Source organism: Pseudorasbora parva, chromosome 15 (genome assembly GCF_024679245.1).
Source record: "Pseudorasbora parva isolate DD20220531a chromosome 15, ASM2467924v1, whole genome shotgun sequence".
NCBI lineage: Eukaryota > Metazoa > Chordata > Actinopteri > Cypriniformes > Gobionidae > Pseudorasbora > Pseudorasbora parva.
In genome coordinates this window covers 7,256,907-7,328,433 of record NC_090186.1, presented here as the reverse complement: position 1 = coordinate 7,328,433, position 71,527 = coordinate 7,256,907, and the positions used below count along the sequence as shown (strand labels likewise).

Genomic DNA, 71,527 nt, shown 5'->3' with positions numbered 1-71,527 from the left:
TGTGCATGTAAACATGGTCATTGTCTCACTCTGACTCGCTCTCTTTCTCCTACTGGTTCTTTGCTGTGGTCTGTGTAAATGAAAGCTCATAATCACTAACCTATAACAAGCAAAACCAAAACAATTTGATACACTCTCACAGATCTGAATCTAATGCTGGGAAAAAAGGACCCCGGAACAAACCATAAACCCTTAAATTAGCATTAGCAACCACAACATGGAGCCTTGGTGCCCTAAATTTAATAGGGCTGTTTATTGTAAGACCATAAAGCTTTTAAGTGCCTAGAATTGTCATCTGTAATGTTGTGTGTTGTTTGCTGTGACTAGAGTAAAAGCATTTCCATTAAAATCCTTTGATTCTTTCGTATGAAAGACCAAAGTACAGCCAATAACACGAATAAACAGAAATTCTACAAAAGACTAACTAACCGCCACTGTTTTGTGCTTTTTTTATTATAGCCGATTAGTCATGTGGTTTCTGTATGATTTTAGAAAAACCTTTTTTTCTGATGAGTAGTGTTTAATATACTCATTTAAATGTACTTAAGTTAAATCAAATGTACAACTGTAATTTAATCTGTGTGATGTAGCATGGCTGTGTGATTTAGAGTAGAGACTTTAAATGCCCCTATTATGCTATTTTAAAAAGGCTCCTAATTTAGTTTTGGAGTCTCCTACAACAGGTTTACATGCATCGAAGGTCAAAAACTGTTTTATCATAATATTCGTTGCACATCGCCACATTTTTCAATGATTCTCAAACGACTCGTCGCAGGAATCGATCTCTCTATCCCTCTGTTCCGCGAGCTACTGTGCTCTGATTGGCCAGATGGCCCAGTCTGTTGTGATTGGTGTACCGCTTACAGCACTTGTCAGAAGCTAAACGGCCATCTGAACTTCAGCTCTGGAGTCTCGTAAAACTCTGTGATTGTTGTATGCACTGTAAAAACAGTAACAATGTCGTTGATTTTACCATATCAATCCGAGCGCGAGTCTAAATCGATGATGAAACATTGTAATTACTAGTTATTCAACCCTAACCTCCATCGCAAGGACGACTTGAGCAGGACGTTTCTCAGTGATGTACTCCTCATTTTGACATTTTGCAATTCACCAGCATTATGTCCATCAACAAGCCGATGGACTTACCACAAAACTAACACCAATTTTTAACACCTGGTAGAAAATATATACATCAATAATAATTCATACAGGATGTGATTCTGAGGAGCTGGTCCAAATAAACTGGTACTGACCCATATTTAAAGAGCAAGTAAATCCCGCATTAAACTCCAAGATTTGAAAAAAAATGTCAGTAAAATGAGGGTGGTTCAAGTTGTTTGCAGGTGGACAATGTACAACAAAGGAGACATTATGCAAATGTATTTTCTAGTGACGTAGAACCGAGTCGTTTCAAAGTCATTTCTTTTAGGAGACGATACGTTTATCTATTGTGAAATTCTTTTTTTTTTTTTACTTTACAACTTTGCAGAATGTTTACATTCACAGACAGCTGTATTATTACACACTGCATGAAACTGTAAAAAAAAGGCAGGTCTCCAATTGAAAATGTTCTAGTGACTGATCACATCTAAATGTTTCAGTTGGCCGAATTTAATTTCTGTGAATTAAATTGCATCAATTCACAGAATTTCAATTTGGCCAACTGAAAAATTTAGATTTGATCAGTCACTAGAAAATTTTCAATTGAAGACTTTTTTTATTCTTATGTTTTATAGTGAAGAGAATATCCGAAAAAGCATAATAGGGGCACTTTAAATCACTTTACACTTAGCACAATTTGCTAAGACTAGAAGCAAGACTAGACATTAGAGCAGTTTCTCAACATCACAGTTAATGCACCCATGCTCCAATCTAAACCTAGACCTACTATATATATGCACTGCTCTTAACTTGACCAACTTTTTCCAGTATGATTTTATGGCTAGAAAACTGGGCTAAAAATGCAAAATAACTCACTAACTTACTAGTAATCATATACTACTGTTTAAAATTGTGTAAAATTGTCAGTGTAGGCTAAAGTGTATAATGTTTAGTATTCAAGCCATGAAATAGAACTCCTTTATGAACATAGACCTTTTCTGTCTACATATCAGTACACAAGTTGTAATTATTGTTGCATGAGTTTGTGTTTAATTTTGGACAGTGCTATTGCAGCTGGCCCATAGAGTGGTCAGTGACTGTGGATTTATGAATGTGATGCCTCAATGACCACATTCATCACATCTTAATTTGTTCCTATATTCAGAAAACAAAAATTAAAAGTCTTTTTATCAACATCCTCTGTGAATAAACTGTATTTTTCAGAAATGTAATTGGTATTGGAGTGAGATTTGGAGTGCACTATAATAGAGCTTTGTCCTCTGCTTTCCGTGCAAGGATCAAATCAGCCTGTTCACTAAAAAGTCTCTTGAGCTCTATGAAATAGAGAGACTCACACCTGGACAAACCCGCACCCTCCCCACTGCAGCATGGCTCGCTAACACACCACTGTTTTTCCCATCATCATAATTCTCCATATGTTTCTTATAAGGGCAGCGGCGAGGGGCCAGTGCTCACTGCTATCATGTGCAACAAGTTTTGTTTGGTCAATGGCTCTATGTTGGGTTACCTACCTCGACGTGCACTGCTGACTGCTAATATTTCCCCAAAAAATAATCATTTAGAGCTATCCACAATTGTCTATGTTTCTCTTTGACTGTATATTTCATTTTAGTTTGCATATTTGGCAAGGTCCAAAAATCTGAGACCACATTAAAATATTTGTATTTTTAAAATTACATTTTTTGTATTAAAAGTTTAACATAAGTTCGTGTTAAGTTTAAGGGCTATATTTTAACAATCTAAGTGCATAGTCTAAAGCGCACAGCTTTAGCACAGTCATGTGTGTTTTGGGCGTAACATGAAATAAACCAATCAGAGTCTCATCTCCCATTCCCTTTAAAGCCGGTAGCACTTGCACCATGGAGGATTTCCGAAATTTGCGAGTCAAAAAACTGAATGCCTCTCCAGGGAGGAATCCTTAACTTTTTATATTTAAAAATGTTGTGTGCTGCGGTGCTGTGCGTTTCAGTGTAATAAGCAGAGTGTTGTGGACCTGCCTATAGGCGCATATTACTAACATGCCCTTTAAAAAAATACTGCACTTTTGACCAACAAAATTACAAACCTGGTTTAAAGTCACTTGTACAGTCTATTTCAGTTGCCTCAAAATAGCAACATGCCCCATAGCCGCACAAATGGCCGCAAATACATTTGCCATTTAAATAATAACGCAAAACGTTAAAGGTGCACTATGCAACTTTCCGTCCACTTGAGGGCGCCTATTCAAAACAAAGGTGTAGTTTGATGAGGCCAAGTTTGAGCGCAGTATCTTGGGACATGTGGTCTTCACCTCAAAGCCGGTGGAAAATAGGACTCAGGCAGAAATCATGTTGATGGATGTGATTATTAACGTTACTGTAGTGTGAAGCAGAGCAGGAGCGAGTGTTGAGGAGCTGAGCACGGCCGCTGGAGCGATTGTTACACAAACACACGGCTCGCGAGTACCGGGACTTTTATTATGACGGGACGGGACACATTCGCCGGGTGCGCGCGCACTTCCACGTTTCCGGTCACGATTATAAGGTAAAGCAGCTCTGTTTATCATATTAGATACATTTAAATGTGTTTAAAATTATGTTATGACGTTACTCTGTGCATTCGCTCGGCGCTGCTGTGACATGTTCACACTGCTAAGAGTAAAGCGCTTCTGCCAAATAAAACCGAGGTTAACGCAGATATGACGCGATTGATAGGCGACTCCCTCAAACGCTATGCTGACACGTCCGGGTCCTTGGTTAAAATAGAATTTTCTCACAATTTACAAATAGTTGGAAACATTTGGGATATTGTAAGAACTCAACTGAACAAAATATATAACACTGGCCTAGTGGTTTTTTGATATTTTACTGCAAAAATACTACATAGTGCACATTTAAAATTATAACTGTGTCAGGCTGAGTTTTAGGAGTTTAAAAAAATGTATCCAGCCTGTATTACGCTGATACTATATTTTGCAATTATAGTACATTAGAAAAAAAATATGAATACTGTTGTTTAATTCAATTTGCTCTTCTGTTAAAATCTAAGTATATGTTAATTGAATACAATCATTACAATTAATCTCATTAATATAAGCAACCATATGACCCCCCCCCCCCTTTAAATGAAAAATTAAACGTAATTTTTTACAATGTTTATTTAAAAAAATAAAAATAAACAGTTTTTTTGTTTTATTTCTTTGACATTTGCAATGCTGAAAAAGTAAATTTTGTATAATCTTTTCGTTTCTTTCAGATTTTCAGCGGGCCCCCTCTTGTGGCCCCCCGGGGACCTAAAAACTTGTGGTCTAAAGCACTTCACATGTAGTTTTCCCATTGAAGCATGCCCTGCTCATGAGGTACACATGGACATACTTTTTGATTTGTCTGTTACGAAACATTACTATTTCACCATGTTGACCTTTTTAACGATGTGAAAACAACAGGCTTGTGAGAAAAATGGCCCCTTGTCCCGTTTCACTATGTGGCATAAAATTTAACCCACTTTTAATCCAAAACTTTTAATTTTACCTTTTCTTTTTTTCCAATCTGAAGCCAAGCGTCTTTCACTATATTCCCTTCTTTTGAGTGAGGAACTGAGAACTTTGAGGTGTGACAAATGGAAAGAAGAAACATTCCTATAAAAGTCACAGTCCTGTGACAGATCTCTTTTTCTGTTACAGCCCCTTTTCAAGTTAATAGAAACCATCCAGCCTCAAAGCACTTTAGCACATGAGCAACTGGATGGGCATTTCCAGAAAAAAAAAGGTGGCTAAATGAACACTAAAGCCTTGTGAAAACTAGCAGATGTGAAATGACTACGAAACATGACTGAGGACGTTTGACCACGAAGACCAGAGTGTGACCAAATATCTGAAAGATATTGACCTTTGTTGAGAAGAAATAAGATAATACGCCCATGTCTCGGTGGAAGGGGTTGGACCATGACATCGCTGGACCGGACAGTTGTAATGTCACGGCTAGTTGGGCTGTTGTTCACTGGGACAACTTGTCTTGCATTATTAATGTAAGCTAAGATGTCTTGGCTGATGTTTGATATAACCTCATGACCTCATGGTTGTCAATTCTCCAGTTAATCATATACTGCAGTTCAGTGGTCACTAAGCACAACTGCACCAGATGGGTTTAACAGGCCTGGAGCTGGACGGACTTTGTTCAATGTGTTTGTGGGAATATGTATTTGTAATCCATCTACACATTACCTCAGTCAGGAATAGTATGCCAAGACATAGGTAACACTCAAGAGTGTCTCATAAATGTCTATCACTATACTATGAGACAGAGCCCAGTACATTATACATGGGTCTGTGCAGGATTAAACAGTAGAACAATTAAACCATATTTAATAGCCTTGTGGGCAGCGGCTTGCAGTTATTTGAATGATCCGACTCCAGCCCCTTTCTCTCTCACGCAGCTCCTGTCTGAAATCATGAGCATTTTGGTGGACAACTTTATTTATTTATATATACAGTCTTGTTCAAAATAATAGCAGTACAATGTGACTAACCAGAATAATCAAGGTTTTTAGTATATTTTTTATTGCTACGTGGCAAACAAGTTACCAGTAGGTTCAGTAGATTCTCAGAAAACAAATGAGACCCAGCATTCATGATATGCACGCTCTTAAGGCTCTGCAATTGGGCAATTAGTTGAAAGGGGTGTGTTCAAAAAAATAGCAGTGTGGCATTCAATCACTGAGGTCATCAATTTTGTGAAGAAACAGGTGTGAATCAGGTGGCCCCTATTTACGGATGAAGCCAACACTTGTTGAACATGCATTTGAAAGCTGAGGAAAATGGGTCGTTCAAGACATTGTTCAGAAGAACAGCGTACTTTGATTAAAAAGTTGATTAGAGAGGGGAAAACCTATAAAGAGGTGCAAAAAATGATAGGCTGTTCAGCTAAAATGATCTCCAATGCCTTAAAATGGAGAGCAAAACCAGAGAGACGTGGAAGAAAACGGAAGACAACCATCAAAATGGATAGAAGAATAACCAGAATGGCAAAGGCTCAGCCAATGATCACCTCCAGGATGATCAAAGACAGTCTGGAGTTACCTGTAAGTACTGTGACAGTTAGAAGACGTCTGTGTGAAGCTAATCTATTTTCAAGAATCCCCCGCAAAGTCCCTCTGTTAAAAAAAAGGCATGTGCAGAAGAGGTTACAATTTGCCAAAGAACACATCAACTGGCCTAAAGAGAAATGGAGGAACATTTTGTGGACTGATGAGAGTAAAATTGTTCTTTTTGGGTCCAAGGGCCACAGGCAGTTTGTGAGACGACCGCCAAACTCTGAATTCAAGCCACAGTACACAGTGAAGACAGTGAAGCATGGAGGTGCAAGCATCATGATATGGGCATGTTTCTCCTACTATGGTGTTGGGCCTATTTATCGCATACCAGGGATCATGGATCAGTTTGCATATATTAAAATACTTGAAGAGGTCATGTTGCCCTATGCTGAAGAGGACATGCCCTTGAAATGGTTGTTTCAACAAGACAATGACCCAAAACACACTAGTAAACGGGCAAAGTCTTGGTTCCAAACCAACAAAATTAATGTTATGGAGTGGCCAGCCCAATCTCCAGACCTTAATCCAATTGAGAACTTGTGGGGTGATATCAAAAATGCTGTTTCTGAAGCAAAACCAAGAAATGTGAATGAATTGTGGAATGTTGTTAAAGAATCATGGAGTGGAATAACAGCTGAGAGGTGCCACAAGTTGGTTGACTCCATGCCACACAGATGTCAAGCAGTTTTAAAAAACTGTGGTCATACAACTAAATATTAGTTTAGTGATTCACAGGAAAAATGTTTGTACAAAATAGTTTTGAGTTTGTACAGTCAAAGGTAGACACTGCTATTTTTTTGAACACACCCCTTTCAACTAATTGCCCAATTGCAGAGCCTTAAGAGCGTGCATATCATGAATGCTGGGTCTCATTTGTTTTCTGAGAATCTACTGAACCTACTGGTAACTTGTTTGCCACGTAGCAATAAAAAATATACTAAAAACCTTGATTATTCTGGTTAGTCACATTGTACTGCTATTATTTTGAACAAGACTATATATATATATATATATATATATATATATATATATATATATATATATATATATATATATATATATATATATATATATATTATATATGTACTTTTTTTCCTCCTCTGCTTTGTCCCCTTTTTGGCCCTGTAACATTCTGACATTCCCCCTTCCCTCTCCTCCTTTCATGGTTTTTATATCTCTTGTGATTTATATTATGAGGTGCAGTCACCTGTAACCTGGTCTGTGTGTGTAGTGATATATGAATGTGTTAACGCTGGACGGGGAGGTTCAGCCCAGTTTTCAGACTCCCATCATGGCCAGCCAGAACACAACTCACTCAACACAGCTCAGAAAATACCCCCGGGACACATCAAATGCCCCTTTAAGAGTGTGAGATCATGTAGAAATACAGAGAGTTTGGTAGAGTGCGAAGTTGAAAACGAAGTTCCGAAAATGCTTTAATATAATATTATAATTACATGAAATGAGAGGGACTATCCATCATAAGTATCAATGATATCATTCAATGTTATTCTCATGTTGGCCTGGAGAGGCCAATCGCATTAGGAACAAGTATGTTGTCAAACCAAATCTGAGAGAAAATGTGTGAAAAATGTGTAAAACGTTCTATGGTTGAGAGGCCACTCTAAAGGCAGGAAATGTGTTACAAGTGGCCGTTAGCTTGTGTTTTAAGAGGTGACTGTAGATCTTTAAAATCTTTGATGCTCTGAATGCTGCACTTGGCCTCGGATCTGAATGAGTTTATCACATCCAACCTCCCAGCTTCAAAAGGCATCCACTATTAACACACCACTAACCAGCCATACACCACAGCTAACCTGTTACATAGGCTTCAATCATGAGCTCATGCTGACCGCTGAGCATCGCACAGAATCAAACACTAAATGTTAATGTCTATTTTTGCATTATTTATATTTTAAAGGGGTGGTTGCATGCTATTTCCCTTTTTTAACTTTAGTTAGTGTGTAATGTTGCTGCTTGAGCATAAACAGTAACTGCAAAGTCACAGCTCTGAAAGTTCAATGCAAGCGGCGATATTGTCAAGTTATGGCAGTTTATTGCCTACAAAAACAGCCGGTTTGGACTACAATGAGCTTCTTCCTGGTTGGTGACATCATAAACCCTTGCTAGTCAACGCAGATGTGACTTCTGCCCATAATGGGAAGGGGCGTGGCGTTTCCGGACAACCTGTGCTTGGCACTTCAGCCAATAAAAATACAGGAAACTACATTTGGCCATCTAACCAATCTAAGACCATTGCGTTTTTCAGAGGGATCGGCTTCATAGAAGCAGGAAGCAAACGAGTCCTTCAAAGCACAGTGGAGTCACAGTGTGTAATAAAGGTCAAATATAAGAAAAATACAGAGTTTAAAAAAAAACAAAAGAAGTATTAAGACATGTTATACTGCGCCCTATAAACACAATCAAGCCTAGAAGAAAAAAACGGAACCACCCCTTTAAAATGAAATTAGTTCATAATATTTCTCTATGGCTTTTGTATATAAGGCAGGTTAAAATAATCAAAGAGAAAAAACTGATTGGATGTCATTTGTTGTTCTAGTTATTTTAGCTAAGTCATGTTTGATTACAGGCTGGTGCAGTGCTTTCATTGCTTTTGCAAGAAGAGTGGATAAAAGGAGACGGGTGGGTGCCCGATTAAAACGGTATACGCAGGGCAGTGGGAGAACATCCCTAAACACACTTCTCTACTTTACACCCCTCCTTCAACACAGTGTCGGGAAAGCAGAGTGAGTTCCAGGCCCTTGCAGAGCTTACCTCCAGAGAACAAGCGGGAGGTCTCTGCGGTTACGTTCTCCTGCCTCTCAAACCACAGCACAACTGGATAAACATTCCAGTGGATGTGTAATAGACCATCCAGCTCTGATCAGCCCAGACATCACTGACCCACACCAAGCTTTTCCATCAGATCCCATAAAAGCACTTCGCCCTAGTTTCTCTCTGCAGACCAGTTAGACATTTGGATGTAGGAATACTTTGTGATGCAGTTTTCATCATGGAGATCCCAAATGTTCATCCTGGAAGGGTATGTCTATGGCTCCTCGGGGAATAGGAACACAAATAGAGAAGATAAAAGTGTAAGTTGCAGGCTGGTGTGAGTTGCGTTGCTGGGTGTGTGTGATCACCTGAACAGCCCTAACCTAACTTCAAGGGAAGAATCATCTATCTATCTTACTTTACACTGGATTGTGACATGTAACATTAAGAAATGTTCAACATTGTCAATCCGTTCCAGAATAAACTGTGGTTTGGAGCATCTAACGGCCACACTTCCCCACATCTCTTTGGCGTGTTTCAGAAAACATTTTCCAAATGTCTTGCAGGCTAATGTATTTCGCCAAATGCCTGATCCAAAGCCCACAGAAAACCTGCCAAGTTAAACAACATAACATAAAATCAATCTCTGCTGGTGTCACTGCAAAATCCTAGTTAATAGGCATGAATTTTTATTTTTTTATTTTTTTACAGCAATAGGCAAACACTAGATATAATGAATCTGTAAGACTAATGGGCCTGTATGAGCCTAAAGACAAACTGCTTAACAGAAGTCAGATGTGAGAGAATGAAATGAACTCTGCCTCACTGAATTACACTTACTCGAGTTTAGTTTCCTTTTATTTATTTTTAAAAAAAATTAAAACATTTTTTTATAATAAATAAAAATTATAATTTTTATTATTATAAAACCTTTTGGCAGTCTGATTCTTTCAGTCTACTTTTTATGTACTGTACGTCTCATAAATATACTTTATGTACTTCTCAAATTACACTTGACTTATACTGACAGAAAAATATGGTAGCACTTTATTTTACAGTATTGTTCCCCATACACATACTACTTATAATTACATTAACTGGGTAATAACTACTAACCTTGAACCTCCTACCCCTAAACCTAACCTTAACACATGCAGTTACCTTATATTACCCAGTACTTTCTTAGTCAATTCAAGTCACAGTTATGTTATGTTTTAGTTCATGGACTTTGTGTGTTTCAGTTTCCCACCACTCGTCTGTCTCCTTGTTACCCTCATTTGTTAAGTTCTGTTCATCTGTAATTATCTTGTTTGCTTTTTAGTTCTCCCGTTTCACTCATTCTTCGTCCGGTCACCATTATGATTAGCCTGGATGCCAGCCGAGCTCAGCCCCGCCCACAACATTTGAGCTCAGGCAGTTCAGTCTGGACTTGATCCATTGAGGAGTAATTATCCCAGAACAGAAACTGTTGGACCAATGAAATTGACAGGGTGGGCTTTAGACGATGACGGACAGATGATAAACAGTAACGTAAATCATCCACGTCACCAAAGGCGCTTGGGTTGAATTTGTTCTTATCCTAAATGGAGAACTTGTTCGTATATGCATTCACCTTCACCATTTCTCTCAGAAATGATGATCGTGTTGGTAAGTACTCTGTGTATCCTTAAATGATTTTTTTAAAAACACCGGCAAACATCATTTACACATCTTTTTGCAATCGCATGCACCAACTACTAGGCCAAAACAAGCCCAATAGCTTTTCGGGAGGGTTCTCCGGAAAAAAATGCATTTGGGGGGTTAAATGTGTTATTACCTGCTAAAATTCGCATTCCAGGGTCTATATATCACATAATAGTCGCTTCAACCAGCGGACATGGAAAAAAACCTGCGGGAAAACCGCAGACTTGGCATCACAGCGCAGTTGAGCTCTGTTGAAATTTGACAACTAACATTATGCATCCCTTCGTTGCTCTGATTGGTTGTAGGTCTATCCTATCGATGTCTTTCCTGGTTCGGTTGAAACACGCCCCATAATCACAGCCCAATGGAGCAGTTTCAGATTCATATTCTGACTAGAATTGATTATGACCATGTCAGGCTACATGATAGTTATGTTGTGCTTTTGCCTGTGTTTAGTTTATGCGAGATTAAACTAACTTTACCTGTACCTGTCTTCGTCTTCCTGCCTGCACGCACCCATGACATCACCTTTATTTATATAGCACTTTTTACAATGCCGATTGTTTCAAAGCAGCTTCACAGTGTTAAGCAGAAAAATAATGCAACAGAATTTGATTCGGCTGTACAGCCGCTCTAGCCTAGAAATCTAGACGCACCCTAGCGGCAGCAAATTTAATTTGCCCGCAAGTGTGGTCTAGCAACTCTCAATTCCTATCTGAGCTGTATTCCTCAGAATCTGGACGGCCCAATCACATCGTGTAGGTAGGCTATAGAGTTGGCGGGCGGGGCCATAATGACGACGGCCGAGTTGCGTTTGCGTGCTTCTAGTAACACATGTCTTCTAGTAAACACAGAAACTGGCGAACGGCGGCGGTCTTTCGAATCAGCTCTGCCCGCGCCTCCGGAAGACTTGGAGTTAAGCTTTCCTCTGAGAAAAGAACAAAGAGCGGCACTGAAGTCATTCTTAAAAAGGGAAGATGTGTTCGGAGTTTAGCCGACCGGATACGGCGAATGTTTAATCAGTCAGCGAGCTCCCCTTCACCGTCGTTGCTCCGGTTGGTGTAGCGCTATCCTATCGCGTGCAGAGGGAGTTTGAAAGACAACCGTTTATCCCGCCCCTCGGACTGAGCCCTGTCTATGGTGAGTTTCCAGACCAAACATCTTGATGTGGGTCTGGCTTGTCAGGCTACAGCCGCTCTGGAGAAAACAGTGATGTCATTCAGCTCATTTCAATTATCATATAATGTGGACAGATCAGTAATATAGTTGAACATTTTGTGTCCCCCAACTGAGCAAGCCAAAAGGTGACGGTGGAAGGAACCAAAACTCCTTCAGGGTCCAAAACTCCTACAAAAAACCTTGAGAGAAACCAGGCTCAGTCGGGGTGCCAGTTCTCCACTGGCCGACAAACAAACACTTTGTCAGCATTACAGGCCAGAAGTCAGATTAGATCGAAAGATATTCGAAAGATTGGAGTCGTCATGCTGGAGACTGCGTCTTAGGTAAGTACAAGTGCATGCACATACTGTAAAATAAAGTGCAGTCTTTTAAGAAATACGTAAAGATAAACATAAAAATATAAATAAGTATTTAAGCATTCTAAGCTTGTAGTTTGAGTAGCCTATTAAATATTTTTTTTGCACAATTTTACATACTGTCTTATAAACTTACACTGTCTGAAAATATAGTTTTACAAAGAAAACTGAATATACTTTAAATCTACTTAAAGTACAGTTTAATGTATATTAAGTATAAAAATGAATACCTAAATAGGATGATAGTAGTAAACTTAAAGTGCAAAAATAATATATAAATAGTAAACTATAAGTATGATTTTAAGTTCATAACAGAGCTGACAAGTACTTTCAGTATAAAAATGCTAAATGCTATACTTCAATGTGTACTTTACACTGATATTGGTATATTAGTGAACTTTAAAATTTAGCTTACTATGCCTGGCCTACATACTAAACTGCAGTAGAATGCTAGTGTGCTATTTCAAACATACATCGCATGGTGTTTGAAATCATTGCTTAAATCTAGAAGTGATTTGTGTGTGTGTGTGTGTGTGTGTGTGTGTGTGTGTGTGTGTGTGTGTGTGTGTGTGTGTGTGTGTGTGTGTGTGTGTGTGTGTGTGTGTGTGTGTGTGTGTGTGTGGTTAGATTGATGCTGAAGGTCTATATTAGCAGAAGATGAACTTTTAGCTTTTTTTCTGCAGTAAACGCATGTTCTGTGCCCTCTTACTCACCCTGAAGCATTACTGCATCAGTCTTCCTGTCCTGCTTTTCTTTTTCTCAGAGTCTCTCTCCAGGCAAAAGCCCAAGAGATATTGCCAAGGCTGACCGAACAATTCTGTTCATTAGCAATTTCCTGAGGTTAATTAGCAGCTGTGAACAATGATTCCACACTATTCATGGCATCACTATCCGGCTTAATGAACCCAAGCAAGCAACTCTCCAATTTCTGAAACACAACGCTACAATCAACGGCAATCGATTAGCGTGCAGTGTTTGAAAACAACACCACGTTGAAAATGACTAGAAGATATTATTTAAGAGTTATGCTGCTCATCTTCTTTGACGTCTCCTGCTCTCTCTGTCATTGTCAGTTAGTTTGAAGTTGATCCTCTAATTCAATTACACACTCTCATACTCATTCATCTGTAAATGGCTGATGGGCCTTAAACTTGGAGACTCAAGAAAAAGCCTCAAACTTTCACTCCCTTTCCACCCTTCTGTTTCTTGTTCTTTTACTTTACAGAGCACTCAACCTATTATTTATCATATTTCTATGACTATTTCAGTCTCATTCTGTAAACCTGACTCTCAAGGGTAATGAGTTTCTCAGCTTTAAATCAGGATCTCCACCTAGTGACTCAAACTGATTTACTGTAACCCATGTTCCCAGTGCTTTATTTAAACCACCCCAAATGAACTTGATGAAGCAAAAAAGTTCTTCTCCTCAGTCTTCTTATTGAACAAACAAGACATTTACTGAAAACACTATTTAAATGTGAACCTTGATAAAGGTATCAGAGTTATTTCATGACCAGTTGTAGAAATCCAAAGGGTACACATAGTTTTTCCTGCAGATTTATGCTGCATTTGTTGTTTTTGTATATAAAATCTCCCAATGTTTTTTCGAAACCAGTAAGACTTTGAATGATGAATAGAGCGTTTTAGCATATATACTGTTCTTTATGCATGCAGGCTTCTAACCTCGGTCAGCTGGAGGTCTCATATCTCAGTCTGCTTTAATACAAAATAGATGATAGTCCAGGTCAGACAGCAAATGTGCTCAAAATAACTTCAGGTATTTCTAGGACTCAGAGCAAAACACACCATATTTATTTCAGGAAAATGATAAGTAGATGATGAGTATTCATGCTGTGCCTGCCCATATTACATAGTCCCTGCTTAATAATTTGCTGCTATGACTTGGCCTTGCAGAATTATATTTCTTGCGCTTCTCTCATCCTGTCTTACCCTAGCAGCAGGAGGTTATCCAAAGCCGTAGCAACTATAATGCTGATTTTATTTGCAGTAAGCAAATGAATGTGAAGCAGTAGCTATGTATGTCTCATTGAATCTATTCTGCTGTAACCACATATATATTGCCTGCCTATTTATTTTACTCCTATGTTTTACTCCATGGCACCACTCAAAAATATCTTTATTTGTGTTCCGAAGATGAACTGAGGTCTTACGGGTGTCGAACGACATGAGGGTAAGTAATTATGACAGAATTTTCATTTTTGCGTCTCAATCGACTTATGTCCTAATCAGTGCTGACTTCTGAACCAGGGAGATGATTGACACACACCCTCAGTGTGTTTCTGGCATCAGGGGGAAGAAAAGAACTGGCATCAGTACGTTTTGAACTGTCTTCAACAGATGACACTATTCGCGTTTGCCGTGTTAAAACCAGCTTTCTCTCTTCTGTCGGACATTATAATGTCTCGCCTTCGGTTCAGCGTGTGGTACAAGCATCATTCCATAATCAACTAAGATGTTCACGTTGTAAGTACGGCAGTGGTAGCTGACTTTAAACCTTGGTGTGTTGAAAAACGTGCCGCAGGCAGGTGTTTAACGGGAGATGATCCCTGCGTCCCAATTCGCATACAATCCATCCTATACGAAAATAGAATTAGTAGGCCTATGTCCCAAATCATAGTATGTTGAAAAGAGTATTTCAAAGATTCCCGGATGGTTTACTATTTCCGGTCCGAATTCGAAGTATGGATCGATGGGCACTCTAACGGCTGATATTGCCCACAACCCATTGCGAGTTGGACGAGGATTCGATTAGGAACTACAAACGTGGATAAAAAGCGTTAAAAACTACAAACATGACGGATGTGCGATTCAGACAGTTAAGTAGAAAAGTTTAGATAAAAGGGGTTTGAGCATAGACCATAAAAAAATATGGACGACTCGACATCATCCGTTTCCGCTTGGCAGATTTGAAGCTTTTAGGCGGCCTGCACAGCGCGGACATCTTGGGACCGAGTCTGTGCAGTAGCGATTTCGGGACCGGAGTTGCGCAGTAGAGCGCAGGAAGTAGAGCAGGAAGTACAGCTGCGATATCAAAAGCCCGCCCACACTCTCGCAGATGCAGAACAATTAATTATGTTGGTGTGAAATAAACAGTTATGGAAATGTAGAAATTAAAGCTAAAGCTCCAATCTGCTCCCAAAAATTTCGAAAAAAGTCTGTTAGTGCCTCAGTGACAACTTCACTCAGAGAAGCCGTCAGTCTCAGCTGTCAATCATGATGTCACACCCCCCGTTTTTATAGCATCAAATAACTAACTAAAACTAAACTTATTTTAAAAACTAACACTTGAAATGAAATCATCGTGATGATAACTGCCTTCAGTGACATAAACTAACTTTGGGGAAAAAATATTTGAAGTGTAATATTATTATTTAGTTTGCCTCCCGTCCATTAGAAAACACAGAGGGGCGTCTATACTGGGACAGGTCACCGGGGGGCGATCGAGGCGCGAAAGCTTCAGTAAATGAGAGGGAGACTGCAGGCTTGGGTTTGAGTGACCAACTATCAATATTTAACCTGACAAAAATATATTTATTCAGTGTTGTCCACATTATATTTCACCTGCAGCAGCATTGTGAACTTTTTAATTTTTTTTAACACGTTTGGCCATTAACTTTTAAATGCATCATTATATTTAAACTGTAAAGACATGAGGAGAGTCTCTGGCCCACAAAGACCCACACATGGCAGATCAACGAGCGGCTACATTTCTCTCCGATACGGTAGGAGATTAAACTGAATGTGGAGGATTTGAACTGTGACGAATCTGACGATGATTGACAGGGCAGATAAACGGTGACGGGATGCACGTAACTAAGCGTTAGAGTCCGTTAAAGATGGCGAAGTAGTATGTCCCGAAGCTTGCATACTTTTCTGCTACACACTCAAAAGTATATAACTTTTCTTCACAAAAAGAGTACATACTTTTAGGACGTTTGGCGAATGTGGGACACAGCGGATACTTTAATATGGCTGCGTCGCGCCTCTCACTCCGTCTGCAACGCAAGCGAACCTAGCAGTGAAAGTACGTTAGCGGAGCAAACAACGGTAAATGTAATAAGTAATTGTAAAAAAAAAAAAAAAAAAAAAAAAAAAAAGCCTACTGTAGGCTACTTGTCTGTAGCCTACAGTAATTATTTCATACACAATATACAAACCGTTATTCAGGAAAATCACCTCAGGAAGTTCTCTCTCAGGACAGAAGACCATCTTCAATCCCGTTTGCAAACCAGCAGCTGTTGCAGACCAACACTGTCAGTGAAATTGAACCCAATAGACAAAACTGCCCAACATTTTGAAAATAACAAAATGACCCAGCAGTCTGGGAGAGAAAAATATCCCAGCAAAGATTCTATTTATATAAGGCTACAGTTGAAAATACTTAAATGTGTACTTAGTAATGTTTTATGCTGTCCTGTCCATCTTGAAACTCAGAAGTACATACTACTAGGTGGAAATGGGGATAATCGATTTATTTTCACAGACGCATTTGCTTGTATTTTTTTTACCAAGGGTGCCAATATATTACTGTATATCCTCTCCTCAGTTTAGTATGATGTGAGTGACCTCTAGTGGTGTCACATGGGAAAGGGTACAGACAGAATAATCAGTCATTTGTGCTCACATTATATCTTTCATGTAACTTTGAATTTATATTCCATTATTACCATTAAGGAAAACTAAAACTGGGCACTCAGACTGACAAATTATTTTACTTTATGAAAATAGCAAAATTTTCTCTTAAACGGTAGCCTAAGCTTAAACCATAAATTACAGACCTCTTCCTGGTGATTCAAACTCATGCCTTTTTGGTTTGTTAAAACAAATTTAATAAATGATTTGACATAACAGAAAAAGTACTTTCCTTGATAAAGACCTCTTAAACATGAGGCAATTAACAGAATAGACTGAGCACCAAAAACCATGAAATTGAGGTTTTGAACAGCTTAGAATGCCACGAATTCAAAACACTGCAATTTGATAAACAGGTCATTCTTTAGTATTGAAGAAAAAAAAATAGCACCAACATTAGGAAATAATTAAACTGACATTTACACTGATCGTAAAGTGGAAATGCATTCAATAGTCTGTAAAAAAAAATATATTAGTGTCTACAGATTACGTAGAAGAAACAAATTAATGACAGTTCAACACTTCACGAACAGCACTTCTATTTAGAGTGATAACAGAAATACGGATATCAATACAAAAAAACCAATTCATTTTTCTAAAAGTGCTGGCGTGCAGGTGTGATCTAGATTCTAGAAGACAAGATTTTCTCTGATCATAATTGCTATAGAGATAAAAATTCAAATCACAAATGTGAAGACTTTGCATACAAATACAATAGAAAGAATAGCACCTTAAAAGGATGTCCATATATCACAGACAAACAGAGCACCTTAACAAGCCATTTTTGCTTTAAACACTATCGTTCAAAAGTTTAGTGTATGTAATTTTTCAATAATGATTTTGAAATAAGTCTCTTATGCTCAGCAAGGCTGCATCAAGTAATTTGTTCCAGTAATATGAGTGCACTGTCTTTCTTTTTAAAATGGTGATAATCTAGTACAATTAAGGTGTAGTAACTGGCTAATCATATTGAGCTACTAGCTGTCAAGTACAATCCACTCAGGTAATATTAGCATGGAGGTTTTTCCTCTTGTAAATCTTGTTAAACTTGACAAATTAATCCATTCTTCATAAGCGTTGAGGAATTTGTGAAGGTAATTGTTTTTCCACTTATGTTTCTAGTTCATCCCCACACAAAGAACATATGTTAAAGCAGAAACAATTTTTTTTAATGTTTTGATTATTCTGCTTTTGTTTGGTCATGTATCCAGTGTGAAGTGAGGTCAGGTACCAAATTTTAAAGTCGACTACTTGAGAGACGTCCAGGAGAAGGGCTTCGACTAGGCATCTGAAAGAGAAGGATACCGCTTCAAATCACTCACAGAGCAGCTGGAAAAATGGCTCTTATTAAAAAGCAAGAATAATTTTGAGAGAAACACACGAGAAGAATTGTACTAACCCTCAGACTCAGTGAGGAAGCGTGTGCAAGAGAGATGTGAAGAAAACTTAATTGTAAAACTAATACGAATTGTGGACTATATACCACATTGTGGACCATATTGTTTTCCTTGTTTACTTTTGGGAATATCTAAGGAGTAGTTCACAATTCTGTCAACATTTTCTCACATTCCAAGCTTGTATGATTTACTTTCTTCTGAGAGACCAAAGAAGTAATGTCCGAGCCGTTCTCTCTAATGAAATTGCATGAGTATCAAGGGTTTTCAAGCTGCAAAGAGCAAAAACGCACCATAAAAGCGCAACAAAACTGGTTTATATACACTCACCGGCCACTTTATTAGGTACAGAAAAGTTCTGCTAGTTAAAGCAAATATCTAATCAGCCAATCACATGGCAACAGACATTGACTGGTTTTTAAAAATAAGGCCTGGGACACGATTTTCAAATCGTAATCAATTTTAAAACTGTGGGAGACCATAGACATCAGAGCAGATTCAACCGATTTTTTGCATTATAATCCTCCAAATACACACACTAGAAGATTTGTCCAGACTGCGAGACCATACACCTGTTGATTAAAGTAATATTTTCACAGTAAATGGCCAGACTGGAGTGAGCCAATAGAATAGAAGATAGAATGGCAACAGCAAGTCAAATAATCACTCTTTACAACCGAGGTCTGCTGAAGAGCATCCCTGAACACAACATCAAACAATATAAATGAAACATGTATAAAACATGAAAGCATGAATCCATTCTGCATTGTATCGACAGTTCAAGCTGCTGGTGATGGCACACTTTGGGCCCTTAAGTACCAATTGAGCATCATTTAAATGCCATTTGTCCATCCCTTTTTGACCACAGTGCACACCTTCTGAAGGTTACTTCCAGGAGGATAACGCACCATGTCACAAAGCTCAAAATCATCTCAAACGTTTCTTGCACATGACAGAGTCCACTAAACTCACCAGATCTCAATCCAATAGAGCAGCTTTGGGATGTGGTGGAACAGGAGATTTATATCATGAATGACCATCCAACAAATCTGCAGCAACTGCTTGATGCTATCATATCAATATGAATCAAAATCTCTGATGAATGTTTCCAGCATTATTAAGGAAGTTCTGAAGGCAAAACCAGGTCCAGCTCGGTACTAGCAAGGTGTACCTGATAAAGTGGCCAGTGAGTGCAATTTATGCGTTATGTACCTGCTCAAGCAAAATGATATTGTGTGAGGAACAGACTGACTGTCATTATTAACTCAAAATCTTTTTTTGAACGCCATGGCCACCATTCACTTTCATAGAAAACAGCAGCATAGACATTCTGCTATTAATAACTCCATCTATGTTCCACAGAAGAAAGAAAATCATACAGGTTTCAGGTGTGGGTGAAAAAAATATGATAGAATTTTTTTTTTTTTAGGTGAACTATCCCTTGATTTGGAAGACACAAATGTTCAGTAAAAACTCACAAATGTGCGGCTGGGGCTTCCTGAACGAGAGCGGACAGGACTTGAACTACGACTCCTGCTTCTCCACTAGAAAAAAAAAAAAAACATGTACGTCCACACAAACTTAAACATTTTAATATTTAATTCTTCACAAATAACTAAAGAATGAACAAAAATATGTTTTTCCCCATACTTTTCTCCTTTTCTATGCAGTATGAGTTTGTCATGACTAGTATAAATGCTGTTTTGATTGATTTTCCCCAAATGGCCTCCACATACCAGAGCTCCTCTCCTAGTGACCGCCTCTCCCTTTAGTATGACAGTGTCTCCCTCCAACAGTGCAGGCCACACGTGATACGCCACCAGTGGAGCGGTGAACTCTGAGTCAAAACTGCGCCTATACCTGAGAGGAAGAAAAAGTGTGACGGGGTAAGCCACTGGTTTACGTGTGTGTCGCTGTTTTGTATTTTTGTTTAACCTTTTCCTTGCTGTTCATTTTTGTACTGCATTGTGGCTGAATTATTGATTTTATTTCACATATTTGCGAAAAACCTGCTCAGTGTTATCACTTAGTCCCGCTAGTTCACATATATGTGTGTGGGTGTGTCTATTTTGCACTCTTGATCATTTAGAGTGTCACCCCTTCATTGCTGTGCACTTTTTTTCTGCACAGTGGCTGATTTGTAGATTGTACTATCAAAAGAGTCTCTTTTTTGGTATATTCCCATTCTTTTCCTATGTTTGTCTTTTTTGACCCTGAAGATGCCATGTTAGCCTGGATGCCAGCCAAACTCAGCCCTGCCCATAACATTTGAGGACGGGCAGTTCGGTCTGGCCTCGATCCATAGAGGAGTAATTATCTCCGAACACAACAGAAACTGTTCGGACCAATGAGATCATCAGGGCGGGCTTTAGATGATGACGGACAGATGATCAACAGTAACGTAATCATGCACGTCATCAAAGGCGCTTGGATTATATTTGTTCAAATCTTGAACGGAGAGCTTGTTTGTATATGCATTCACCTTCACAATTTCTCTCTGAAATGATGATCATGTTGGGTAAGTACTCTGTGTATCCTTAAATTCTTTTCTTTTTTTACAACACCGTTAAAGATTGTTTATTCCAGCGTGCGTGCAGACAGGGTTGCCATGTTTTTACAACAAAACCCGCCAACTACTAGCCCAAAACAATAGCTTCTCAGGCGTTTCGGGGGGTAAAATGTGTGTTATTCTGGCAAGGTTGCTTGCTAAAATTGGCATTCATGCATCTATATATCACATAATAGTCGCTTCAATCCGCGGACATGGAAAACAACCCGCGGAGTAAAACACGGACATGGCAACACAGTGCAGTTGAGCTCTGTTGACGCTTGACAACTAATGCGTCGCTTCGTTGCTCAGATTGGTTGTAGGGTGTACAATTGTAATCCAATTGAGGTCTTTCCTGGTTCGGTTGAAACACGCCCCATAATCACAGCCCAATGGAGCAGTATCACACTCATATTGGCCCTCATTTATCAATCTTGCGTAGAAACTGGTGTATATGTTGGCGTAAGATTATGCTTACACTCCTCTCATCGCCTGATTTATGAAGCTGTGCGTACCTCTGTAATCCAGGTGTACACAATACTTGCCCTTGATAAATGCCGCGGCTGAAAATGATTGTCATTAGAATAACACGCCCCTATATATTCAAGTCTCCGCCTCCCCCACGCCCTCATTTTACGCCATGGACAAACAGAAGACGGCAAAGAAGCGAAACTTCTCCGACGTGGAGATCGGGCGCGCTCAATCATCTCACTAGTCCACTAGTCAGGGAACTGATTAGGACATAAGTCAATGGGCTGACTCCCTGATCAGTGCTCTGACTACTGAACTAGTGAGATGATTGAGACGCGCCCATCGAGACCATCACCAGGGAAGTGGAAAAAAAAAAACGAAATTGTTTTATTTGGGAGTTTAAAGAGTGGAATTAAAGGCACCTACAAAAACAAAATATGGACACAAATTACGAGTACTCTTAATAGTGTGGCGGTTTAGAAGCACACTCCAGCAGTTTAAATAGCTGTTTGGATGATAAATTACGATCACAATGCATTATTTTACATTACATGTTTTGAAACAATTAGCATTTAATTTCATATCACGGCACATGTATTGTGTACAATAGACATGATGATGTGATGTGGAGTAGCCTACCATTCATTCACATTAATAATTACATGACAAATTTGTAAGATTCTTATTATTATGATTTTTATTCTTAATGACTTTTGTTATTTAGAAGAAGAAGGTCATTTTTATTATTTTGTCAGTCTGAATTATTTTAGTCCCAGTGCGTGCGCAGCTGCCGGGCCAGGCGGGCCTGAAACGTCAGATAAAGCCCACAGGCTCGTGAGTCGCGACTGGAGGAATACATATGCCTACAAATCAAACGCTTAGGTAAAGTCACACAAATTAAACATTGATGTTCATGTTGCACAAAAATAAACACTGAATGTTGTTGTTGTGGTTTTTAACAGTGGGTCATATAGCATATCTTTGTCAGTGCGTTTTGTGGTGTTAGCAATTGTTTTTCTGCGCATTTTCACACTAACTTTCACACTAACGTGCGTACACCATCTCCTGAGCTGTCGTAGGAATTGAGTGTGCCGTACGCCAACGTCCATATTGATAAATCTCAAAGTCACCGTGGGTTTGGGGGTACGCAAGGTGTACGCTGGAAATTTGGTGTACGCACTTTTGATGAATGAGAGCCATTCTGACTAGAATTGAGTATGACCACGTCAGGGTAGCCAAGTGTGAATGTTTTTTTTTTTTTTTTTTGAAACTTTAACATATCCCAATCATGTCCGTGATTTTTTTTGTTTATAAAAGTCACTAAGCGTCATACCATCCCAAATTTCAAAAAATAAATGAATCTGTCATTTCTGACAAAAGAAGACACTGTGTGTTTTAGAACTTTTAAAAATGTCTCAAGACCCTTGAGATGTGTTGCTGATGTCTGATTTATAAGCTCCACTCACTTAACATCACTGTAGAGTTCACCATCTGAGCTGAAGGCCAGGTCCAGTGGTGGGTCAAGAGTTTGCATGGCAAATGCTATTCGACATGCTTCCCTAATGAAGCTGCTGATCAGAACAAAGTCCACCTCCGGAGGGAAAGAGATGCGTGGGTTTACGTTCATCGCGTTGATCACGTCCTAAATAGATGGAAATTTAATGATTAAAGACTCAGAATTAAAGAATTAAAGAAATTACTCAAAATACTCAGTAAGGGTTTCAGGGGAGGGAAACAATTTGTGACTTACTAAAACGATAATTTAGATATTTAAGGGTTGCCAAACATTACTTAATCAAACGTACATTAACGCTGCTCTGCACATCATACAGGTCCAAGTTTCTCACAATGTAATCCACCACTGCATCCTCCAGACTCTCAGGACCAACATGAGTGGAGGAAAGTGTCTTCCTCACACGTGCTTTAAACTGCCGATAGGCCAGTTTAGCAGCCTGAAATGACTCCTGTTGGACAATACAAATTCTTAATTACGATACATCATTTTTCCTACTGCTTTAATATAATATAAAATAACATCTAATATAATATTTGTCTTTAATTTTGTATAAGATAGTTGGTATGTTGAAGGTGAGGTCTAATGCTCTTTCATGCATTCTGGCTTATTTACACTGTTAAAGAGTTGGATAATCATGCTAAACATGGCCAACATTTCAAAAAAACAAGTTGGACGAATGAAAGATTATTTCTGTGCCAAATACACTCTTTCGGGATTCAAATACGCTTCGTAAAGTTTTTTCCCCGAGTATGGCCCTGAAGTGTTTTTCTGGTTGTGAGGTAAAGATAACCTTGTTCAGCTTTCCAAATAACCCAGTGTTAAGGAAACAGTGGATGCAATTTATTTTTCCGGAGCAGCAACAGAGTTCTGCAAGTGTGTTTGTTTGTTCCCAGTCATGAGTCGAAACTGCATCAAATGTTTGTTTTGTTGGCAATCGGCATGTAAGTGCATGTAATGAATGTATATTGAATCAAAAGTTATCCAGGGATAATGCCGTGTTTGTGTGTGTGTGTGTGTGTGTGTGTGTGTGTGTGTGTGTGTGTGTGTGTGTGTGTGTGTGTGTGTGTGTGTGTGTGTGTGTGTCCGCCTTCCACTGCACGCCTGCACAAGTTTGGCTGTTTTTGGAAGGAAGCGTTACAGCATAGCTGTCTCTGAAAGACTCTTCAGAGAAGTACTGTAAAGGATGCAATACAACTCTATAGGGACTCAAGATTAACATGAGATTGACAGAAACTCTGTGTTATGTACCATTTAATTACAATACAGCATCATATTAGAATAGAATATTTTCTTCCATTTTTGAATACTGTTATGTTCTTTAATATGTTCTACGATTTTATAAAGAACCATAATGTTATTACTAGCCTACATTAGCTGTTATCTCAGGATGGTAATTGATGAAGCTTTTCTTACCACAGCAGCGATGAAAATGATCCTCTGGACTGTTTCCAGGTCATCAATGTATCTGCGCAGGAGACTTTGGGAGTCCAGCCTCTCTGTGGCATACAGGTCTGAGAATCGGGAGACCATCCGTGCATGCCGAGAGGAACTAGTGAGCTGTGCACGTGTAGGAGACTCGCCCCTCACAGGGCTGACCGAGCGACTCCGCCTTGGAAGAGGACTCGGTGAACGGCTCCTGACCAATCTGGAAGTGAGTTAAAAGAGGAAGTAAAGTTTACTTAAGTCTCATTTGCACTAAGCGAAAAGCTACTTTTGTGTCAACTGTACCTTTCCTGTAGAACAGCTTTTTCAGCGGTGAGGAACGAGACCTCATCTCGTAGGATTCTGACCTGCCTCTCATAGTCATCAAGTACATCCAGCTTTCTCTTATACAGATCAACCTGATCTTGAGCAACGCGCAACCTGACACAATTCCATTGTTTAACATTATATAAATATTGAATTCTCAAACATATCGCTTTTCAGTACACAAATGGCCACTCAGCAGTCGTACAGTTCATACAACTGTCTAAATGTTCAATACACAAAGATATAAAAAGAAATTTTGGCAAAGTTCACAGTCTCTGACTCACTCTGACTTTAGATGTAGTATTTCATCCTCTGTGGCTAACAGGGTGGTTGCAGATTTATTTTTTGTGGAATCCAATTCAATCTGGGTGTCAGCAAGCCTGGGAACAGGATAAATGAATACAATTTTATGTTTAATGGAAATGATGAGATTTCAATAAACACAATTGCACCCTCATTTTGTTCCAAACTTGTATGCTTTATTTTCCCCAGTGGAAATAAAGGACTTTTTAAAGAAACTTAATATAAATGATTTCCATACAATGACAGTCATTGAGGCCTATGGCTGTTAAAAGACACAATTTTTGCTGCTAGAGGTTGCTTGTTCAAAACAGAGGTGTAGCTTGAAGATGTCTTGATTTTGTGTAATCGCAGCCGGTGGAAAAGAATCCAACAGGACTCATGATATCCACGGATGAGCTAAAGTATTAAAGATTTATTAGTGTTACTGTAGTTTGAAGAAGGAAGGGGCGGAACGATTTCCGAATTTATTTATTTTTGTTGATGAATGTATCCAAACAGTTGCTCACCTGTCTAATAAAGCACATCATTTATTAAAGCGTTTTTTTTGTATTTCCATGGTTTCTAAAAAATAAAAGACTCAAAATCGAGGGTTATGTGGGTATGATGTTATTATTAGACAACACAGACATGGCTAAAATTGGTAATTTCTCTGAAATTAAACATTCTTGGAAACATTTGGGATAATGCAAGTTCACAAGTCAACGAAGTAAATTTTTGTTCTAGTGGCTTTTGGATATTTTAATATCCTCATTCTTGTTCCGCTCCAACGGTTTTCAGCCCCACCCTGCTTTATACTACAGTAACATTAAATAAATATTTAATACATTAGCTCATCCATGAATATGATTTCTGCATGAGTCCTGTTGGATTCTTTTTCACCAGCTGTAGAGGTGAAAACTAGCCTGACAAGCCAGACCCACATCAAGATGTCTGGTCTGGAAACTCACCATTGACAGCTCAATCTGAGGGGCGGATAAACGGTTGTCTGTCAAACTCCCTCTGCACGCGATAGGATAGCGCTACAACCAACCAGAGTAACGAAGGTGAAACAGAGCTAGTTGATAGATTAAACATTCACCGAATCCGGTCGGCTAAACTCCGAACACATCTTCCCTTTTTAAGAATGACTTCAGTGCCGTTCTTTGTTCTTTTCTCAGAGAAAAGCTTAACTCCAAGTCTTCCAGAGTCGCGGTCAAAGCTGATTCGAAAGACCGCCGCCGTTCGCCAGTTTCTGTGTTTACTAGAAGCACGCAAACGCAACTCGGCCATCGTCATTATGGCCCCGCCCACCGACTATACACGATGTGATTGGTCCGGCAAGAGTTAGGGGAATACAGCTCAGAAGGGTATTGAGAGTTCCTAGACGACACTTGCAGGCAGATTAAATTTGCTGCCGCTAGGGTGCGTCTAGATTTCTAGGCTAGGTGAAAACAACAACTTCCATGATTTTGCGAAATCAATGCGTCATCAAGCTACAATTTTTATTTTTTATTTTTAATAAGCAACCTTTAGCAGCTGAAATTACATATTGTGCCTTTAAGTGCACTAAATGATTAGAGAAGACTGTTTTTTTGCTAAATTAAACAAAAAAAATAAAATAATTAACACCTGATGAATAAAATCTATGACTTTCATTCCATTCTGGCTTTTATCTAGTTTAGACTTGATACTGACTCCTGTTTAACTGAATCCAACTCTATACGTGTGGAGCACAGCCGGTCTTCTATGTCCTGCATGTTGCTCTCATGAGATGAGGACAGTTCACGAATCTTCCGATCTTTCTCCATAGATTCCTGATTGGCATATACAAAAGTATATAAGCGCAAGTATAGCAACTCAGGATCATTATTTCACTGAAAAAAATGAAACATGCATGTGGAACAGCAGCAAGACAGCAGTACAGGATTCTGGATGTCCAGCTGACCTGAATCAGGCTAAGGCTGGTATCCGAGGAGACAGACGAAGCTGCAATGGTGAAACAAGAGCCAAGCCATGGTAAAAGACGAGATTTCAGTGTGTCAACCCCTGAATAATGTCCCCCTGAAGAAGAACGAGGACATAAAATCTGCTTGAACATTAATATTGAAGAGTCAATTATTAGACGTGCTAGAGCTGTAACATAAATATTGTACATAAAGAGAGGAGTCAATCCGTCTATTTACCCTCTTGTGCTGTAAGGTTGAGTATGGTGAACAATTGACCCTGAATTTTAGAGGTGAGCTCCACCAGTTCACAGCACCTATTCAGATTCTGGTCACAAGAGAACACCTGAAAGAAAATAGGGTTGTTATATTTTCCAAAACAAATGTTGTTACGAGATAAGACATAGGGTGCAACAACCAAACAGCAAGAAGTATAGCAGCACCTGTGGAAATGACCCTAAACTGAACTGAAAACAAAGTTTTTTTATTTTTTGCCATTGCATTAATTATTTGCTTATAGTGACAAATTTCAATATGATATTCCAATGTTTAATTCCAAGTTTTTCAAATGTTAACATGTTTTGAAGGTCAAATATTAACTTAATTAAATTATTTTTAACTTACACATGACAACATAATGGCCTTAGTAAATAGTAAACGATTATGAGTAATTATTTGAAGCACCAAATAGACATTCTTTTTTGTGCAACAATATCTAATTACTTTAATTCAGACACTGAAAACATCTATACCACAGACATTTTTGAATGTTTGAATTCGTGTGAATTCCTGATTCTTAAAAATTTGAGAAGACTGTATGTAAATGTCACTAAAGAATACAAAAGTAAAGAGTCAGAAGAAAGAACGGGGGTTCAGGGATGGACAAACATTACATCACGTGTGAATTGAGAGAGAGAGAGAGAGAGAGAGAGAGAGAGAGAGAGAATGTGTGTGTATGTATATATATATATATATATATATATATATACACATATATATAATAATAATAATAATAGATTTTATTTATAATGCACTTTTCATTCCGAAGAATCTCAAAGTGCAACAGAGGGGGGGGGGGGGAATAACAACAAAAAATGAATAACAAGTAAAAATATAGAATACTACAAACAGTCAACCAACACAGAAAACAGAACAGAAACAGAGCTGATGGTGAACAGAAACAGAGCTGATGGTGAACAGAAACAGAGCTGATGGTGAACAGAAACAGAGCTGATGGTGAACAGAAACAGAGCTAATGGTGAACAGAAACAGAGCTGATGGTGAACAGAAACAGAGCTGATGGTGAACAGAAAACAGCTGATGGTGGAAGTCTCCGTTAGCTCCGCAGCACACTGTGGTCCACTCCATGTTTCAGATTTCTCCCAGCGGCAGTGTCCCGATGACATCGCCGAGGCACGACAGCTGAAAACCAGATGATGGGTCTTCATGATGATTCAAACGATGGGGATCGCTGCAGCACCATGCAGGAGTCAGAACATTCCTCCGGGCACTTCTGTGGACACACCGGGGCCGGCGCAGATGTCCAAGCCGCTCCACGGTCGCAATGCAGGACGGAACAGCGGCGCAGCCGAGAAGCAGAACATCCCAACATCATGCCGGACGCCGACGACGAGAGCCCGGATGACGCTAGCCCGGTGCAAACTTCAGCCACCATGCAGCCCAAGCCCAAGGGAGACCACCAGTGAGCACCCGCGGCGAGAAACATCAAATGTCCTCCAAACCAGAAACCAACCGCAGCAATTCAAACGTAAACATTAGAGAAGCGGTTGAAAACGGCGAAACGACGAACAACGACCTCTCAGTGGCTGCCAGCAATCAGCAACAGTCCCAATTGTAGCTCTGACTGTTAGACTAGTCACAAACATAAGGAAATAAAATAAAATGTAAATCTATAGTACATTAACATGATCATTTGTGGGTGGAGAAGCGGCGAACAGACAACGCCAGCGTCCTCTCCCCCACGTTGCCTAGCAACAAGATATATATACACATACACACACACACACATATATATATATATATATATATATATAGACACACACACACATATAAAACTAAAAGAAATGAGGAAGTATCAATTAAACATCACATAAACATTTATAAACATTTGGTTGCTAGGCAACGTGGGGGAGAGGACGCTGGCGTCGTCTGTTCGCCGCTTCTCCACCCACAAATGATCATGTTAATGTACTATTAGATTTAGATTTTATTTTATTTCCTTATGTTTGTGACTAGTCTAACAGTCAGAGCTACAATTGGGGCTGTTGCTGATTGCTGGCAGCCACTGAGAGGACGTTGTTCCTCGTTTCGCCGTTTTCCACCGCTTCTAATGTTTACGTTTGAATTGCTGCGGTTGGTTGGTTCTGGTTTGGAGGACATTTGATGTTTCTCGCCGCGACTGCTCACTGGTGGACTCCCTTGGGCTTAAGCTGCATGGTGGCTGAAGTTTGCACCGGGCTAGCGTCATCTGGGCCATCGTAATCGGCGTCCGGCATGATGTTGGGATGTTCCGCTTCTCGGCTGCGCCGCTGTTCCGTCCTGCATTGCGGCCGTGGAGCGGCTTGGACTTCTGCGCCGACCCCGGTGTGTCCACAGAAGTGCCCGAAAAAATGTTCTGCCTCCTGCATGGTGCTGCGGCGATCCCCATCGTTTGAATCGTCATGAAGACCCATCATCTGGTCTTCAGCTGTCCTGCCTCGGCGATGTCATCGGTACACTGCCGCTGGGAGAAATCTGAAACATGGAGTGGACCACAGTGTGCTGCGGAGCTAACAGAGACTTCCACCATCAGCTGTTTTCTGTTCACCATCAGCTCTGTTTCTGTTCACCATCAGCTCTGTTTTCTGTTCTGTTTTCTGTGTTGGTTGATTGTTTGTAGTAGTATTCTATATTTTTATTTGTTATTCATTTTTTGTTGTTATTCCCCCCCCCCCCCCTTGTTGCACTTTGAGATTCTTCGGAATGAAAAGTGCATTATAAATAAAATCTATTATTATTATTATTAAACATAATCCTCCCCACAAAACAAAATATTTATATTAAATAAATACCAAAAGTGAGCATTCATTCAAAGTTTTTGTAGCCTTTTTGTTACAGGAGATAGATACGGATTTTTATATAGATATTAACATCTTGAAAGTGAGAAAAATTGGGGAAAGAGAAGAGCAAAACCTCCTGCGAGTTTAGAAAACACCAGCCTGACGGGAGCGGTGCCCAAGAATGGAGTCGCCGTTGTCCTGACAACGAGCGTCTATAGAAACCAAACTTTGCTGCAAAAGCAATGCATTAAAGCAAATATTGCTCATATCTGTGGCTACATAAGCACAATGCAGGGCAATCTTGCACATATAAGTTCAAGATGCTGCTAGGCTGCTACCATGACCGCCTAACAACTGTAGGTTGCTGTGCATATTGAGTTATGCTAAAACCCAACCTCAAAGCAGACAACCAACATTTACGTTAGATAACTTAGTTGATAGGCCTAACGTTATGCATTTGGTGAAAACAGCCTCCAAACAGAATCTTAAATATCCCAATCTGGAATCAGTGACTCCTGAATTTGTGCACGTGATATCATACACATGATTCATGAATGTTTAACGATGTAAAGGCTGTCAACTTCTTTAGTGGTTGATCACAGACGTGCAGTTTAAAGTAATGATGATGACTTACATGGTAGTCTTTGTACCAAGCCTCCAGTTTGTCCTGCAAAACACTGTAAGGAGATGAGTTTACCAGTCTTCGTAAAGTGTCAGCCATAGCTACAGATCCGCTGCTGTAATCCTGCTTCAGGACGTCCCAGTGCCTTTAATCCAGCAGCGCGGGTGCGCGCTTTGTATTTATACTGCTAGTAAAAACCCACCACTCACACCCTCGACTTCAGCGAAACCACGGACGCGCTTTTAGTTGTAGCAACGGTTTGCTAGACATCTCAGTTTGAGGAATTATAGATGTTATGAGCACAATGTACAATGCGTCTGTGTTTTTAACAGCTGTGGTCTCGATTCTGTTACTCCGTGTGTCTCTGAAGGTGCAGCTCAGATCTCAGTGATGAAATCTCACACTGTTAACTGGGCGTCAGATGTCAAGTACAGGACGATCTTTATTTACATCCTCTTGAAGAACAGGTGTAATGCCTTAATTGATTTTCCGTCATTTAACTGTATACCACGTGACAGGATAATAATTAAAATAAAATAAAAAAAATTTAAACAATGCATTGCAGCAATCTGCAGCCATTGCTGATGTTATCCAACAGTTGTGACCTAAAATGGGTAACACAAAATATAACTAAAATAAAGATAAATAAAACACTAAAATAAACATAGACCTACTTTTATATAAAATAATACTAATATAAAATGCTAAATAAAAACACCTTAATGTGCACATAACATATAACTTTAAAAATGTTAAAAATACTCTTTAAATTTTTAAGCAATGCTTATCTTCACTAGCAGTAAAAGCATTTTCTGAACATTAAAACATAAAAAAAAATAATAGGTTATAAAATTTCACTCTAAAATGTTTACTGTAGATTTTTTTTCCTGTTAATATTTATTACATTAATAAAACTGGGGAAAGTCGTATTCCATTTATCTAAAATAATAATTATATAAAATGCTAAATAAAACACCCCAATCCTACACATATCTGATCACTTAAAAAATGAAAAATGACTGTTTAAATGCTTAACCTTATTAGCTACATAATTATGGTAAAAGTCTTCTCAAAATTTAAATAGTAGAATACTTAAAAAATTACATAAGCCTATATTGCTTTTAAAAATATAATAGGTTATATTTTTCCCTTTAAAAATGTTATGTAGTTTTTTTCAGTTAATATTTATTAAAGTAATACAACTGGGAAAAGGGAGGGGGTGGAATTAAAATATAATAATATAAAATGCAAAGTAAAACTTCAATGTGTACGTGACTGATAACTTAAAAAAAGTAAATGACTGTTTAAATTATTAAGCAGTGCTTATCTTATGGTCAAAATATTTTCTGACATTAAAATACGTCAAGAATATATTCTATTTTAAATATAATAAGTTATATTTTGTATTTTCACTCTAAAATGTTTACTATAGTTTTTCTGTTAATATTTATAAAATTAAAAAAACTGTGAAAGGGGGGTTGGAAAGAGATAACAATATATTAATTAGGCTTATTGTAATAAAAATATCTATTTTCAATTTCATGACGTGTTCTTGGGAGCGGGGATAAAATGTCTTTATTTGTACTCTCCTTATACGGCGAGTGTGATTCACAACAACTGGCCCTTTATAGCGGAGGAACAAACCATCTAACAAATCAGTTCGTACTCCCTCAAAAGTAACTCATTCCTTCTTCAACATTGGTCTATATTTCTGGAATGTAATTTTATTAGGATAGACATGTTTGAAGTGTATAATCCACGTGAAGGTTTCGCTATTTGTGATTATTGTTGGGGTAATGGTTCTCTCGCAGTGGTTTCTCCTCAGGCTGTGTGAAGCTGTCAGTGCAGTCGGTCTGGAGAGGGAGGGTCAACATGGCGTCGGAGCAGGTCTGTTTTCAATGTGAATTGTAAATGTTTTCTCCGTTATGATGCTTTTAAAGCGACGTTCGTCGTTAAAACGAGTCATGTATTATGAATTCAAACTTCGAACGATGTCTGTAGCGTTGCATGTGAACGAAATAACGAACATATGCGTGATGTATGTCTTGACCGTTTATGGAAAAATTGACTCATATATGCAGGGTTACATTTGCTTCTAAGTTTGCCATTGTTATACTGAATGATGACATTTTGGAGCTTTAAAATAAAACCTTTTTTCCTGCCCAAATACATAAGCTCTAATTTATTACAGAGTAAAGGGGTGCGTGTCATTTATTTTTAGGCATACATGTAGACAGACGGACTGCATTCCTGTGACAGCAACACTGCTTTTTTATTTAGCTTGCAAACAGTAATATGAAAGTGTTCATTGTTAATTCATTCTAAAAGAAGAAACATTTCACAAAATAATAGCTGATATATTGCAGAACCAAATGTCACTTCATAATCTTCAGTATTATTCGATATATGAATCATGTAATTATTTGCATATTCCCCTAATCAGACCACATAAGTAACTATTTAGTGCACTATTGGAAATTATTTATCCTAAATTGTTCAAAAGGGGAGACTGAAATAAATATTGGTTTTAATAACAATGTATTATTCAGCAGTCCCAAAATCATTTTAGTGTTTAAGACATGCCTAAAATAGCATTGCATTGCATAATTATGACTAAATAAAACATTTTTAAACTGAAATGATATATATTTTTTAAAAGATAGCATTTGTTAGATTTAAAGTTAATTTATAATTAATAATTTACAATTATGTATAATGTTATTATATAAAATAATAAGTTATATAATTATAGTCATATAATGTTCAAATTAAGAATAAAAGTTTTTTTTGATAGTTTGTGGTTCTAAAATATTAGTGAACATGTTAATATAGTTAATAGGTTACACATTATTTTAAGGTGTCATTGTTACAGTATAATTATATATGTAAGAAATATTTAGTAACAACATGTACTTACTATAGGGTCAGGGTATGATTAGGGTTTGGTTTAGGGTTAGTTGCATGTAATTATGCATAATTTACTGTTACTACTATGGTAAGTAGTATATGTAGCATATGTAACAAGGACTCTGTAAAATAGTGTTACCAGTTAATATGAGTAACTACACCATTGATTATTCCGCTAGGACATCTGTGTGAACTTAAGGAGTTTATAAATCCACTAAAAATCAGCCATAACAAGTTATTGTTATATGTTATATTTGAAAGTAATTGGAAAAGACCCAGAAAAGTGAAGTTAGATTTTTGTTTTTTATTTGTTGATGCATTCGATACATTTTAAGTGTGGCTTAAGAGTTTTTGTTTCTACTATAATAAATATTACACCCAAACTCAGCAGCACTGACAGCAGAAGCCTTGGAAATATATTGTTTGCAAGCCATGTAAAATAAAGCTAAATATTGCTATATTTTGAAGGGGTTCTTGTTGTGACATTTAATGGCAGACCACTCATAGCAGTAATGGATTGTCTATTAAATGTGCAGTAACATACAATAATTGTAACATCTAATCGTCCCTTTCCCCTTATATCCACAGGAAATCTCAAATGCACCAGTGAAGAAGTCTATGAGGGAGAAGGCTATTGAGCGCAGATCAGTTAATAAAGAGCACAACAGTAATTTTAAGGCTGGATATGTTCCAATTGAAGAGGAGCGACTCCACAAGACGGGACTGAGGGGTCGCAAGGGCATCATTGCCATTGGCATAGTCATCCTACTCTTTCTGCTTGCGCTCATTAATCTCATTGTGAGTGTGTTATGCCTGTGATATTATTAATATGATACATATATATATATATATATATATATATATATATATATATATATATATATTGTGGCAGGGTGAAGGATCACGCAACAATGAAATTGGTGCAAAGCCCCCAGAGGGTGGATTTATTTGTATGAACAGTGACAAACGTGGTGAGTTTAGGTGCAGGTGCGCTGTGGATGTCCTTCTTCCGGGTGCCCTGGTGCTAGCGGTGACGTGGGTGCGGCGAGGTGGCCGGAGCGTCACAGGCTGCAGTCTGGGTGAGAGAGAGAGACAATGATTAGCGTAGTGCTGCATGGAGATCGTGCTCAAGCTGGTGTCCCAGAGTGAAGGCTTTTATGCCCGGGCCTGATGGCCTGCAGCTGTGACGATCCGGCCCGTGCTGATCGTGTGCAGGTGTTTTCAATCAATTGCCAGGGCGACGCTGATGAGAGCTCGGGAGACTTGTCACAATATATATATATATATATATATATATATATATGTACTTTTTTTTTTTTTAACTCATGGTTTCCACATAAGCTGCACAACCATTTTCAAAATTGATCATAATAAATTATTCTTCAGCACCAAATTATTATATTAAAATGATATCTGACAGATCATGGAACACTGAAGACACTTGAGTAATGATGCTGAATATTCAGCTTTGTCACAGGGATGAACTCTTATGAAATTTGATATCTATATGAAATTTTCTCTATATGAAATTTTACTCTATATGAAATTTTTAAAAAAATGCAGCCTTTGTGAGCATAAGAGACTTCTTTCAAAACCATTAAAAGTCAGTTCAGTTACATCTGTACTACTTATTTGAATACAAAGACACTCATACATTATCACTGTCTGTCTTTTTTATAGATAACTCTAGTGATTTGGACCGTTATACGGATTGGTCCAGGAGGTTGTGAAAGTATGGAGTTTCATGAGAGCGGCCTGCTACGCTTCAAACAGAAGGCTGATATGGGTGTAGTTCACCCACTGCACAAGAGCACAGTGGGCGGCAGAAAGGACCAGGACCTTGTCATAACTGGCAATAATAACCCAGTCAGTCAGCATAGTATCTGACTTTCTTTACACAAATCTTTTTGTATGATAGTGTATTCATCTAGGCATTTTCTGCGTGTTACAGGTGGTGTTCCAGCAGGGCAACACTAAGCTGAGTGTAGAGGAAGATAAAACATCTATCGTCAGCGACTTGGGCATCTCCTTCACTGACCCCCGCACTCAGAAGACTTTCTTCAGCACTGATTTTGACAACCATGAGTTCCACCTGCCCAAAGACGTCAAGGTTCTCAACGTAAAAAAAGCTTCCACTGAGAGAGTAAGCAACTGTACTTATAGTCCTGAATGACTAAATAACTGAATCATTGAATAACCTGAATCACACTGCATACGACACAGGACGAATCTTAGAGACTTGATATGAGATTTATGATTAGTCACACAAAAGTTGTGTTTGTACAGTGACTCAGTGCCATACTTTGCAGATCACCAGCAATGCTTCATCTGACCTCACTATCAAAGGAGACGGTAAGGCCATTATTCGTGGCAATGAGGGAGTTTACATCATGGGCAAAACGGTGGAGTTCAGCATGGGTGGGGATATCGAGCTGAAAGCAGTAAGTAGTATTGATTGAGTAGTAGTATTGATATGTTTTTATTAGTAAAGAACAAAAATATACATACAGTGCCTATACAGCAAAGACAGCTGTGAAAATAATTCTGCATTGTTTATCCTTTTGATCTTTCAATAAAAAATGCACAAAATTTTAATTATATTCATTGAAGTAAAACAATTGGAAGTGTGTGTGTGTGGAGGGGGGGGGAGGGGTATAATTGAAAATTAAAAAAATTCTCTAGTTCATGTTGGCCACAATTATTGGCACCCAAATATTGCAACGCCCTTCCCCAAGATAATCACTCTTCTTCTGTAATGCCTGATGAGTTTGGAGATCAGAGCCCATTCCTTCATCCAGAATCTCTCCAGATCTCTCCAGATCCAGCTCTTCTCTTCAGCTCATCACTCATTTTCTATAGGGTCCAGGTCAGGAACTGGGACGGCCATGGCAGAAGCTTCATTTTGTGCTCAGTCACACATTTCTGTTGTCCTGATGGAAGACCCAACCACGGCCCATTATCAGATTTCTAGCAGAAGTGTCAGGTTTAGATTTTTATCTGTTGGTATTTGCTAGAGTCCATAATACCATGAATCTGAACAAGATGTCCAGGACCTCCAGCAAAAAAAACAGACCTACAACATCCAGCTGTATATTTAACCGTGGGCATGGGGGACTTTTATCCCTGTTTGCACCAAACCCATTAAAAAGCTCTTTTTTTTAGTTTGATCTGACCACAGAACCAGGTCCCTTCTGAAGCTCCAGTCGTGTCTGACACTGAATATGCTGAGTTTGTTTTTGAATGAGCGAGAAGGATTCTTCTGTAGGTGCTGTTTGATAATTTCTTTTAGGCTTTCTGGCCCCCAGACTCGTCCTCTTCCAGGCAGTTTCCGAACATCTTTAGTTGATTGAACTTATAAGTTATTGCCCTGATGGTGGAAATGGAGATTTTCAATGCTTTAGCTATTTTTTTACTGCCACTTTCTAATTTGTGAAGCTCAACAATCTTTTGAGACTTATATTCAGAACTATATTTTTTGATTTTACTCATTGTGATGAATGATTAATGGAATTTGGCCTTTGTGTTTTTTCATATGGATATTAAGTCGTGGCTGGACAATGTCATGCTCCTAGTCAACCTGGTGTTCTAATAAAACATAAATATGATTGGCAATACACAGATATTATACTCATAAGAATTTCTTGGGGTGCCAATAATTGTGGCCAACAGGCTTTGGAGTAAAGCATTTATTCTAAAAACTAAAAACCAGGAAAATATTTGTTGTCTACAGGGAGTGCAGAATTATTAGGCAAGTTGTATTTTTGAGGATTCATTTTATTATTGAACAACAACCATGTTCTCAATGAACACAAAAAACTCATTAATATCAAAGCTGAATATTTTTGGAAGTTTTAGTTTTAGCTATTTTAAGGGGATATCTGTGTGTGCAGGTGACTATTACTGTGCATAATTATTAGGCAACTTAACAAAAAAACTAATTTATACCCATTTCAATTATTTATTTTTACCAGTGAAACCAATATAACATCTCAACATTCACAAATATACATTTCTGACATTCAAAAACCAAACAAAAACAAATCAGTGACAAATATAGCCACCTTTCTTTGCAAGGACACTCAAAAGCCTGCCATCCATGGATTCTGTCAGTGTTTTGATCTGTTCACCATCAACATTGCGTGCAGCAGCAACCACAGCCTCCCAAACCAGTACTCCACCTTCACCTTACTGGCGTCTGAGTCGGACTGGTGCTCTCTGCCCTTTACCAATCCAGCCATGGGCCGATCCATCTGGCCCATCAAGACTCACTCTCATTTCATCAGTCCATAAAACCTTAGAAAAATCAGTCTTGAGATATTTCTTGGCCCAGTATTGATGTTTCAGCTTGTGTGTCTTGTTCAGTGGTGGTCGACTTTCTGCCTTTCTTACCTTGGCCATGTCTGAGTATTGCACACCTTGTGCTTTTGAGCACTCCAGTGATGTTGCAGCTCTGAAATATGGCCAAACTGGTGGCATCTTGGCAGCTGCACGCTTTACTTTTCTCAGTTCACGGGCAGTTATTTTGCACCTTGGTTTTCCAAACGCTTCTTGCGACCCTGTCGACTATTTTGAATGAAATGCTTGATTGTTCGAGGATCACGCTTCAGAAGCTTGGCTATTTTAAGACTGCTGCATCCCTCTGCAATATATCTCACTATTTTTGTCTTTTCTGAGCCTGTCAAGTCCTTCTTTTGACCCATTTGGCCAAAGGAAAGGAAGTTGCCTAATAATTATGCACACCTGATATAGGGTGTTGATGTCATTAGACCACACCCCTTCTCATTACAGAGATGCACATCACCTAATATGCTTAATTGGTAGTAGGCTTTCCAGCCTATACAGCTTGGAGTAAGACAACATGCATAACGAGGATGATGTGGTCAAAATACTCATTTGCCTAATAATTCTGCACTCCCTGTATTTTAAAAAGTAATTTATATGTAGTTAATGTAGGTTATTCCTGTAATGGCAAAGCTGAAGCATTTCTTATTATTATCAATGTTGAAAACAGTTGTGCTGCTTACTGACCCCAAACTTTTGAACAGTAGTGTAATATAAATCATATAAATGTTTGTTTCTGTTTTGTGTGCAGGAAAACAGCATTATTCTAAATGGCTCAGTGATGTTTAGTCCTTCGCGTATACCAAACTCCTCTCTAGGGGGAGACTTGTACTTCAATGAGGGGTTGGAGAGGTATAAACTTTGCATGTGCGCAGATGGGACGCTGTTCAGAGTGCAGGTCAAATACTCCAACATGGGCTGCCAAACATCCGACAATCCCTGTGGAGCAGCACACTAATGAAAGAGAGACGAATACCACTGGAATACACATGCTCATCCATGTTTGCAAATGAAACATGAAATTTCAGGTGAACTGACAAAAGATACAAAGATGCTAATGTGGCTTTTCTTGTTTTGTTTTGCGTTGGACACTAATTAGCCTATAATATTAGTGTACACATGCAATACACAAAAATTGCACACACTACGCCCTCACACTCCCACCCACCAGGACAGTTTCTTCTTCATTTCCACTCAACTTTATTGGAGGTCTAAGAACACACATACATACACACATACCTCTATGATGATAATCGCTCCCTTATAACCATAAATCCCTCCCAGTACAAACAGTACCATTTTCTTTTATGGCCGAGAGCTCCCTGTGCATTATCATTGGCTCACATCAGTGTGTTACAGTCTTTAAGCTGCCTACTTTCAGCCTTCACTGCATGTGATTTATGTATTGTATCGTAATTGAGTCCAGTGATTTTCTGAGCAGTATTATTACTCTTTTACAATCCCCTCCAGTCATTAATAAATGGCCACATAAAAAGAGGGATGTTGTTTGATTGATAGAAATGTTAAAATAGTGTCATAAACCTTCTGTATTGTTAAGTCTGAAAGACTATTTATACATGGTCATTGTGGCTTTAGAAGAGGGGGTTTAAGGTGGTCAGTATTATTTAACAGCTTATATGTCATTAAGATTTTTTCAGGGTTTGCTTTTATATCACAGATGTTTACTTTGTCAAGATTTTAGCCTTTTTCTGTTAATTCATTTTGTAACAATCTCTTTCTTCACTGAAGCAGGATCAGCACAGCCTCATCTTACATAAGTAACACTGATCCTGAAACAGTGGTTAGTGATACATCAATTCTGGCACATATTTTCAAGGCTTGTATTATAGTGCCCTTCTCCGAGTGCCATGGACTAATGACAAATTACTTGTCGCCTAATGACATTCAGAGGTGTGTACCAGTCCAATATCTTTTGATAAGATAAAAACAGGAAACCTCTATGATATGTATTCGAGTTATCCAAGTGTGAGATTTTGTGCAATATAACCTTCTTGGCCTGGTTTTTCTGGGTACATGTGTGGTATTTATTGTCGTTTTTAAATACAGTATCATTGCGATGTCCGAACTAAAAATCTTCTGTGCTTAAGAGACTAATTGCCATACGTGACTTTCTTTTCAACCCTGCAATGAATTAGTCTGAAACCATCTGATTATGTTTTGGATTTTTTTCACCGTCAGAAAGGAAATCACAAATATTCTGCAGTGCTTTTGTTAATAAATGCAAATGCAGGTTTTGATTGAAAAGCAATGTGTATTGTGATTGTTCATACTGTTAAACGATGGAAACATGAAGAGCACTAACAAATATTAAGTATCATGCAGCGACTGAGTTAAGAGATTAATATACCTTTTAATTATTAATTCGGTCAATAATCTGGTGGTAATTAGATTCACACAAAAAATGCATACTTTTTTCATATTTATGTAAAACCTGTTTATTCTTTTTCAACATTGAGTAGGAAATCTTTTTATACTTTTTGTTATATATATTTTTTAATGTCCTTAAAATGCTTGGGAGGGAACAAATAGTAAGACATTAACTCGAGCGAGTGAGTGATTGATTGCAGAACGATTGTTCTGTGCGTTTCTGGTGCCATAATGCTACTCAGACTTTGCTCTCAGGGAAGTCGTAGTTAAAGTCAAAGAATTTCTCAGTCAAGTGTCAGTGTTTTGTTGGTAATTATCCATCTACAGTCAGAAGATTGCCTGAGCTGAGTGGACCATTGCTATCCTAAAAAAGGTTAGTTTTATTTTAGTTTTAGACCTATTACACATTTTTTTTAAATGTATCTGAATGGTGAACTGTAATTGTTGCTTAAGCTAAGGTAAGTAAATGATTGGTGTTTAAAAAATTAGACTTGGAACTGTATATATGTGTGTGTATGTACATATGATTGATTTTATTTATGTGGTGCAGTGATGGATTTCATGGGAGAATTATTTTTGCAATCAACCTATATCTTTTATTTTGTATCTCTATATTATACCATACAAATGGCAGTATGCAATATCCTGTCATCATTTCAAATCCATAATTTATCTTTTTCAGGGCTGACTATAATGTCAGCGTACAGCTCGGTGCTTGGCGTGGCAGTGCTGCTCCTCCACCTCTGGGGGACACACTCCTTCCCCACCTCTGCCTGTCCTGTCCCCTGCCTGTGTCAGCGAGGTCCTCTCTTGAACTGCTCTTCTTTAGGCCTGACTACGACTCCCACACGCATCCCAGCAAATGTGGTTTCCTTGAACTTATCCAATAATGCCCTGCGTTCATTGGCTCCTCTCAGCTTTGGTCATGTGAAATTGATGGGGCTTCTGCACCTTTGGGTGGGAAGTAATTCTCTGGAGAGCCTCTCTTTGATTTTGGAGAAAGACCGATTAGGCACTGGGACCCTGTCAAGTAGAGAACAGGAATGCACATCCTGGGCATCTTACCTTCAGTTGCTATCAGCAGAAAGAAACCAGCTAAAACATCTACCAAAGGGTACGTGCAAGCAGCAGGAGTATGCATGTGATACACACCGCATTAATAATTTAAGCAACACTCATACCGTCAAAAAAAAATTCTCTGTTCTTCATTATCCTGTAAAACATATTCAAATTATAAAGGAAATCAAGGCAACTTAAACAGTCACATTACTATGTTGATTCATGTGATGGATGGAATAAATTCTAAAATTAATCATGCCATTTAAATCCTTGCTGTTAAAAGGTTAGTTCACCTAAAAACTTCTGTAATTAATTCCTCGCCCTCATGTCATTCCAAACCCATTAGACCCTAGTTCATAGGTTTCTAAACTACCCATAGGCAGCAACGTCAATGTTTTTAGTAGATCTCAAAAATTAGTAAATTATTTATTCCTTAAAGTGTTAGTTGACAAAAAAATCACTCACCATCATGTTGTTCCAAACCCATAAGACCTTTGCTCATCTTCGGGAAACAAATTAAGATATTTTTCATGAAATCCAAGAGCTTTCTGAATCCTCCAGCGACAACATTGCAACTTGCAAGGCCCAGAAAGATAGTAAAGACATTATTTAACCATTCCATGTCTTTCTGGGCCTTGAAAGTTGCAATGATGTCGCTGGAGGATTCAGAAAGCTCTTGGATTTCATGAAAAATATCTTAATTTGTGTTCCAAAGATGACAGTGAGTCATTTTATGTGAACTAACACTTTAAGGAATAATTAATTTACTAATTTTTGAGATTTACTACAAACATTGAAATCAATTTAATACAAACTGAATCTCTGTATTATTTAATCTGTGACGTTTATAAAACCCTCACACACTGATGTTTTACGCCCTGGTGTAAATGACTGAATCATCAGTAGAACTTTGATCTGTTGCATACACTCTTCAGACCTATTCCACTCCACTTAAACCAGTCCACCCTCAGGATGAAGTGAAAAGAAATCACCTGTCATTTAGTCACAAGGGTTGGGCACTGACATTCCAGGGCCTCTTAATGGGCTATGAAAGGGTAATAATGGTCTAAACACATTCCACGGAGTGAACTTTATTAAAGCTTTGTATTTTGACCAACCTTCACATAAATGCTAAAATGGGGATCTAGTCTGTCCAAAGGTGGCTTACATTTACATTTATGCATTTGGCAGACGGTTTTATCCAAAACGATAAGGTACACATTTTACATTTTTGTCAGTTCTCGCATTCCCTGGGAATTAAACCCATGACCGTGGCGTTGCTAGCGCCACGCTCTACTGTTTGAGCTAGTCTTAAAGCCTTTGCTTATGGCACATCATGAGTAGTGTATTCACGAGGAAAAGTGCACTTTGAATACATGAACACAAAGTACGGTATGTTAAACACTTCATGCACTAAACTGGCAGCTTTCCTAGGGGCTATCAGACGCAGATGTTGAAAAGCAAAATAATCTTATAAAATTGACACACTAGGCCATAGAGTACATAATGTACAACAGCAGTATAATTTGCTTAATTCTACCTGCTGTTGTACATTTAATCAATCTTTTTTTTTTTTTTGATTGAATGTCTGAAGCATAGGACATTTAACTGGGGGTCTTTGAGAATGTTCATATTGAATTTGGGGACCAGAAAGCCAATTCAAACTCATTTTGAACATTATCTTTTGAGGTTTGTCTTGAATATTGTATCTATTGATATTCTAAGGCAAGCAATATTAGCTAAATATTTCTTTTCATTTAATTTCTGAAATGCTGTTCCAGGATGTGATTGTCAGTGTTGATATCCACTACAGCAATTTCAGCAGGATATTAATGTTTCTGTGTCTGCTGCAAAGCTTATCTTTTGTTTAAATCTAAATGGATTTGTTAACAAAGGCCAAGAATTAGGTTTTAAATGGTGCTCTTAGCCAAAGTCCCTTTCAAAGAAAGTCTGTTCACTTGGTGTCCATTTTTGCAACGTTTCCAAGCATCCAAGACCAAGTCCTATCTATATGAATGGTGGAGTCCTGGAATCTCAAAAACTGTTTGCCCAACTCACAATTAAATACGTATGTTACATAAGGTATGAAATAACATATTTCATATTTCAAAAGTAACACAATCTGACATGAACTGTTGTACATAACTGTCCATAAATGTTGTTTCTTATGTTCAAATAGTGTTTAAAAAGCTTATTTTTAGGCTAGACGAGCCAATGTGCAGGTCTCAGATTGCTATGGGAACCGGAGCTTCTAATGGCAGCTGCAGTGATGCAATGACTTTACCAATTAGAGATTTAGTGTTTTTTCTTTAGAAGGCGGGACAGTTCTGCCATATTGCATGTTGCAGTTTCTCCCAATAAGTAATAGGAGTGAACCATCTTTCTATACCCATATTCTTTGTCTTAGCAGTTGCCTTACAGGGCAGCCTGTAAGCACTGTGAATTAGATGGTAATGCCTCAGTGTTTTTCAGCTCTTTGTGATTCAGGGCACAGCCTCAATGTTCCTCACTGATAAACTCTTGTCCAGCAGACCCTCGCTTCAGCTCACTAGTCAACACGGCTCTTAAAATAGGCATGTCTCTTCTTTGACAGACATACCTGAACCTTTATAAGCCTTCCACTCTTAATTAACTTAATTCTTGAAGTGTTTAAGAACATTTGGGATGTACTTGTTTCACATAATGTCCATCTAAATAAATTTAAAGAATTTTAGGTATAAATAGTAATACAAAAATTAGCTACAAATATGCAAATGCTAAAAGCCAATACATAGCATACCATTACCCAACAACGTCCTGAAGCTAGAAGTATTGAGAACCTCGACTAGAACAAGTGGTAATTCACATAGTGCTCACGTGGTGTTGTTATGGCCACAGATATTGACACAAACAGCAGGTGTTTGTGAGTTGAAACTTTTTTTTTTCTCTCAACTATTACAACATTTTCTGTTTATGTCTCAAAACAGCTGAAAAATGTCTGACTTTGCAGTCTATTTCAAGAAGGAAAAAAAAACCTCTGTACCTCAAAGAACATTGATATTTAACTAGAAAGTTTATCAGTGCATGGTTGTTAATCATTGCCTTTTTTGCTCTTATGAATATACATTTCTCTTCCAGGGCTGGGCTGCATTAAGTCACTGCAGATTCTTCAGCTGTCTTATAACCAGATATCCAAGATAGGTCTTACTGACCTGGACAACTGCAGTTATCTCAAAGAACTACATCTCCAGCATAACAGCATCACAAGCATTCATCCAAATGCTTTTAAAGACCTAAAACAGCTGCAGGTAACATCTCAAAGATTTAGCTTTATTTGTGTTATTTTTTTATTACTGGTCAGATGGTATCGTTTTTAAAAAAAAATCATCATTATGTGTGATGAGTGATGGAAGTGTGCTCCCCCAGTAACTCTTTTGACTGTAGTTAATACATAAATCAACATATCTAGCCCACTGTTCAGTAAAACTTTTTATTGTCTCATAAATTCCATCCAGGTCATTGATCTGAGCTATAACCTGCTGGTCACCATTCCCATCCCTGCCTATCAGTCCCTGCGGAGCCTGAATACATTAGTCGACGTCTCCTTCAACAGATGGAAGTGTGACTGCAATTTGCAGACCTTGAGAAGATGGATGAACTTTGATACTGAAATGGGTGATGTTTCCTGGCAAGTTGTGTGTGCCTCTCCACCACATCATGCTGGAAAAGATCTGCTATACCTGAAGGACTCGGAGCTCACTTGTCCAACACATGAATACAGCACATCAGGTCGATATCATAATATGATTGTCTATGAGGGGACGAACATATCCATTCCTTGCCGCAATGACAGTAAAGGTACTACTTCTGTATCTTAAATTATAAATCAACAGTCCAAATTTACTACTTTTTTAATTCATAATTTTAAAATATTTTTGCAGTTGTTAATGTAACTCCTAAAACCTGCATGTAAACAATTTAAATGCTAATGTACATTTGATAAATTCCCTTTTCTATTTATTCTAGATATCATGCAGGTTCACTGGTGGACTCCACAGGGCCAAGTCAAAAATAACCAACCAGAACTTTTAATTAAGGACATCACAGAGCAGCATGCAGGACTTTATGTATGCATTTCAGGTGTCCGAGGGGAGCACATATTAGTATTTGATCTACATGTCTACAAAAAAGGCAGTGACTCAAGAGCACGTAGGGAAGCAACAAATATCTTGGATGAGCAAGAATATTTGACTTTGCCAAGAAATGATCCAGTTCTACGACAAGCGACAAGGACCCAGTCAGAATTTGTTCTTGCTGTCTGCCTGTCGGTCATCATTACATTCATTTTAGCCTTTATCCTTGGTGTTTTTTTGAGACCTCTGCTAGACAAGTTATGGAGGACAATACGATCCAAGAGGCAATCTTCACCACCACCACCACCAACAACAACAACAACCTCCTCCAGTGGACCTCAGCTATATGTGAATGAGGGGTATGTAGAAGACCAAGAACAAGAAGTGAGAGTGGGTTCAAGAGTTACATTTGGTGGAATCACAGTTGAAGATCAAGTGCCTTACTATGTCACTGTAGAGGCTGACCAAGCAGATGGCTCCTCTGAGAGCAACACAGAAGCTTATCCTCTTTATGAGACAATTAAAAAAAATAAACCCTCAACAACTAGTACGAAACAGCAAGCCCTTGATGTGGAGAATCATAGAGGAAGAGCAGACAGCAGTGGTAGCAGCTCACTTCAGGAAGACCAGGTTAATGCGTTAATCATAAATGGTAAGAAACTGCCACCCAAATCAACCGAAGACATGCCAAAATCCATTGAATTTGAGTCAATTCCAGATGCAAATGATATTACCCAGATAAAAAGAAGGGGCAGTTCTTCAGCATCATCTCAGTCAAGTCAGGAAGATAACTTCTCAAGAGAATTAAGGGAATCAAGTGTGGACCCTCCTCCTGTCACTATACCTGCAAACAAAAATACAGAACAGGTTGTTGATGATTTGGACCCAGAGTTGTGGGATGACAGTGGAGAGAGCTTTTCTTTCACAGAAGGCTCTGAAAGGTCAAGTATTCGGGATCTCTCGAGCTCTGCTTTAGGACACCCACTGAAGGATGACGACACATGGAGGCAAGGCAAAGTAGAATCACCTTCAGACAAAAAATTAGATTCAGATGATTTTGACAAACAATTTGGTAAAGAAGTTCTTGTTGATGATGTAAAGCAGTTTGATCTCTCTGACATAACAAGCCTCTCTAATTCAAGTGACAGTGGTGAAAGTCTAGGTGGACCAAACAATTATATTGTAAACACAGAGTTAGAAGAATCAGACATCCTGAACGAATCAGAGAATAGTGCAAACTTGGTCACTTTAAACAAATTTGACACCTTTGAAGATGTCGCTTTTAATGAAAGAATGCCTAGTGCTGGCATTCTAATAAGACAAGAGACGATCACTTTGGATCCTTCGGACATACATTTGACTTTTACACATGGAAACAGTGTTGATGAGGATATGCTTATTGATGATTCCCAGGGGAATATGTATGCGAACATATCACAGAAATTTGCGATATGTGCAGATGTGGGTCTTGATCCAGTACCAAAGGTTAAAAGATATGTTGAATTTAAACAGTCCAAACCGCATTTTGGACATCAAACTCTGCCATCATTATCAGTGATGGAGGTACAATCTGAAGCTAACATTGATGCATCCTCTGGAGAAAACGGATGCCTAAGTCAAATAAAGGTGTCTCCTGATACAATTCAAAAAGTGAAGCGATACATTCATTTCAAACATCCTGAAGCTCATTCCCCAACTCTGCCAACATCCCCTTCCTTAACCAAAAAAGATGCTTTGCTGGATGATAAAAGCCACAGTTCATCCTCAGAGGATGATGATGAACTGACAACTATGGATGACAATTTCTTCAGGACAATAGGTGTATCTTCTGAGGAAGTTTCAAAAGTAAAAAGATACATTTCATTTAAACAGTCCGACTCTTCTTCCCCAACACAGTCAATATCCAGACCTTCAACTAATATTGAGATCACAACTGAGGCAACGAAATCTATGCAGCCCAGCACCTCACCAAAAGATTCAAGTCAAAACATGAAAAAATACATGTTTGTTAAGCAGCATGAACACCCTTCCTCATCTCTGCCATCATCACCTACCTCAAGCAGAAAAGGTTTATCAGGAAAAAAGACTAAATACAAAAAACAAAATGATAAATCATACTATGGAAGTCATGAGAGCCTTCCACTATACCATGTCCATCCTGTCTATAGGTCAAGTATAAACAGACTAAATAGAGGCTATGATACTGATAGATCAATTTCCAGTGAAGATGAAGATCAATTTATGGAGTACCCAAGAAAATTAGAGATTACAATATCACCTGAGAAGAACACAGGATCAATCAAACCAGATAAAAATACAGACAAAGTCCTCAACATTGGCTTTGACAACTCCTCTAGCAGCACAGATGCATTTGAGAAGAAACATTCTAAAGGTCTAATGAGACTAAGAGCATTAAGTGCACGACTGTTCAACAGATATGAAAATGAAACAGATGAGAGCAGGTCACCAACTGGTTTGGATGTTGGAAGAACCAGTGGTTTCTCTATTAAAAAGCAGTCAAAGTTAACTAAGGAACAAACCACTAATGAAGACAGTCTATTCGGAAGGAGCTTATCCCTTGATCACTTACCAAAAGTGAAGAGATACCTTCAGTTCTCACACTCTGATTCCTTTCTTCAAGTCCAATTACCATCTCCACCACCAAACACTGAGGTAGTCACACCTGACTTAATAGCGACAACGGAGTCCAGGAGATCCAGTTTCTCATCTGAGGATGATGTCAAACAAACCATCGAAGATAAAAAATTTGTTGGACAAGTGGATGCATCTTATGAAGGACTTCCAAAAGTAAAAAGATACATTCAATTCTCACACACTGAACCTTACTCGACAACACTGCCCTTGAACAAAGAAAGTATCTCATCTGAACTATTGGCACAACCTGAACCAAGGAGGCCAAGTACATCATCTAAAGATGATATTAAACCTACATCTAATGAAGACAATTTCTTCAGGAAAATAGGTGTATCTCTCGATACAGTGCCACAAGTTAAGAGATGCATTCAATTCAGTCAGCCTAAACCTTATTCTCCAACACTAACATCCTTACCTGTTTCAACCAAGAGACCTGTAGTGGCAGCGGAGACAAGTTCAAGCACATCTGACAAGTCAGATGACAAATCTAATGCTCCAGGAACATTTTTGTTAGGCCAGCTAGGTCATAATGCAGTACCAAAAGTTAAGCGGTATGTTCAATTTACACAGTCCAAACCTCATTCTCCAACTCGGTCATCAGTTTCATCCTCCTCCTCTACACCGAAGTTGGAAGTGAAAACTGAAGTTAAAACTGACAGACCATCCGGAGACCAGGGTTACTTAACGCAAATAGAGGTATCTCCTGAAAATATCAAAAAAGTGAAAAGATACATTCACTTCCAGCAGTCTGAACCTCATTCCCCAACTCAGCCATCACATTCTTTAAGCAAGAAAGATGCTATACTGGAAACAAGGAGATATAGCTCATCCTCAAATGATGACAATTCTGAGGGGTATGAAGACAATTTCTTTAGGAAAATAGGTGCATCTTTTGATGGCGTTTCAAAAGTAAAAGGATACATCACATTTAAACAGTTTGATCCTTCTTTAGATACACTGCATGTCACACCTGAGATGAAAACCAAATCAGAAGCAAGGAGATCAAGCAGTTCTTCTGAGGATGATGTCAAACTAATTGCTAAGGAAGACAATGTCTTTGGACAAACAGGAGCATGTCTTGATGGAGTACCAAAAGTTAAGAGATACATTCAATTCACACATCCTGAAAGTCAATCTCCCGTGCAGACAACAACTGGTCTTTTATCTGAAACAGTCAACGTATCCGTGGTAGCTAAAGAAACAAGAAGATGGAGCACTTCATCTGAGGAAGATGTTAAACCATCTAATAAAGAAGATAATATCATTGGGGAAACAAGTGAATACCTTGCCGAAATCCCCAAAGTAAAAAGGTACATTAAGTTCACACAGTCGGAACCTTATTCCTTAGATCGGTCACAATTTCCTCCAATTAAAACCATAAAGGTGACAGAAACAGAATACAGAGAGGGCATTTCATCTGAGGATGATTTTCAGGAAGACAGTGGCTTTGGGCAAATAGGAGCAGCTCTTGACAGAGTTCCAAGAGTTAAAAGATACATTGAATTCACACATCCTGAAAGTCAATTCCCTGCTCAAACAACTGCTCTCTCAGCTGAAAGAGCAAATGTATCTGTGCTAGCTAAAGAACCTATTAGAAGTAGCACTTCATCTGAAGAAAATGTTAAACCATCTACCAACAAAGATAATATTATTGAAGAAACAAGTGAATATCTTGCCCAAATCCCAAAAATAAAGAGGTACATTAAGTTTACACAAGCAGAACAGTATTCCTTGGATGTGTCACCATTTCCTCCTTCACGCACAGCGAAAACTAAGGTTACAGAAACTGAATTGAGCAAACAAGCCACCAGAGAGAGCAATTCATTTGAGGATGACGTTCAGGAAGTTGCGCAAATAGGAGTATATCTTGATAGAGTACCAAAAGTTAAGAGATACGTTCAATTCACACATCCTGAAAGCCAATCCCTTGCTCAGTCAACATCTGCCGTCTCAGCTGAAAGAGTTGGAATATCAGAGGTAGATCAAGAGACAAAGAGATCAGTCACTTCATCTAAGAAAGATGTTACACTAACCGCTAAGGAAGATGTCTTTGGACACACTGGAACAACTCTTGACAAAATACCAAAGGTTAAGAGATATATTCAATTCACAAAGCCTGAAAATGAACCGCAAGTTCAGACAACAACTGCTCACTTATCTGAAAGAATATCTGGGGGTTTTCAAGAAATTAGATCAAGCATTTCAGCTGAAGTTGATGTTAAGCCATCTACTTATGATAATAATGCCATTGTAAACTTCCCAAAAGTAAAGAGGTATATTAAGTTCACACAATCTGAACCTTCCCGTGGTCTTGCACCATTTCCTATTCCAAGCACTGTTAGGTCCACAAAGGAGACAGAAACAGAATCAAGAGGAACTAGTACCTTAGTTAAAGATAATGCACAACCAACTCCTAAAGAGAACATTAAGGAAGACAATGTCTTTGGAAAAACAGAAGCATCTCTTGATAGAGTACCAAAAGTTAAGAGATACATTCAATTCACACAACAATCCCCTGAGCTGTCAACAACTGCTTTACCAGCTGAAAGAGTTGGGATATCTGAGGTCATTTCAGAAACAAGGAGATCAAGCACTTCATCTGAAGATGACGTTAAAACATCAGCTGAAGTTGAGGTACAAACAGCTACTAATGGAAACAAAACAGAATCAATGATACATAGCACTTCATCTGATCATTTTGACAGAATACCAAGAGTTAAGAGATACATTGACTTCATACCTGCTGAAACTGAATATCCTGCTCGGTCATCACCTGCTGTCTTAACAGAAAGAGATGGCATATCAAGGATATCAAGCACTTCATCTAAATCCATTAAACCATCTTCAACTGATTATAATATCACTGGAGAAACAGACACATATTTTGCCAGTATCCCAAAAGTAAAGAAGTACATTCAGTTCACACAATCAGAACCCCATTCCTCAGCTGTGTCATCATTTCTTAGTTCAAACACTGTAAAACCCATAAATATAGGGGATGTGCAAGAAAAAAAGAAATACAGAACTTCAACTGATGAAAGGAGAAATGACAATTTCTTTCAAGAAATTGGTGCATCTCTTGACAATATCCCAAAGGTAAAGAGGTATATTACCTTCACAAAAAATGAACCTACTTCTTCAACCAAATTAATGAAAAGAGATTTAATGCCTACACCAGATGCAGACCTAGAAATCACATGGCCTGGTTTATCATCCAAGGTGGCATCACCTGACTCAATGAAAAAAGGTTCTGCGTTAATAATAAAGACTGATTCTGAATCACGTTTGTCTGGCTTTAGTTTCAAGGACAATATTATGACAAAGGAGTCTATGGACAGTTCAGTGGCACTGACTGGCCTAAGGTCAAGTTTAAGCTCCTTGTCCAGTGACAAACAATCTGTAGGACATCAGTTTATGGATGTACAACCACCACAAGATGAAACACCAGCAGTTCCACAGACATCCCCACCTCCGTTGGAACAGAAGGAGGCCAGAGAATATCTCAGAGAAAATTCTGAAGTCCTTCAAAGGCAAGAACGCAGACGATTACTTCAGCAAAGAAGAACTGAAATGAACATGTTCAACATTGCATCCCTTTCCTCCATGCAACAAGATGGCGACCAGCAGGACAAATCACCCAGAGATTATGAAGGAGCAACATTACAAACAGAACAAACTTACAGCAATATCTCTACAAGAAACAAAGCCGCTTCAGGAAAAACAGAAGGAGCTGAAGCCCCAGTTTTACGGGGCCTTAAAACTAAGAATATCTCAACTCCAAAGTATAAGGAATTTTTAATTTAAAGAGAGTTCATTTTGACTTGCCAGACAAACAATGTTGCCCAAATGTAAGCTGATACTTTCAAAATTGCACCTTTGAGGATAGGGATTGCCTTTTTAGTGAGTATTGTAAATGCTGTAATATACTTGTGAACATAACATAACCTAAACTTAAACATAACCTTTTTTTTAAGTATTTCATAAAAGTTCTGTTCTCTTTGCATTGAAACAATAAGAATGTGTATTGTATAAGATCATTAAAGCAGTGCTGATTTTATGAGTAATGATATGCGAAATCCAGAGGGTATTAATTGCACTCAATAACATGGGGAGACCCCCAGGATGACCCCAGAATAGTTAGTCGTTTCTCTTTTAAAACATGACAGAAAAGATTAAAATGACTCCACATTTAGTTAATAAACCCCTTTATATATATTGAATGTAGAGAGGTTACAGTGAAAACAAACACATATACACACACATCCATACATATATACAGTCAGATGAGAATGCTCAACCCTCTGCATTACATACTCCCCCCACAAAAGCAAGTTATAATGACAGGGGAACTCGTCTATCTGTTCAAAATAAATTTTAAACCACCATTTCCCTCAGGCACAAACAGGTGCAGATGAATGGGATTATGACGAGTGTCTGTAGACATCTTCCAAATGGATTCTGGCCAGCATGCACAGCATACATAGACTGTTGGCTTTTTAGATGGTGAGTGAATACTTGATAAATAATTTATGGTTAGCAACCTTCGTCTTCAGAGAGAGAAAAAAAATCTTAACAGAACAAAAATGTCTTGTAACCAAGAAAAAAAAACTTTTGTAACCCAAAATAAGCTTTAATAAAGTTAATAATGATTCGTCTCTGTTGTTCCTTATAACATGACAAAATCATTTCGTCTTCATGATGCTGCAGATATACTGAAAAGCTGCAGTCACTCATGAACATGATTGTTTAGCACTTGGTGGAGATGATGGAGGAGGCAATGCAGGGAAGAACATCTCAACGGATGAGGTTACAAGTGTGTTTAAGCTCTAAATACCATCACACAATCATGTTTTTATAAAGCGTTAAGACTGCATGACCGCGGATACCCAAATTAAGCACAAAAGTCCACTTCTACAAATACCTGTACAAAAAAAAAAAAAAAAACAAGAGCAAAGAAAAAAAAAATGTACAAAAAGAATCTCATTCATCCACAAAGACAGCTCTAACTGCAGAATGCATGCATGCTTTTTTTTCCTTGTTCAAATGACAAGTTAGCTTCACGCCACAGCCATAGACAAAACTCAACAGTTTTACAAACATAACTAGAATGTTAAATAGTTGCTAGGCATTGGTCACTATGGGTTAAGGTGATCATATTTGACCACAAGATCTGTGGACAAGGATGTGGCCAAAGGAGAGTCAGTGTTTAGGGCAGAAAACCTGTTTTTATATTTTTGTTGCAATTCATCACATAAATCACAAGTGCACTTTAACAGCTTTCTTTCATCCAGTCTCTTTTATGTCACGTCTTGTCATTTTACATACATTGCTATGGAATCAGTTGATATAATTAATGCATTCTGCAGTCACTTTAACCTGCTCACACTTCAGGTGTGTACATGCGAGTCAGGAAAAAGATTCTGGCCTCTATGTTCATGAGAAGTATAGCCTCTGTTCTTCATGTTGCACAGTAAAGCTATCCTCGTTGATCTCATAATCAATACGAAAAATGAAGTGCTGAAAGGTATACCGATACCACAGGAAGTACTTACAGCAAAATGTCTATGACACTCTTGCTTGTGGTGTGCTTTATTAAATGGCAACCAAGTGCAGCGAGACTGGTAAAAATAAAACTTACGGCATAGGTCGCTGTGTAACTATGGTAACATGCTCTGAATGTCATCCTCCTCCAACATAAAAAACGTAGTAAACAGTGTTTGGACCACATCAGCAGAGTGACACTGTAAGCTATTTCAATTTTGAACCAAAAGTCCCTGACCTTTAGAAAAAAAGCCAAGCAGGTGTTTGTTCTTCCTTCATCTGTCCTTCCAGGCCTAAATTACCTAAATGTCTTAAATCTTCAGACAGTATGGGAGTTTTTACCTACCCTTGCCTTGTGGAGAAATTCATCCTCCATTAAAGAGCCTATTCATTCACAGCAATATGAAACATCACAGTGGGGTGGGAAGGCGGCTCCCGAGGCTGGCCGTGTGCTTACCCACAATGCATTGTGGGCTATGGGAGGGCATTAGGTGGAGTCGGTGAGGTGCTGTTTCTCCAACACACAACCACCAGTGACCCTCCTATGGCCCCGGCTAAAAGGGCGACATACAAACATGTGCATTGATAATTACATTCTATGCAAACACTCACACACTCAAGCCCTCACTGCCAGAGGCCACCATCAGTCTGTCCCAAACGCTTCAGTTTTGATTTGTACTTTGTTTTCTAGATGTTTGTTTCAAAGTCGTTTCTGTCGTCATTGTCATGGTGATTGTTGGCGATTAGTTTCTAGTTGGTGATGGTGGTAGGCATGGGGAAGCTGTTGCTACGACATCTCTCGATCTTTGTACCATTCCACAAACTCGTCCAACAGCACTGGCCCTGAGCAAAGAGAAAAACGCAAATGTAAGGATGTACTTCCAGCTGCATTGTGTCTTAATTGGTGTATAATTAGAAGAATACAGGCATGTTAAAGTGTGGGTGCTTGTACTTACAGGCCCCGTCCTCATCATAGTTACTGAGATCAAGGTTGATAGTCCTACTGAATTCTAGAACATTGCACCATTGATCTTTATTTATAACCTTATACTTAGATTGCTGTGGGGAGAGAAAAATTTAGAAACAAATTAGGTCAAAAATGTAATAGTGATGGAATATGTACTGATGAGCAAATATGGGTCAGATTTACTAACAGCTTGCGTCAGCGCAAGCCCCCTTACGGCGGTAAAAACCTAGGATTTACTAAAGACACGCAGTGAAAAAGGAGCCCTGAACAAGGTTATTTTTGCAGCTGACATAATTGCATGTGCATTTGTAGGAGTTTCCCTTTCAGGCGCTAAATTTATGGGAGGAGAGTATTTAAATGAATCATGCAAGGTGATTTACTAGAATTTGCTCAGGCTAATTTACTGGTGTTTGCTCCATTATTTAACGGCCCAAAAATGAAATCGCGTTGGTCATGGAAATGATCTGGCTGCGCCTGTGTTCTTTAATTTGTTCATCGTCTCGTGCAGAACATTCAGCTCTCTGCACTTTTTTGGAAGTGTGCTCCCATGCTAATTTGCCGTTTAGTAAATCTGGCCCAATATATATAAAATACCAGTCAAAAGTTTGCACTGAATTTATTTCCCTTTTATTTAAAGCTTTATTCTGAAACGGTTTTGCATTGTGGCTACACATGTATAATACATATGGAGTAATTTAAATTTAATCTTAACTAATTGTTTTGGAACATACAAGCAGCCAGCAAAATGGGCCGTTTGTGAACACCTTCAATGCCATTTAAAAAGTATGCCTAGAGGTTGGTTGAGAGTGTGTCAAATATAAGCTGTTTAAGATTAGTGTTTTATGAATAACATTTATATGACATCCCAGCAAGCAATAGCCATCATTTCATCATCTCGGTACTATCCGTCTATGAGTGACCCACTTCTAGCCAAAATAACCTTGAATTTGGTTACATGTCGTTTTTGTTCATGTTCTAGATGACTAATTTATTCTTGGGTTATGGTTAGACTTCTATTAAATTTTCACTGACAGCCCAAAATTTGTCTTTTTTCAGCCAAGCCGTCAGGGTTGGACAGCTAGTTTTTTCAGCCTAGTTTGGACAGCTATCGGACATCTTTTATAAGAAAAATTGCTTGCTGGGATATTATTCTAAAATGTGGTAAGCAATAATAATGCATGTGCAAGTGTGTCCAAACATTTGACTGGTAAAATGATTAAAGTGACACTGATCAACTGTAAAGATTAAAATATTTACTTCTAGAAACTGGTTAAACACTGGAAACAATGGCCAGGTCTTCCCAAGCAGAAGTCCCAGCATACACTTGGCAGTATTTAAGTCTAAACTCCTCTGATCCTTCTCCTGCAAAGGGGTGGAACCATATTATATTTGAAACATTTTTAATACAAGTTTACACATCAGAATAAAAATACTGAGTAGGTAATTATGGTAGCGAGGTAACAATCTGTAAAATGACGCATTATTGCCATGATACTTAAATCCAGGTTGCTCCTGGAGGACCGTTTCAGAAATTTGTGTACTCTAAAGCACCTGAGGGCAGACATGATTATTGTCACCTTCAACCATTACAATAGCCCTGTTTCTACCAAAATTACTTGAAACAATTTGTCTCTGCATCTCTTTCATGGTCTAAAGTACCGTTAAGATTAAGCAAATTAGCCCGGTGATGTAGGACTGCGAGCAACTTTCAAGTTCCTGCTGAAATTTCGTCGTCCTCATTTAAGCTTAATAAAGCCTTAACCTCCTCAGCGGTCCATCTGTCGGTTTTTTTTTACACTTAATCGTTGAATCGAATAGCAAACAACTCTTACTGCAAAAACTGCAACAGATATTTAAGAATGGTGGTTGAAATAAAATGCTGTGTGAACTCAACCAATCAGCTTGTTCAACGCCCAAGTCCCACCCCCGAAAGTTCCTGAACTTTAAAAAAGGTGCGACCTCGCGAGCAGGTACTTTATTTAGACACTGGTCTTTGCAGGTACTTGAAACACACCGAGTACCACCCCAAAGTCCCTAGTTCCTGCAGTAGAAACAAATAATGTAAACTAATGCAGCTCAGGTTCTTTGCCCAAAATACACTATATTGCCAAAAGTATTGGGACAACCCTCCAAATCTAAATCTATTAGGTTGCCACCTGTGCAATAAGCCCATTCGTGAAATTTCCTCACTATTAAATATTCCAATATTTTTGACAATTTCACGCAGGAACAGTTTTGGGATGGCCTCTTCTTGATCCACCATGACTGCACACCAGTGCACAAAGCAAGATCCATAAGGACATGGATGAGCGAATGTGGTGTGGAGGAACTTGATTGGCCTGCACAGAGTCCTGACCTAAACCCGATAGATCCCCTTTGGGTTGAATTAGAGCGGAGACTGCGAGCCAGGCCTTCTCGTCCAACATCAGTGCCTGACCCATAGACTCTAATAAAATATGGACGTAGTGTCCGTGACGTCACCCATAGGATTCCGATAAGCCGCTCTGAAGCGTAAAGTAGAGACAAGCTGGCCGTTGCCATCTTGCTAGCACATCACTCCGGGATTACAGAAAATGGGCAAAGAGGCGGGTCGTGGGTGGAGCTGAGGTGACGCGATGACTATAGACGGCGGATTAATGGCTATCCTCCTGTCACTCAAAGTAACCACGCCCTTAAATGATGCAGAACTTTAAGGCTTTATATAATGTAAACGAATGAGTTATAAAAGAAATGTTTATAAAAAATAAAAATAAATTAAATAAAATAAAATAAATTAAATTTTAAAAAAAATCACCCCCCTCACAGTTGCCATGAAGGCCAAAATTAACCATATAGACCAAACCCACAATTTGTTCCAGGCTGTAAAAAAATGTTCTGCTGTAAAATTGGGAATTTTAACATGAATCATAGCTCCGTGAATCATCCGTGAGATTCTGTCCCTAGTGGCCAGTTGAGGAATTGCAGTTTACATTACTTCCGTATTGGCTTCAAGAGAAATCACGGGAGGTTGCCGCTTGACCTGACCTCATAAATGAGTTTCTCAAAGAATGGTAAAACATTTCCATAAACACACTCTTAAACCTTGTGGAAAGTCTTCCCAGAATAGTTGAAGGTGTCCCAAAACTTTTGGCAACATAATGTATTAAAAAGCAAAAATACAAATAAATCACTTCTCTAACAGCTATTAAATATGGTTTCACTGCAGGAGAATGGACTAAGTGCTCTATAAAAAATGAGCCCAGAAATTAACATTTCTGTTTTATCTAGACAGGACGGATGTCATGTTATCATTTCAAGGTTGCCACAACCTATTTATTTGTACTCACTCACATTATTGGCCTCATCGAATGGCTCCTGTAAAAGCTTCACTCCATTCTCTTTATAATTCATACCAAGGGAATGAAAAAAATAATCAACTATCTGGACAAGAGATACTTCTGCTGAGCAGACAAAGAGGCGAAACAACCCAAAATAGCACCATCTCTCAGCAGTCTCAAGCCCTTGTCTGTTGTAACTGAAGGACTGTGATGAACCCAGAAAAAATATCAGTATGGTTCCAGGTGCACAGTCACGGGCAATCATTAAACCAAATATAGTGCTGAAGTATTAAAAGAATACAAGAGCTTTTAAAGTGGATGATGATTAGTGTTCATCAAATCACCCGTCCGACACTCACCCTGGCAAAGTCGAAGGCATATCGGTAAATGAGCTTGAAACTGGTGGCATCATTGAGGACAGACCTCAGGTAGTCTAGAGAGTTCCTGAGTTTTTCAGTAGAGTCACACCTGCAAATGACAGAAGAAGAGGAAAAGTGAAGTTTGGGACAGGAAAAAGTGTAGTAGGATGGCAGTAGATGTATACAAGGTCCTTGTTTAGCCAGACATACTGTAATGAGCCCATTCCCTTGAGCCACTCCTGTAAAGTGAAGTAACCCATACTCTGGGCATCAAGCTTCCAGGCCAATACCAGCATCACCACCTACGTACAAATATACATTAAAATGAGCACTGATGAGGAAAATGTAAAACCATTTCAGATCAATTGAGTTTCTTACATTCTCTGGCTCCACTCCAATGTCTTCACAGAATTTCTCCATCCCTTCTGGTCCAACCACATCGTCACACCCTATTGACATAACACATGCAGACACAATTTACTTCTCTATACATTGGCTTCAAAAAGTATTTGGACACTTAAGCTACAATAAAATAAAAAAAATAAACGTCTTTAAATTGCATAACAACAACTGGACTTCATCACATTTCAGTCAAAAAAAAACGGTTAACTTAGGTTTCAAAATATAAAGGAACAGATGTATTGTTCAAAACGAAGACAAAAAGTCAAAATTTCTTCTGCTAGGATACTTGTATGAACTAAAAAGTGAAGTTCTGAGAAAAGCATCATATGCGCAGATGCCACTTGATTTGCTATTTTATATGTATTTAAATTCAGAAACTTTTAAGTGTGACTAAAGTGTCCAAATACATTTTAGTATATACTTATAGTCACTCTATTTACATCTTAACTTCATTTGGAAAGTCTCTGAAGTCACAAGGGTGGAATTCTGAATAAAAAAAGAAAAAGGAAAAAAACTAGAGTAAATTTAGCTGACATTATTCACTGCCTTCTAGACATTTCAAGTCAAATTATTTGAGTTTATCAGATTTTGATGTGATTACGGTATACCATTTTTAGACCTTACCAATGACATAAAAAAGTTTATGATAGTTCATAACACGATAACATAAAACTCAACATGATTTTGCGCACATACCTGCATATTCATAAAACCACTCTAGACATCTTTTGCTAGAAAACGCTTCAGCTTCCTGGATTTGCAATGTCTCCTGTTTTCTGTAAACACTGAAATGAATAGACAGGACTATTTAAATACACATTAACACGTGTATAAACATTAAATCACAAATGTGCAGCGTCTGATACAAACAAGAGAAGACACATGAATCCACCCACACAAACACAAATCTGATGGTACAATTAACAAATATGATTCTTTCTACATTATTATAACATTCAGTTCCTTCTGTGAATAAATCCAGATTTCCTTAACCGATATGATCTGAAAGGAACCTAGTTTAGTTGTTGAAGGGTTAGTTCACCCAAAAAGGAAAATTCTCTCATTAATTACTTAACCTCATGTCATGGACACCCGTAAGACCTCCGTTCATCTTGTTGAAATCCGATGGCTCAGAAAGGCCTTCATTGACACCAATGTCATTTCCTCTCTCCAGACCCATAAAGGCACTAAAGATGTCGTTACAAAGCCCATCTCACTACAGCGGCTCTACAATCATTTTATCAAGCGAAGAGAATAGTTTTTTTGTGCACAAGAGAACTTGTACACCAGGGTCTGGAGAGAGGAAATGACATTGGTGTCAATGAAGGCCTTTCTGAGCCATCGGATTTCAACAAAAATATCTTCATTTGTGTTCTGAAGATGAACGGAGGTCTTACGGGTGTCCATAAGTAATTAATGACAGAATTTAAATTTTTGGGTGAACTAACCCTTTAATTAAAAAAGTTGTGTAGATGAATGTGTGTGTATGTATGAGTGAATTAGAGGAATGTCAACAGACAGATGGAATATGTTTTGAGCATACTTATCCTGCCGGCTCTTCTTAGCAGACAGGTCATCTCCAGCAGTGGGTCTCCTCTTTTTCCTGGGGGGCATGGCTCTGGAGCAGCAGGCTAGAAAAAAACAGAGACAGAACACAATAATGATTACTTTTTGTTTCTCTTTCTCAAACTAGGGATATGTCCTCATATAATTTGTATGAGACCTAGTTCCAGAATCAAATCAGGGTGCTTCTGATATTAGTCAGGGTGCTTTAGTAAAGTGAAGATGTAATATGTACAGTGAGACATTAAAAAAGGCACAATATGTAATTTTCACCACTAGAGTTTGCTTATTCAAAACAAAGGCGTAGCTTGATGACGCCTTGATTTTGCAGAGCTTTTATTCTGCCGCAGACGAGCGCTTCCGCTTCTTCCACTCATGCATATGTGGGGGAACGCAGCACTTTTTTTTTATCATATTAGATACATTTGAGTGTGTTGAGAGTTGTTATAATGCTACTCTGTGCATTCACTCGGCGGCTACTATGAGACACTAATCTAAATATATAGTGCCTTTAAGATTATTTGAAACCATTACCTTTAAAAATTCTTTGAATAGAATTTTTTTTTAAAAAATGTAATACAAATATTTGTCTATTAATCTGCATTTAAATTGCCTAATGCTAAATTGTCAAGTCATAATTTTTCCCATGCTATGGTTATTACTATATTGCTCATAGTAATTTCGAGAGTGAATTCTGCATTTATATGTAGATGTCACTTCTGAAACTTTGTAGCGTGTAATTGGCCATCAGTCCTCAGCAGCACGAAAGATTAAGTTTATTCAATGTTTTACCCTAGTGAAAAAGAAATAAACTGACTTATATTTGAAATACATTTTTGCGAAGTACACTACAAATACGTTTAGATATTATGCACTTAATATAAATACCCTGCAATTGTACTGTAGGTAAAACTCATTTTGTACTTAAAGTAGAACTATTGCAAGTATACTTTATGTAAACTTTAAATATATTGCATCTTAAGCACATTTTTGTTTTTTTCACTAGGGTATAATTAGACTTGAAAGCATGCAAAGATTAAAAAAAGCTGTCAATCATCTCAGCGCGAGTGTACAGAACTCAGCACTGAAACAATAATGACAACGCTTTAAGTGGTGAGTGGATTCTCCACTAACTTAAACACCTCTGATTGGCCACTGCTTTCAAGAGATCAACAAACATGTCTGTGATTGGCTACATTTCTCACTTCTGGAAAAAACATGCTATAAATAGAAACATTTGACGGTCTCCGGAGCAGAAATACGCACTGGAGTGTTTGCCAAAATTATATTATAGGTTTTGTCCATAGAACAAGGCCTGATGACGAGAAATCCTGCACTCTCAACAGAGCCCTAATAAAGACATTAAGATCTGGAGGAATGGGACTTCTTTACCGTTTAATGCATCCATATCAGGAATATGATGCATTAAATTGATCAAAAGTGACAGTAAAGAAGTCCATTATAATTGATATTAGTTGATCAGGTTATGGAGAGATGGGGCAAGTCACTACCTGTGCCGTGAGTCTCTGGGCCGGCGTCTTCTGTCAGGTTCTACGTTGAGAAAGAAACTGCATTCAACAACCACCATCACTCTCTCTCTCTCTCTCCCTCTCTACTCAAAAAACATTCTGCAGCAGTCTAGCAGTTATAAGCAGCGCACCAAAAAGAAGGCAGTAAGCATTGTGATGTAGGTGGCTGATCATCTTATTTTCCTGTAACCTTTACAGATGCTGCCAGTGCAGCTTTCTCAAAGACATCGGGGAGGAGAGTTCTGGAAATAAGATAATGTAGAGCACAATTCTGTGTCAATCAGGGTTATGAGGGTAGTTATTTAAGTAAATGGCTTGATCAAAGGTTCATTTTGTACTACGTAATGCCGTTGAGAGTCCTAAACTCTCATATAGCCAAACATGGCTAACTCACAATGCTAACCTACCCGTACACCGGTCAGTACAGCACCGTCAGCTCTTGCATTAATCTCAATATAAAAACGACTGTCCTTGAACCAGGCAATGGGGGATTTGTGTGTCTGTGTGCGTCTGTGTGTGTGTGTGTGTCTATCAATAAGACTTCACTACCCCATTTCTGTTCAATGTATTTTTACCATTTACCCAATCAATTCTGTAGATTTCATCTAGACCTGGTTATAGATCATGAACATATTTTCTCTTTTAAAAAAATCATGTTTGAAGCAAGTTTGTTGACTGTGACAAGCAGAGCGGGCGAGAGCCGTGAGAAAGCGGTGCGAGATGATTGCAGATGAACGCCACCGGCCTCGCGCCGATGTTCATCTCTGCAACCTTTCATGCCATAATCTAAATATAATCCCATAGATCTAAATGTAATGCAACAATTTTCACGATAAGTTAACCATGACAGCTGTAATAGTTAGCCAATCACAGCAGTGGGCATTTACATTGAACTCACAGCAGGCACGTCCCTTAAAACAGAGCGTTCAAACCAGAGGCTAAAATCAGGGTAGGAAAATACCTTTTATTTCTAAATTATGTATTATGTAAAAAGTATTCTAGCATTATAAGTGCACCCCAGGAAACATCATAAAACAACTCAGTTCATGACCCCTTTAAACTACACAGAAATCAATGATACATTGGTAAACTGTAGTAAGGACCTTGAAAACTGAAAACTTTGTTGATTTTGTGTGGATTTAGTGGCCTTCCGGCCAGAATCATATTGATACAAAAGAATCAATCATCTAGTGATAAACTAAACATGAAATGTGCACAGATCCCATCTGTATAAATGCTCTTGGTTTAAATCATTTAAAGGCATGAATTTATATGGCAATAAAGCCGATGGGTATTTAAGTGCAGGCAAATGGAGTCCATATTTACCAGCCTGTGCAGGGTGTGGTAGATCTTATGGATACTGGCCAGTGTGGACAAATGAGAGTTCAGCTGGAAATCTGTGAGGGAGATATAAAAATAAACATCTGTTACTCCTGGCAGTTATGTACAAGCATCTGGGCTGTGCATGGTTTTCTATGTGTCGCTTGTGTCTGTGTGTTTGTTCACACAGTGTCCTCGGTCTATATGTAGAAGTTATGGAGACTATGGGAAAGAAGCATCTGCTTCAGTAGAGTGACGGAAATATGAGAGGCCATGTGCGATACTTCAGTGTTTCTAATAAGCTAAAGCATACAGTATGCTTTTAACTGCTTTATGTGCCTTCATTACCAACTACCAACATTGTCATCCATAATCTTTATATCAGAAGTTCCTAAACTGGGGTATGAGATGTGACTGAAGGGGTACGCCCAAAAAATGCTGCATTTTGCCATTTATTTAATTCCACCCCACCTTAAAACATTAAAACCGAGGAAGTATTTCTAACAGGCAAAATGCATTAAAAGGTCAATACATGATGTCCAATCAAATTGATAGGTTATGCAGAGTATGCTTCCTTAAATTGCACTATATTACAATGACAATGTCCCTTTGTAAAAGGGGGGATTTAGACAAATATAGATAGACTGTTGTGTAAACAGATAAAATACGACTCAAACTCTCTGATAGAAAAACATACCCTGTGTGAATTCCTGTTTTTAATGTTGATAATATATATTACACAGGCAAGAATGCAATTTCCCCCAAATATCCACACAATTGTGATGTGCAATTTAAAAAGTACTGCTTGCTCTATTTTGTAATGAAATAATAGTTCCAACGAAATCCACAGTCAATGAGAACATAGTTGTTCGGTAACGAAGCAAGTGGCTATATTTATGACCCTGTCCCAAATGACACTCAGTCATCCTGAGTCCGCACCTTCGTGACATAACGCTGCTTCCATAGGGTGTCCTTTTAGATTTTAGAAGGGTACTCGCAAGTGTGTATAATATATATATATATATATTTCCGACAGTCAAAGCAGCATTACGTCACAGGAAGACTGTGAGTGTCATCTGGGACAGGGCCATAAATACAGCCACTTGGTTTGTTACCGAACAATTGAAATAATAAATGATTGAATGAATAACTCAATGACTCACTCATTAAGACAGTTAGAAAATGATGTAAAACATGCACTGGAAAATCTATTTAAGGGGGCAAATATTGTCCATTAATGGAAAAAGTGTGACTGCAGTCTAAGAGAAAAGAGGGGAGTACATAGAAGGATGTTAAATGCCTCTCTAAAAAGTTTGGGAACATTTATCAAGTATGGTTTCATCATTAATAAAGTAAATGTCAGTGTGGAGGTCGTATTTCCCTAGCATGTTAATATCCGGTCCTAGCGAATTTTAGATATGTAGAGTAAATTTGTGAAAGCAAACTCTACTCTAAATATAGATGAAGAATAAATATGCACAGACCCAAATAAAGATTTTTAATAGTCGATTGAAACTGGCTTACTAATACAAACATATCTCCAGTTAATCCAATTAAAGTCCACAGATATTCCAGGATGATACTTGCATTAATTAAAACGTAACCTAACACTTCAAAAGGTGCATTGATTGGTGCACAACGTCAATAATGAAAGTTAGTAATGTGATATCACTGTTGGTCTTTTTTTAATTTCCCCTTGAATCCAATTTTTCATTCAGGTTACTCTTCTAGATAATATCGCTTAAATAATCAAAAGAAAATTTAGATATGAATAGATATGCATTTTTAAAGGTCAATGGCATCGTTTGCAAGGCCCACTATAACTCAGTAACTAAGAATTCTCCTTATGCAGTGCATTGGTAAAGACGTTTAAAGTATAAAGGAGCTTGAAAGTTTATGGATATATAATTATTATTTGTCATAATGTATCTAGTAAAACACTGTATCAACACCAATGCTTATACTGTAAATGCTTGTTATATTTGCTGTAATTTTCTTTGGGTTTATGTTTTTTAGGTCAATTGTTTCTAGTCTTGAAAATATGTAGCTTACAAATGGAATGCCTAAAAAATATACAAAATTGCGGAGAATAAAACATGAACGTGTTTTGGGCGCATGAAAACAAAAGTTAGCATTATTAATTTGTAAAGGAACTAAAGACCGGCGTAGCAACAAGAACCAAGAATGACGTAAGCATATGATTCATTTTGTACATATTAAAAACTTCCACGTTCTCGTTATAAGTGTAAAAAAATGTATCCTGCAGGCCTTTGTAATTGAACGACGTGCGAGCAGACAACCCAGCGAGGCGACATTGAATTCAGATGTTATTTAAATAATGTCCGGTATTTGTTTCAGTGCATTATTAAAGCAAACCCGACATAAAAAGAGACTATTTGTGAACCTGTGACGCAGTTGTCACCAATCCCAGTAGATATAAAACACCCCAAACATGTAATAAACAGTTTTTGTCGAATTCACACCAAAAAAATTTTTTTTAAACATTCACATCTCTATATTGACTGCAGTTTAAAATAAGATTTTCCGCCCCATAATTAACACACGAGTGTATACACCATAGACATTAAATAAAATACAGTATACACACATAACTTAGAACGACTTTACAAAGTATCTGGAGAGTCTGTGGACTTCTGGGGAATGTAGTCTAGCGACAAACAACGCCTGCTGTGTGCCAATGAAATGGCTCGACTGAATAAACCACATTTCCCAGAATTCCACGAATCATAATTTCAATCGCTACTCTCCCCAACTGATGAATGCGACCCAAATGCTGCAAAAAAGATTTTCTATCTTAGATCAAAAACATTTTTTCCACAACGATATGCAGTTGATCTTTCAGGGGGACATACAGTAATGCGTCAGTTCACATTCGACGTGTTTGCAAGCACTACATTTTTACACAACTGCGTCACAATTTTCACCCCCTGTCATTTTTCCGCAGTTTTCTCGAAAAAATCTGACCCGTTTAGCTCTAAAACAACAACCTTTAACTTGCTCCTCGGTGGCTTTGCGTTACTCATTCGAGTTGTGAGGAGATGGATCCCTTAAGGTTATTTGGGTATTAAAGGTAATTAGTGTATTGTGTAAATAGGATAAGATACCTGGCTCGGATTGCTGCACATACTCTAGCAAAAAAGGCTAAAATGCAACGATAATTCCCTGCAAGGTCGTTGTCGCTTGCAAGCGCCCAAGACATCGGAGTAAAAACACAAAGAGAGCAGCTAGCAAGCTCAGAGTCAATCTGATGATTTGTATGCTCGGGTAACGGCTACTTTACTCACAAAATGCGTCAATACAGCGAATCATACATCTTAAAAGAAGTCACGGCGACTTGTCACGGTGCAGCAAGTTCGCAATTGCCATCACAGGTCGACAGAATACGAATAGCAGTGAAAACGCACTATTGTACTTACTTGACGCATCTGAGTGCATTTTTATGAAACACACAACTGTATTTGTGTGAGTCTGCAGACCGGCCAGTGGGCGGGACACGTCAATATTATATCTGCCCACAAATGATTTAGATGGACCGAATTTTTAGTGACCACGCCCACTTGTGTCATTGATTGGTCGAGAGGAGTGTCAAATACATTGCGCAAGAGGCACTGTGTACATCCCGCCTCTAGACCAACGTTATTGGCTAACGCACTTTCATAGCCCCTCCCATTGACGCATATTATTGGCTGAGAAGTGTGCCTACACCCATCAGTTACGATAGTTTCCTCGTGCATAGAAGAAAGCCAGCCCACGATGACACGCTATTGGCTCAGCTGTGCACCAACACAGAGCCCACTTGGGTTAACAAAACAATGGTGAGAGAAAGAGAATACAGAGGAAATACATTACTGAACGAGGCAGCTGCTTTCGCGTGCTTGTGCGCTGCTGTCATCCAAAACATTGAAAAGTTTCAAAAGTTAATGAAAAAAGCAGGAACCACATTTATGTTAGCCATTGTGAGCAGCTCACCCACCAACCTCATTATGACTTTTGTCTGTGGATTGTAAAATGATATGCTGGGCAAACTGTCAGTTTCAATCACTATTTCTTTCAATGTTGGTGAGTGGTGACTGAGCTGGAGACTCGTTTTACATAGCATCTACATCTGTGTGCTTTACTCAAGGTAATTCAGTGAAACAGGCTAACCGCTTGGCATTACATGGTTTTTAATCTACATAAAAACTCACTACTGAAATTGTTATAATGCTTCATGTTCTACTAAGTTTTGTGTGGGATCAGCTATCCTCCAAGTCAGTTCTGCAATCTTTTCCAATCATTCATTGTAATTACAAGCGTTCAACAGGCTTAATTTCTGTTGTTTGAAATGCACTGAAGATGCTAAATATCCCTTGCAGCTGCATTGACTGAATAATCAAAAACGTTATATAAATTTCCCCTTTCACATGGTTCAAATCAGTCGTGGGTGTAATTAGTTTGCATGAAATGTTATATGCTATAATAATATTTGAGAACAATTTAATATAATCAAGTTGTCCCCAGATATGAATACAGTCAGTCAGACAGTCTAGAATGATTCCTCTGAAATCCTAAATCTTCTGTGTACTGAAAAAGTGTTTTATATATATATATATATATATATATATATATATATATATATATATATATATATATATATATATATAGTAATATGCCTTGCTAAGAGTTGATTTGGACAACTTTAAAGGTGATTTTCTCAATATTTAGATTTTTTTTTGTACCCTCAAAGTCCAGATTTTAAATAGGCCTAGTTGTATCTCAGCTAAATATTGTCCTATCCTAACAAATCATACATCGATGGAAAGCTTATTTATTTTGCTTTTAGATTATGTATAAATCTCAATAATTAAATAAAAAAGACCCTTATGACTGGTTTTGTGGTCCAGGGTCACATATTTAAATCTGTAATAAAGTGATTAGTTAGTATGTTTTGTCAAAATCCTTTTCAGGAAAATGATTTCTGTTGATCAGCATTTTAAAACTGTTGAAGTATAAAAGAAAAGAAAAAAACTTTAGGGGAATAGAGTAACCTTCTTTGACTACACAATTCTTAAGCATTGAAACCCTGATTAAACTAATGAACTTTACCTCTCTCTCTCTCTCTCTCTCTCTCTCTCTCTCTCTCTCTCTCTCTCTCTCTCTCTCTCTCTCTCTCTCTCTCTCTATATATATATATATATATATATATATATAATATTATGGTTTGAAGATTTCTAACAACATTACTGTATTTGTTTTTCTCATACCTTCTCTTTCTTTTTGTGTTTTATATGGTTGGTAAAACACAGCGAATTAAAGGTTTTTAGAGCACATTGGTAAGCAGTTTGATAAGTTACTTGCTTAGAGCAAAAAAGACAAAAACAGAAAGCACTAAATTAGCAGGGTTGACCATCTTTATCATAGACCTTTTTGACTGCGCTAATATATCACCATGGCAATCATAATTATTGGCTATTCTAGTACTGCTGATGTGCAAAAGACAACTGTATCTTGCATGTTGATTATATTTAGCTAGTTGGCCATTTTTATTCCGTTGTGTTGTTGGTTAAATTCCGTTTAGTAAGACGTCCAATATGACCATTAGGTGTCGCCAGATAGGCTGTTTCACTGGGACACTGGACCTGCGTGCAGGAGCCCTGGTACTAGGAGCACATATTTGTGAAACAAATATCACGTGGATAAACAAGCAGGCAGCGCAGCGCAAGTTATTAATTGTATTAGTTTGTCGTCATTCCAGCTCTATGGATTTTTTAAGCACAGTTTCTCTGTTTATTTGCAGAAGCTGAGCGGAATAATTTATTGTAGTCTAGTAGTTTGTTCAAGTATTTAGAGTATAAAATGTCAAGAATAATGTGATTTGTCTTTTTAGTTCCCATCTTGCGAACATCAGAAAACAAAACGGGACGACGGCAGAAAAAAAAAAAGTCACGTGACTAACTCAGACATACAGTTCGAGCTCCCATGATGCATTGCACGCTCAACTTTTTTAACATGTCAGTATCATATTTAGTGCTTTGTGTACTTCTGTACAGCTTAAATATAAATTCTAGTAGATTTATTTATATATTGTAATATACTGATTTGGTTGGTGTTACTTGTTAATAGTCAAGGAGTGCTTACCGTCACTGATGTTTGTGTCGTCCTTCCTCTGATACTGAACCCTGATGTGTACGACTTCATACACTCATGTTTCACCTCAGATCGCATAAATCTTTCGCCTTTTACTAAAGATTTCCGTGGGGAGGAACACAATGAGTATAAATTAATTTTTTGATGTCCTGTTTAATGCGGGACTACCTTGCTGGTTAAAGAAAGATGAAAATAAAAACAAATGTGTTAACGAATGCAATCAATAGATGATATATCATATGGGTGTTTGTCGTAAGTTTGATTGCGTAAAGAGAACAGCTGAATTTCTGCTCGTAAGAGAGTTATGAGTGTTTGTCAACTGTTTGACTGACTAAAGAGAACAGCAGATTTTCTTTTCGAAAAGAAAGAAACTAGTCTATCTCATCATGTCACTAAAGAAGTTGAGTAACTTTAATATTATATTTACATTTAAGTCAGAGACTGTATAGATTATGTAATCAAATGTAGTTCTGCATTTGGTTAAATTTAATCAGTACAATCTTTGAGTTATTATAATGTTTCAATTGAACTCGGGTGAGATGAGTCTCGTGAATGGTGTGTGTAGTTGTGCCGTATATCCAATATTTTACTACTCCTACTATGATGTAATGCAGGGGTTTTCAAACTTTATGATGCCAAGGATCCCCAAATATGATTAACCTTCATGGGGACCGCCTTAAATTCATCTCTATATTTGTATAAAAACATTTAAACTATTAGATAAATAGTGTGACATTTTAAATAAAACAGTTTCCAAATTTAAATTGCCAATACAATTACAATAAGTTGGACATATAAACCTGAAGAAGAACATTTTCAATTAAAAATTACTTGTATAAGCAACTTTCATAATAAATGTATGTAAGCAGCTTATTTACCACATTAAGAATACTGCCTTGGAACCCCATTGAGCAAGATAAAGGGGAATATAGTGAGAAAAAACTCACTAGAAAGATACAAAGTAAACTATACAATTTTAAAAAGTATGTATATGGCAAACAAGGAGAGAAATTAAACAGTTAGATTGTATGGTAGACTTTATCCATTTTTGCTTCGTCTTTTATTTAACTGAAATTATTCTGGGGACCTCTTAGAACCTAATGGAGGACCCCTGGGGGTCCCCGGACCCCAGTTTGAAAAACCCAAAGTAATGGTCTTGTCTAGGTCAGTCGCTGTGTTTGACGGCTTCATTTTTTCTGTGTTGTTAGTCACACAAACAGCTGTCTCTGAGATGTGTGTGTCCGGTGTTACATTATATTCAGTTCCAGCAATATCTCGTTCCAGATTGCCTTCATGAATATACTCTTCTGAGTGACATTGTATTTGAGTGCGTTTCTTGGACTGCATTCATGCCACAGTTTTTAATGTCCTGAACAGAGCACATTCAAGGCTTTACAGAGACACCATTAGTTTTAAGGTTTCACCAGGACAACAACTTCTCGTTGGGCTTTATAAATCACTGATTGATCAAATTTCTTAACTCGTAACTATAAATCTGACTCCTTTTAAAATTGTTATAAATCAACGTCTCTAGAAAATGTATCTTCTTTTGCTTTATGACCTTTTCTTTCTGCTGAAAATAACAAGTGTTTTCAAAATGGCTTTTTTTTGGAATGGTCAGATCTTCGTCTGCTGACGTTTAAAGGATTCTTTTGGAGCAGTGCAGCAAGTTATTATTCAAAGTTTCTGAAAACGGCAGTGATTTGTAGCATGTAGCAATAAAGGGTGCGCTTATCTAGGGGGAAATTGTGTGATAAAGATTAATCAGAGTAGAATATTGGACAGAGGTGAGCTTGCTGACACGAGTATGTGTCAAAACAGGAAATCGGCACACTTAAAAAAAAACTCAAATGACATTAAAAGGAGACATTGGTAAAACACCAGCAAGGTCTTCTAAACATGATTCAATGTGTTCAAAAGGGTTCAAATCATTAGGGTCATATCTGTATTCATATTTCAACTGTAGCCTAAACACAACACTAAATTCAGTTCAAATTCAGATAGCAGTGTTAATGTGCATATCATTTGTAGGGCAACCATGACGTTGCATTTGGTTTGAAACCACAATGTTCAAAGAAACCTTCTGTGTAGGCTACAAGTTATCACAGAACTGCCCCCAAAGGGAGGAGCATGTACAACGTTAAGGAGTGGAGAGGGGGAGCTCAATTAAGCAAAAAGACATAGTAGTAGAAACAGAACAGACAAAGAGAAACGACAGGAAGACATGGCTGAAAAAGATATGACCACAGAAGGACATCAGATTACAGAAGAACCGGTGGATGCAAAACCCGGCCAGTCTGGGTGGAAGGTAAGAGAGTGTTGAGAGGTTTGTTTATCTTTCAGAAAGACTGCAGCGAAATATTCATGTAGTGTTTTTTTTTTTTTTTTTTTACATTGAATTAAAAAAAAAAACCTTATTGTGTTATGGTGGTGAGCAGTGTTCTTTATGTCAGTGTTAAATAACTTGTAAAGTATCTTGTTAAATACAGCATTTG

At 38.1% G+C, this 71,527-nt stretch overlaps 5 protein-coding genes, 1 long non-coding RNA gene and 1 other non-coding gene across 10 annotated transcripts in view; 5 read left to right on the top strand and 2 right to left on the bottom strand.

Annotated features, from left to right (window-relative positions):
• Positions 1–15,687: 15,687 nt before the first annotated feature.
• Positions 15,688–24,793, top strand: LOC137041022 (uncharacterized). Of its 2 annotated transcripts, XR_010898016.1 has the most exons (5): positions 15,688–15,931; positions 19,665–19,800; positions 20,032–20,121; positions 24,223–24,421; positions 24,510–24,793. It is a non-coding gene; the product is annotated as an uncharacterized lncRNA (long non-coding RNA). The 2 variants fall into 2 exon arrangements; XR_010898017.1 differs by lacking the exons at positions 24,223–24,421; positions 24,510–24,793 and adding an exon at positions 20,455–20,833.
• spata18 (spermatogenesis associated 18) lies at positions 17,095–30,821 on the bottom strand. The gene is made up of 12 exons (XM_067416940.1): positions 30,438–30,821; positions 26,985–27,090; positions 26,747–26,862; positions 26,497–26,615; positions 24,804–24,899; positions 24,499–24,633; positions 24,184–24,415; positions 23,060–23,218; positions 22,721–22,896; positions 19,972–20,095; positions 19,714–19,779; positions 17,095–18,129 (listed from the first exon to the last, which is right to left on the bottom strand). Exons 1-12 carry the CDS (start codon positions 30,522–30,524, stop codon positions 18,079–18,081), a joined length of 1,467 nt encoding a protein of 488 aa, XP_067273041.1. The 5' UTR covers positions 30,525–30,821; the 3' UTR covers positions 17,095–18,078.
• A 1,413-nt stretch (positions 30,822–32,234) lies between these two features.
• Positions 32,235–39,938, top strand: sgcb (sarcoglycan, beta (dystrophin-associated glycoprotein)). Its single transcript, XM_067416941.1, has 6 exons — positions 32,235–32,312; positions 33,921–34,130; positions 35,013–35,198; positions 35,284–35,475; positions 35,642–35,773; positions 38,425–39,938. The coding sequence occupies exons 1-6, from the start codon at positions 32,298–32,300 to the stop codon at positions 38,629–38,631; spliced, it is 942 nt and encodes a 313-aa protein (XP_067273042.1). The 5' UTR covers positions 32,235–32,297; the 3' UTR covers positions 38,632–39,938.
• A 355-nt stretch (positions 39,939–40,293) lies between these two features.
• Positions 40,294–51,924, top strand: LOC137041017 (uncharacterized). Its single transcript, XM_067416936.1, has 5 exons — positions 40,294–40,434; positions 40,744–41,175; positions 44,238–44,407; positions 44,615–44,957; positions 45,126–51,924. Exons 2-5 carry the CDS (start codon positions 40,755–40,757, stop codon positions 51,689–51,691), a joined length of 7,500 nt encoding a protein of 2,499 aa, XP_067273037.1. The 5' UTR covers positions 40,294–40,434; positions 40,744–40,754; the 3' UTR covers positions 51,692–51,924.
• A 151-nt stretch (positions 51,925–52,075) lies between these two features.
• On the bottom strand, positions 52,076–66,442 carry dcun1d4 (DCN1, defective in cullin neddylation 1, domain containing 4 (S. cerevisiae)). Of its 3 annotated transcripts, none has more exons than XM_067416938.1 (11): positions 66,323–66,442; positions 62,892–62,962; positions 61,548–61,587; positions 60,017–60,104; positions 59,170–59,258; positions 58,450–58,520; positions 58,282–58,373; positions 58,072–58,180; positions 55,653–55,757; positions 54,385–54,487; positions 52,076–54,271 (listed from the first exon to the last, which is right to left on the bottom strand). In XM_067416938.1, the coding sequence occupies exons 1-11, from the start codon at positions 66,339–66,341 to the stop codon at positions 54,216–54,218; spliced, it is 843 nt and encodes a 280-aa protein (XP_067273039.1). In that variant the 5' UTR covers positions 66,342–66,442; the 3' UTR covers positions 52,076–54,215. The 3 variants fall into 3 exon arrangements, with proteins under 3 accessions (XP_067273039.1, XP_067273038.1, XP_067273040.1); XM_067416937.1 differs by lacking the exon at positions 66,323–66,442 and adding an exon at positions 66,191–66,320; XM_067416939.1 differs by lacking the exon at positions 66,323–66,442 and adding an exon at positions 66,011–66,163.
• A 2,641-nt stretch (positions 66,443–69,083) lies between these two features.
• On the top strand, positions 69,084–69,198 carry LOC137042093 (U5 spliceosomal RNA). The gene has a single exon (XR_010898213.1). It is a non-coding gene; the product is annotated as a U5 spliceosomal RNA (small nuclear RNA).
• A 2,022-nt stretch (positions 69,199–71,220) lies between these two features.
• ociad2 (OCIA domain containing 2) overlaps positions 71,221–71,527 on the top strand; it is a 5,613-nt gene continuing 5,306 nt past the window's right edge. The window contains exon 1 of the mRNA XM_067416935.1: positions 71,221–71,340. Coding sequence (XP_067273036.1) covers positions 71,257–71,340 — 84 coding nt within the window. The 5' untranslated portion in view covers positions 71,221–71,256. The remainder of the gene's footprint in view (positions 71,341–71,527) is intronic.

Excerpts from the sequence above, each read along its gene's own strand:
- spata18 (XM_067416940.1), bottom strand. The coding sequence starts at position 30,524 with ATGGCTGACACTTTACGAAGACTGGTAAACTCATCTCCTTACAGTGTT. Across the intron at positions 24,634-24,803 it reads ATACTACATCTAAAGTCAGA|GTTGCGCGTTGCTCAAGATC; the intron begins GTGAGTCAGAGA and ends GAATTGTGTCAG. Across the intron at positions 23,219-24,183 it reads TCATTTTCATCGCTGCTGTG|GAGTCATTTCAGGCTGCTAA; the intron begins GTAAGAAAAGCT and ends ATTGTCCAACAG.
- sgcb (XM_067416941.1), top strand. Across the intron at positions 34,131-35,012 it reads TTGCGCTCATTAATCTCATT|ATAACTCTAGTGATTTGGAC; the intron begins GTGAGTGTGTTA and ends TCTTTTTTATAG. Across the intron at positions 35,199-35,283 it reads TAACTGGCAATAATAACCCA|GTGGTGTTCCAGCAGGGCAA; the intron begins GTCAGTCAGCAT and ends TGCGTGTTACAG.
- LOC137041017 (XM_067416936.1), top strand. The coding sequence starts at position 40,755 with ATGTCAGCGTACAGCTCGGTGCTTGGCGTGGCAGTGCTGCTCCTCCAC. Across the intron at positions 44,408-44,614 it reads AAGACCTAAAACAGCTGCAG|GTCATTGATCTGAGCTATAA; the intron begins GTAACATCTCAA and ends AATTCCATCCAG. Across the intron at positions 44,958-45,125 it reads TTGCCGCAATGACAGTAAAG|ATATCATGCAGGTTCACTGG; the intron begins GTACTACTTCTG and ends TATTTATTCTAG.
- dcun1d4 (XM_067416937.1), bottom strand. The coding sequence starts at position 66,215 with ATGATTCGCTGTATTGACGCATTTT. Across the intron at positions 61,588-62,891 it reads ACCACACCCTGCACAGGCTG|AACCTGACAGAAGACGCCGG; the intron begins GTAAATATGGAC and ends TTCTCAACGTAG. Across the intron at positions 54,272-54,384 it reads CTATGATGAGGACGGGGCCT|GGCCAGTGCTGTTGGACGAG; the intron begins GTAAGTACAAGC and ends CTCTTTGCTCAG.